The 72,089-nt window shown below is 37.2% G+C and overlaps 2 protein-coding genes across 8 annotated transcripts; one reads left to right on the top strand and one right to left on the bottom strand.

Annotated features, from left to right (window-relative positions):
• The first annotated feature begins 15,735 nt into the window (after window positions 1–15,735).
• On the top strand, window positions 15,736–20,893 carry LOC114285666 (transcription factor HHO3). The gene is made up of 5 exons (XM_028228734.2): window positions 15,736–16,042; window positions 16,516–16,727; window positions 17,331–17,658; window positions 17,779–17,855; window positions 20,313–20,893. Exons 1-5 carry the CDS (start codon window positions 15,883–15,885, stop codon window positions 20,463–20,465), a joined length of 930 nt encoding a protein of 309 aa, XP_028084535.2. The 5' UTR covers window positions 15,736–15,882; the 3' UTR covers window positions 20,466–20,893.
• An 11,182-nt stretch (window positions 20,894–32,075) lies between these two features.
• On the bottom strand, window positions 32,076–38,923 carry LOC145791093 (uncharacterized). Of its 7 annotated transcripts, XM_082870953.1 has the most exons (11): window positions 38,592–38,781; window positions 38,288–38,340; window positions 37,217–37,310; window positions 36,829–36,909; window positions 35,660–35,912; window positions 35,476–35,567; window positions 33,633–33,737; window positions 32,826–32,897; window positions 32,582–32,725; window positions 32,416–32,476; window positions 32,076–32,331 (listed from the first exon to the last, which is right to left on the bottom strand). In XM_082870953.1, the coding sequence occupies exons 7-11, from the start codon at window positions 33,656–33,658 to the stop codon at window positions 32,323–32,325; spliced, it is 312 nt and encodes a 103-aa protein (XP_082727079.1). In that variant the 5' UTR covers window positions 33,659–33,737; window positions 35,476–35,567; window positions 35,660–35,912; window positions 36,829–36,909; window positions 37,217–37,310; window positions 38,288–38,340; window positions 38,592–38,781; the 3' UTR covers window positions 32,076–32,322. The 7 variants fall into 7 exon arrangements, 5 of the variants coding, with proteins under 5 accessions (XP_082727079.1, XP_082727082.1, XP_082727083.1 ...); XR_014330742.1 differs by having other exon boundaries at window positions 32,851–32,897; window positions 33,234–33,737; window positions 37,217–38,340; window positions 38,592–38,922; XM_082870956.1 differs by having other exon boundaries at window positions 37,217–38,340; window positions 38,592–38,923.
• Window positions 38,924–72,089: the final 33,166 nt, after the last annotated feature.

Here is a 72,089-nt window from a genome sequence, read left to right on the forward strand (position 1 = left end):
GGCCATTTTTGCTGGCCGAACCCTGTTCATCTGCTTTATGCAGATATTTTGTGCCCGCTGGCACAACTGGCATCCACAATTACCCCCTTCTGTACACGTGTATGGAGGGATTTACACCATTTGCTTAGCTTCTCTTAGAAGCTTTGGATTGAACTTCTATAAAGAGGGAGTTCCTCCTCCCTCCTCAGAGGTTCAGAAAAAATGGTTCTTGAGAGGATAGATATAGTATTGTATCTATACTTCCTTGTTTAGTCTTGTTTTGTACTCAAAAGTGTAGTATTGTCTTACTATTGTACACAAACACACACTAGAACACTATCCTCTTGGAGCTGAGGTCCCTTGAGGTTGATTTTAGTGTTCTTGGGCTGGTTTGAACTCAGAAAACCTGCTGGAGCTTTGTTCTTGAAGAGGTTCTACAAGGGTGAGTTCCTTACTTTAGATACCCCTTTCTTGCTTAAGCTTTTAGCCTATATTGCTTATTGTTTTAAGCTTATCTTATAACTGATAAAAGTTTTGATTTTTCTTGCTTTAGAACTTTTTCTAAGGTCATTTTGAAGTTTGGGGTTGTTTCCCCCTCTCTTAGGCCTTGTTAGGCCTTGTTTTAGGCCATCTCTTTTGGCCTTTGCTTTAAGCTTTGCATGGCTCTCTACCACTAAAATCCAGAGGATTTTCAGTGGTGGAGAGGTGGTTTTGGTGTCTTAAATAGGAGAGGGTTATCCCCTCTCTTTGTTGTCTTGAATGCTTGCATAAATGGCTTATGTTGGTGGCTTGTATGCCTAGTATGTTTTAGCTTCATTTCAGCAAGTATTTGGTGTTGTTTTGCCATTATTTACCTCTGTTTAAATTTGGTTTAGTGGTCTCTTGCATGCACCATGTACTTGCCTTGCAATCCCTTCGTTTGCCTTAACATGTATCTAGCATTTAGACTACCACGCTTGCATGTTTTGGCTCAACTCCATGAAACTTTTAGCCTTGTTTTATCATGCTAAAGCTTTGCTTTGCCTTGTCTTGGTCATGCTTGCATTGTTTTGTATAGCTACCATGCAACCTAGCTTGTTAGCTTTGGGTGTTTAAGTCACTAGCATGCTTTACCTGGGTCATTTTAGTGGTTTGGCATCACTTCTTACGTTATTCCAGTCCATGTTTTATGCTTGTACACTTACACTTATCACTCCTTTAATGTTTTAAAGAGTTTGAGTTTTATGCCTCATGAATGTGTCATTGTGTATGCCATCATGTTTAGGCCTCCGGGATAACATTTCAATTTTTTTTTTTTTGGTCTTGTTCTAACATGCCATAACTCTGATTTTGGTTACTTAAGTCATGCCATGTTTGGTTTTGATAGGTGTAGTGTAACACCTCTTTTGTGGCATTGCATACCCCATGTTTTGGCATTATGTTCTAGCTTGTGTTGGCAAGTGTTGAGCTCACTTTTGGTCTTGATCAGACTTGCCTTGGGACTATTTTAGGTCCCCTTGGCCCTTTGGAGCTTGCTTCATGTAGCCTTGGTTCAAGTCCCTTGGCTAGTTTCAAGTTTTGGACTTTATTGCATGCTTTAATTGCATGGTTTGGTTGATTTGGCATCATCCCTTGCATGATTTCAGGGCTTAACATGTTTGCCTAATGTCCATGTTTATCCTCTTTTAAGTGTGCTTAAGAGTTGCTCTACTATGCTTAAGTGTTAGGCCAATTGGCATGCATGTTTGTATGTGTTTTGTCCTCATTTCCATTGCATTTTGGCCACTGATTTGGGCTTATTTGAGAGCTGTCCGTATTGGTTTAAGTCTATCATTTGCATGTTGTTGCATGCTTGCCTTGCATGTTGTTACATACTTGGCCTATCGCATGTTGTTGCATGCTTAAGTTGTATTGCATTTGGCATGCCCCTTTTGTTAAGTTGCTTCGTATTTTGCATGCATTGTCCCTCGCATGTTGTCGCATGCTCGCCTCGCATGTTGTTACATGCTTGCCTATATTTAAATGTTGTCACATGCCTTGCATGTTTGCATGCTTGTCTAGGTTGCATTGCATTTGGCATGCTTGTTACCTTTAGCCTTATATGGCATGATCATTAACATGTTCATGTTGCACTAGTTTTGCTTGCATGTTTACATCCCTCGCCTCTTGATAAACTATGATAGAGGTTGGGGTCCTTTATATGTTTTGTGTGCATTCCATTTGACATTAAAATGCACACTTGGCCCATTTGGCCATCATGCATTGAAATGCGTGATTGGTGGCCCGAGAGTCGAGAACCATACTCCTTTGAGTCTTAGACATGATAAGGAGTGTGGTGGTGCAACATTATCTTAAAGATGCATTGCCATGCTCTGTTTGTCCTCTATTGCAGCAAAAACAGGATTGTGCAGGGAGAGATGGTCGGTCGGCCATCTTCAGTGCCGGCCGGCCATTCATTGTTGGCCGATAGCCTCATATATGGTCGATGACCAGTTTCCCTTGGCCGATAGCCTTTCCTCTTGGTCGATGACCTCCCACACTGCTCAGGGAGTGTTTCAGAAGCATCCTTGAGTCTTGTGAAGTTTTGAGAGGTGTAGAGCAGTGCAAACAGAGGCAACATATGACATGGCGATGGATTTCCGAGCGGAGCCGAGCATGCATGCATTTGTCCCTCTTCCCGAGGTTGCTTTACTGCTTTAGTAGCTTAATTGATTCATTTAATTAAGTTACGCGTTGTGTAATAATTAATTAGCTTATTAGTTAGTTAATTAATTAATTAATTTGTATTATCGTTTCGGTCTCTCCGTTGAGAGAGCCAATTGTTGTAATAAGTGTGCGTGTGTGTGATGCATGTCTTCCAACCTCCATTTCTTTCTCCCTTTTATTTAACCGCTTATGATGGTTAGTTCTAGGGCATGTTTCAATTAGTATACCTTATACTATGCATGTTTGCATCCATTCATCAGTATTGCATGCACCAGGCTCGGTGCATCATACTAACTGCATTGTATTTCAATTCCTAGTTGAATACGCGTATTAAACTGCCGCATCACATATACCATTCTTAGGATAGCCGAGCCTATCTTAATTGCATTTTGCATGCGTTGCATTAGCCATTGCTAACATGAACTAGGATCACGTATGATTTCTAACTAGTTTCTTGTTTTGGCTCGGAGTACACTCTAAGTGTTTATACTTTAGCATCTTGCATGAGTGTAAATTTTTGCCATGACAGCATGCTTGCCATGAGACTAATTGCTTATATGATATAACTGCCTGAATGCCTGTGGGTGAAGGTTGGATTACTTGAATTGGAACGATTCATTGAAATCCGCGTTTTAGCCTACTTGCGAGTAGCAAACTTCAAACAATTTCCAAATAAACGGATATACGATGCTTTGTTCCAAATTAGGCGATCTAGTCTATACTTGTGTGTTGTGCCCATCACATAGTAATTCTAGCTAATTAACCGGAATAAGAACACATATGTTTTCAAAACAAAATATCATGCTTAGTACAAGCCAATTTTCGGATCGTGCGAGCGGGGGTGCTTATAGATGACCTTCCCCAATCGTACCCAAGTTCCCGAGCCAAGGCAACTTTAGTGATGATGGACACGTGGCCTTAGGCAACGAGTCAGGGTTTCCTAAATTCTTCAAAAATAAATATTTAGGTGGCGACTCTGTATCTGGCAAAGCAGTCCATGTTTGGCACTTCTGTCTTAAAAATCAATTTTTCAAAACGATTTGCCGGATTTGGACTCTTTGGTGATTTATCAGTCTCGCATCGCATTTTGTGGGATTAGATTTAGAACCGTGACATAATGAGTCAGAACTGTAGAAAGCAAGGCCCTCGAGGGCGCGTCTACAGTAGCACCAACATAGGGGGAGAAATCATTTTGCTAACATACTTGTTAAACCCTTTTGAGATGAACTCGTCAAGAAAGAAAATTGAAGATTAAAAAGCTTCCATCTCTTGAATCTAACGTATGTCTCATGTACTCTCTTAAGCTTTAAGGTAAAAATTCTATCTTATTTCCTTTGAGCTAATACTGTTATTACTTTGATATGAAAAAGATTGATTATACTTCATATGATTTGCAATGTATACTCTTTGATGATGCTCTTGCCTAAAAATCATGCCTATGCTTAAAATGTGTGCTATATATTGAAATTCATGATTTTTCTTGGCATATGGATTGTTATACCTTGAACATGCTTCATTTTTTGGATTTACATTAGCTCCATGAGATTATATTGCGTTTAACCTATTATGAGCAATATTTGGTATTCAACATAATACTTGAGCTATGATTGTTAAATCTTCTAGATTGCATATTAGTATCCTTGGTAGATTGCATGTTGGTATCATTTTGACATCCTTATTGGTAACATTTGACATCCTATTTGATATTATTGAGGAGAACATTTCAGTTATGAGCTTTCATTGTTCATGTCTCCTATTGGTTTTGCCAAATGAAATAACGGGAATAATTTAAGCTTGATTAGATTTAAACTGTATAATTTTTTTTGGGTTCTGCATGTTGAGGTAAAATTAACTTTGCATACATTATTTTTTTAAACCCTCATGGTATTTTATTTGCATTACCATTCCAGTAACACCAATGTCCCATTAAGTTTAATTTCTACTGGTATTATTTTATTTTAAATTTTTTTAATTTTTTTTTATTTTGCTATTAGGCTTAATTTCTTTTATTTTTATTTTTTTCTCATTATTATTTTTTTTTGTTTGGGCTTAATTTTCTTATTTTTTTCTGCTTTTTAATTTCATTTTTCAGTCCTTAAACATAAACACAACAAAAAATCAAAATACAAATATTTACGGCCACACGCCGATCAAAATAAACATAAAAAAAACCCCTTCATTTTTTTTTGGCCATACGTCGATCTTACTTACTCACCTCTTCCATCGTTTTCTTTTTCTTTTTATCACCTTGGGTGACCCTTGACGCCCCTACCCCCGTGCTTTCGTCGAGAGCGACGACTTCCCACTGACTATAAAAGGCCAAGAACGACGTTGCTCCAAATCGGGCCATGGCGGTGGTCTTCCGTTTAAACTCTTTATTTTCGGTCTTCAATGCACCTATTTCTGCTCGCGCATCCTTGTACATGCGCTGGAGCAGAGAGAGTTGGGCGTTGACCTGATGGATCTCACTTTTCCTGTTCTGCAGTCGGTGAGCCAATTTTGTGACTGCAGTCACCGTCTTCATACAGGACGTTAGTGTGAAATGATTGGCTTCAATGTCTGATTGAGCTGCCATTATTTGCTCAATTGACATCATAGGAAGGTTGGGAAGAGTGGGAGCCGGGGCACTTGGCCCAGCAATGCTTAAGGGATCATTCAGGTCCAGAAAGAGAGTAAGGGGACGGGACGAGGCCATGTAGTAGGAGAGAGAGATGTAATTGAAAGGAGAGTAGTTTTTGGCAACCTTTTTGCTCTGCTCAGTCTCTCTGTTCTATCTCTCTCACGAAGCGAATGAGGAAAAAGAAGGCGAAGAGAGTGATTAAGAAGAAGACGGAGGAGAAGACGACAAGAGGGAGAGAGAGCCGAGGCAGCTGATTGACTGATTGACCCGTTTCGCTTTTGTCGGTCGGCTGACGCAAAAGCGATGACGCGTCTCCAATGCGATTTTCGACGAACAAAAAAAAGACGCGGGCGAATCATATATATATATATATATATATTTGTTTTGATTATCTATTTTTTGATGCCATTTATCACTATCATTTTCCTCATCCTCCTCCAGATTCTGACCCATGATTTCCTTTTGATAATGTCACAAGGAGAGAAATTATATGATGTTATGTATTATGGTATTATTTTCAAACTAATCTGACGTTATTTTAGTCTCATTTCATGTCTCTAATTAAAGTTTATTTATTACACATGTGCTAACCTATGTATTTAGAAATGAATTCAGGGAGCATGACTTGAGGGGGAGCTTTTCTAACTCCCAAATTAAATCAAAACATCATTGTGTGCCATCATAAAAAATGGAGAGATTGTTAGACTTATTTATTTTGACGATTTATTTAATTATGTTTTAATTTATTGAAAGAGAAAAATAGAATCCAAAATTTATTTTGATGATTTATTTAATTATATTTTAATCAAAATTTATTTTGATGATTTATTTGAAAGAGAAAAATAGAATCAAAATTTATTTTGTCCCATTATTTCTCACCCAAACCTTTATCCTAAATGTTGTTAGAATGTATTTAATATTTGATTAAATCAAGAGTTCAAACAGCCCAAAATAAAGGTTCAAACAGTCTAGCATAGCAGCAGGCCAAAAGGTCCAAAAGGTTCAAGTGGAAGATATTCAAATTAGTAATGATGGAAGTACAACGACTATAAACGGCTATAAAGGTTCAAAATGCCAAAAGGTTCAAAAGGTTCAAGTGGAAGATATCTAAATTTGTAATGATGGAGTGGAAGATATTAAAATTGGTAATAATGGAAGTACAACGGCTATAAATGGCTATAAATTCAGATGACTCCAATGGCTATAAACGGCTATAAATTCAAATGAATACAACGGTTATAAACGGCTATAATTTTCATTATATATACCAAAGCCACTAATGTAAACAAAAAAAAATAAAAATAAAAAATAAAAAATAAAAAACCTGAAAATATTCTTTGATCTATAATCACTCACATCTATTCTTAGAAATTATACACTGAGCCTTATAGCTTTAAGCCCATCTTTCCTGTGTGCGATTTACAGAAAAATCAAAACTTCATTTTATATATCTATCTTTGAGAGATATTTATTGTAAGCTTTATTTGAAAGCAAAAATATCATTTCATCTTGTAAAAGTGTTGCAAACACTGTGTTCTTGAAATCTTGAGAGTGATTGTGAATCACCTAAGATTTGCAAAGGTTTGGGCTTGTGAAGTCTATGTAAAATCCGTGGAGGGTTGTTCCATTTGTAAAGAGGTTGCTAGCACCCCTGTGAAGCTAGAAGATAGTGAAAAATCTCAAGTGAAGCTTGAGGAGTGGACGTAGGCCGAGTTGAAGCCGAACCACTATAAATTTGTTTGCCTCTCTCTCCCTTATCTCTTTATTTTATTTTAAATTGCCATATCTATATTTCACATTTTTACTGTGCTAAAATCATTAACTGACATAGTTGTTAAGACACTTGTTTTAATTATTTTTATTTCATTAATTATATTTATCTATTGCGCTAGTCATAATTTTTATTAGGATATTATTAATTTTAATTGTAAAAACCTAATTCACCCCCCTCTTAGGTTGTCTTTTGAGTAACAGTTAGGCTTTAGTGTTTGAACCGTGTGTTGAGCTTTAAGCGGTGTGCCAAAAGCTCTTATGGACCTGCCTATGTCACTATACATTGTCTAATCATTCTTTTTACTTTTGTACACAATTTTTTTATATAGAAGCTAAAAAATTAATAAAAAACATAATTCCCAAATGCACTTCCAATCTAGCAAGTGAAATTTAAATGGGAAAATAATTGTACAGTGGTGCAATCAAATTATTTTTTTACAAAATCATGAAAAAATATACCCTTTTAATTATTAAAATATATAAATTTTTTCACTAAAAAATAATTTTTTTGACTACATCACTGTGCAATTATTTCCGTAATCACCGTAGTCTTAAGTAAAACTATGAGTAATGGTAAATATTCAAGGCCCCTCTCTTTCTCTCTTTCTTTCCATATGTATATATATACTAGTAAAAAAGGCCCGTGCAAGGCGCCGGTTAGTATAACTGTCATGACCCGAACCCGTCCCTATAGATTAAGGTCATAACCGGCCAGTAATCATGAGATTGCCTACGGCCTCAAATCAGATTAGAATATACACCATCAGAGTTAAGGGGCCAAACGGAAATAGACTTAAAAATTTTGTCCAATGAGTTATGCTTACATGGCATATCAAAACATTTCGCATGTACTTAATAATAACTCACACCACATATCAGTAGTCAACATCTTGTATACCCAGGATCATTCAAACACATAGTCAGCTAAACCAAAAGCTTATACACATAAACGGTCTATCACGACTAATAGAAATAGCAAAAAGGAATACAAAACATAACCAAAGCCTCTTGCGTAAGGCACCTGGGCTGACTTCACAAAACTCGGGTTCCTTTCTTAAACTCCACTAAGGCTGGGGTTAAACGTCCCTTTGCTCACCTACATACATATAAATGAGAGTGAGCTAACGCCCAGTGAATAATATCAAAATGAAGAGGTTAATGAATGAGATTTGTTCATAAATGAATCATACTTATAATGTACACATTTGAACTACTATTCTCATTCACACCAGATTTACAAATCTCAACAAAGCAAAACGACCTTAGGTCCAACACATCATGTCCATATGCAAAATGACCTCATGTCTAATTCTTATATAAAACAATACGACCTTAGGTCCATCTATACGAAACAACCTTTGGTCCAATTCGAACACATCAAACGGCCTCAGGCCCAATTCAAACATATCAGGTGTATCAAACGGCCTTGGGCCCATTTTCTTTATATTCATATCCATGCGTATTTCATATTCATGATCATGATCCTTTATATTCATATCCATGTTTATATTGATGATCATAATCCCTTTCATTCAAATGACCTTTGGCCCATCAAGGTATTCCAACATATCAAATGACATATTCAAACGGCCTTTGGCCCAGCTTTGCATTCATGTCTGATGGCCTTTGGCCCAATCATTCATGTCCGACGGCCTTTGGCCCAGTCATTCATGTCCGACGGCCTTTGGCCCAATCATTTATATCCGACGGCCTCTGGCCCACTCATTCATGTTGACGACCTTTGGCCTAATCATTCATGTCTGACTGTCCGACGGCCTTTGGCCCACTCATTCATATTCGATGGCCTTTGGCCCAATTCAAGTATATCAAACACATCAACAGCAAACGGCGAACGGCAAATGACAAACGGCAAACGGTCAACAGTAAATGGCAAGTAAACGGAAAACGGCCTTAGGCCCAATTCAAATACATCAAACGTATCAGACGGCCTTATACAAAATTAGGCATATAAAATACTCATTCATATTTTAAATCAACAAATCCATGAAGTTTATACAGAAGTCGTATTTGGAAAGCAACATACTTGAAAATATCTTTACTAAAATATTACTCACAGTGATCTGCCGGTGGATTTGCCCTTGCACTTGACCCTTGGAGTTCCAAGCTTCCTATTTCTAGCTAATTCTTGGAGTTAAGCTTCCAAATTCACAACTTTGAGCCAAGATACACAATTCTCCCTCTTCCTCTCTCTAGAACCGGCCTCTTTCTCTCTCTAGAGTGTATAACCGGATTTAAGCTCATCAAAATGAAGAGTTAAGTGTAATAAGGCCCTTATATAGTCCTTCTCTTGATCCAATTTGATTATAGCTAATTAATAGCACTTAATTAATCGTTCTGAATCTAATTGTTTTGATCCGAATCAATCTTCAATTAAATTTCACCGTAAGTTCTAAAAATTACGCTAATCACAATGGCGTAATCAATTTCGGGTTCTGTGGCCGATAGGGCCTTCAATTTAAATTCTAAAGTAGATAATCAAACAGATTTTCTTACGGTGAACAGATAGAAATTTAAAACCACATATATTCATATAAATGGCACTCAAAATCATATCAAATACATAATCACGATCATAATCATGATTAATTAGCATAACATGGACCAGGGTTATCACAATAGCCTTTTGACTTTAACATTGTATTGAGTTTATTAAATGAAATAGAGTAATATGACATTTTTATAAAAATATTGATTTTATCCCTGATTCATTCAAAAAATAATAAAAAATACATTGTAAAAAAATAATAATTATTCCATAAAAAAATAGAAAAAAGACTGTAATCATTTCATTCCATTGCAGTTTATTCCATTATACTAGCTGAACTTTTTCTCCAAAAATAAGTTTGTTTTTTTTACAAAGTTGAATAGAATCAATGATTACATATATGATAAGTTTTAATTCAAATGAGGATGAAATAATTGAATGGTGATATTACATACCAATAATTATATAGTATCACCGCTAAATTTTGATTTGGTTTCATTTGTAAAAAAATATTTTTAGACCGCGCCAAGCATGAACTATTCTTGTAATAAATTTATATTTTCAAAATGTAAATCTTATAACAAATTATTTTGTTTGGTTTGATTTTTTAAAAATTATTTTTAGAAAAATTTTCATTTGTTTTAATAAATTTTTTCATATTTTTTCCAAATTATTTTTCTTACAATTTTTTTTCCTGTTTATTCTGTTAAATTAAAAATTTTAATAAGGAATAGTTGCAATTTCTAATATTGTAGGCACATTTCATATTTTAAACAAACATCAAGGGTTTATTTGTAATTTACCTAAAACAAACATATTTATGTGTTATAACTGATCAAGAATCTTTTGTATTATTACGAAAAATCCTTCACTTAAATTAGTACCATCGATATTGGCAAATATTATCAATAAGAGGGTAAAATTGGAAAGTCAAATTATAGGTTACCATTAGTAAATTATACAAAATGAAAAGGCAAAATAAGAAAAAAAAACCTCATGAGTGTATTTATAATTTATTCAAAATCAAAATATTTATGTTTTATAACTGATCAAGATATTTTGTATAATTACAAAAATATCTTCATCAAAATTAGTACTACTAATATTAGTAAATAATATAAAATAAAAGGGCAAAATGGAAAAACTAAAATGCAAGTTTTTAATAGTAAATAATTTTAAATCAAAAGGCAAAATCGAAAAAAAATAAAAAAATACAAATCTCAAGCACGTAAGCGCTTCTTATATGTATACTAGTTTAAGAAGGCCCGTTCAAGGCACAAGCTTTTATTATAGTATATTTAAATTTTGTATTTTTGTTAATTTTTTAAAAATTAAAATATTGTTATATGAAATTGAATAGAATAAATCATTAGATATATAATAAAATTATGTGGTATAGTATCTATCATTTTTTGATTTGTTAAACAACCAATAGTGTAGACTCCAATTTTATTATCATATCATTTTGAGTGAATTTATGAGTCTTTAACATTTTTTCCGAATTTACATATAAAAAAAAGTAATGGTATGTAGCTTTTCTCAATATATAAATACAAAACAAATGTTATGATAATTCTCTCATCTAAAAAAAACTACTAAGATAATTTACTGAACTAATAAAGAAATAAAAGAAAATATATATATATATATATATACAAATAACTAATTTTATTAATACATAAATCAAACTCGCATAACGAATGACCAATTTTATGAATAAGTAAATTAACAATTTGTAATGACGTGACAACTTATAATGACGTTTTGGCTAAAACTATAAGTTGCGAAATGAGGCCTATAAAATATTAAGTTAATTAATAGTTTTTAATGATATGAGAAATAAATTTTAATAAACAATTTTGATAATTTATTATTGCATAGGAGAATTTTTTTTATTCTTGAGTATTGTTTTAAATGAAAATTTATAATAAACGGTAGTTATAATTTCTAATATTATAGAACCAATTTTTATTTTAAACAAACCTTATAGGTATATTTATAATTTGTTAAAAAATAAAAGATATATGTTTTATAATTGACTAAGAATATTTATGTAATTATGAAAAAACCTGTTTCATGATTGATCAAGAATGTTCTCGTAATTACAAAAAAACCTGTTATATAATTGACTAAGAATATTTACATAATTACGAAAAAAATTTCATTCAATCTATAAGTCACCATTAATAAATTGTTAAAAATGAAAAGATAAAATCAAAAAAAAAAAAAAAAAAAAACCAAACAATTAAGCGATTCTTATATATATATATATATAGATATAAATAACTCATGCACACTTTTCTCTCTCCAAAAAAAAATCCATCACAGATTCGTTTCGTTGCGACGCCCCGACATCGACCTTGCTCCTCCCACGCCTTCGATTTCTCCAAATAATTGACAGCAAGTCCGCCCTTGAGTTATTTATTTATTTATTTATTTTTCATTATTAAAGTTTTCGGGGGAGTTGCTAAAAAATTCGCATTTTAGTTGATGATAAACAAGTTATTGACTTGTTTTATTTTTTTAACCAAAAATTGTCTTTTTTTTGTAAAATCTCTAAATGACTCTTGGATTATATTTGAACTAGCATAATAACCCGTATGGATAAATAATCAAAAATTAATTTTTAAAATTAAATAATAATCTAAAAAATTTATCTACAATATTTAGCAAAAATGATTTAGAATCAATTAAATTTTATTTATTTTTATCACAGTTACATATAAGAGAATTTTTTTATTCTTATGTCATTAATTGTGTGCTCTAAGTTCTTAATAACAAATATATGTCAGAATTTAAGTGATAAAAATTAAAAAATAAATCACAAAAATTATATTTATGATAAAATATAAATATATTTCGTCTTATGAGTTTCGTACATTTAATAGTAGCAAATTACATTTGTCAATATAGTAATTTTTTTCATATTTTGTGAAGTTTAAAAATTATAATTTGTCTTATGTTATAAGATTTACGTAAAAATGAATTAGGATTTACTTGTGATATTAAATTTGGGCTTAACATTAGATTTACGCCAACTTATCATTCACATAATGATTAAAAATTATCTTGTTTTGTTCTCAACTTATATTAATCATTTGACCTATCTATTTATTACATTATTAAGTAAATATTCATAAATATTTTTTATAATAAAAATAAGAAATATGGACTTATTTTATGCATACTTATTAAAAAGTTTGAACTGCAGTTTAAAAAAAAAAAACTATATATTTATGTTTAAAAAAATTAAATGAATAGTTATATATATTTATGTATAAAAAAATTATTTAAGATAAAGTCACCCTAAATTGTAGGTCATATTCAGTCCTAATAAATTTAAATTTTATATTTAAATTATATAGTAATTTATCAGTTCGTGACTAATATGAGCTAATTTTAGGGGTTCTAATGTTGGATTAAACACTGAAAAGTAGCGAAGAAAATTTAGTTCACGTCGATTTTTTTTGCCAATAATTCTTGATTTAAGCTTAGTTCTTAGAGAATCGTTTAGTTCATGTCTAATCCATGAGTTAGTAGGCCTACCTATTTATTTAATTTTTAATTAGTAAATATATTTTAAAAAAAATTATAAAAAAATAGGAAATATGTACGTATTTGTTTGGTGTATTTATTAACAATTTCAAAATTAATTAAGAAATTATGTACTTATTCTTAAAAGGATAAATTATATTGGTAGTCCCTATATTTTAACTCTTTTGTTATTTTTGTCCTTACAATTTTAATTTTGCTCAATTTTGACCATAAATTTATAATTTTGCCTCAAATTGGTCTAATTGTTATAATTGCTAGTGTTTTTTTTTTAAATTGAAAATACACACAAAAGTAGCATCTGTTATATTTTTATAGACAAAATTATAAACTTGTTCAACTCAATAAGTTAATCTCAACCAACTCAATAACTATTTTCTTTCAAAAATCTTAACCGACATTATTAATTGGACCAAATTAATACTACAAAATCTAAAATTAAGGGAAAAATCAAACTAATTGAAATTACAGAGACCAAATTGACACAAGAGACAAAATGCGGGGACTATCGATATAATAGACCCTTTTTAAAATATGTCTAATATTGATGATCAATATTAAGATATATTTATATCTGAAAAATTATTTAAAATTAGATCAGACTAGAATCTGAATAAAAAATTAATGGCTCATTAACCATATTTAATAATTATAAATTCAAATTTGATCAATTTTTTATTTAAATTTTTTCATAAAATTAGGTTGTTTGGTAATTTTAATTTATAGTTCCAATTTTCCCTTGTATTTTTTTAAAAATATTTTAAAATTATATATAATTGTAATTTCTTTTGAAATTTCCTTTTCAATCTCAAATTAGTTATAACTTGAATTTGGTTAAAATTTATTTTTGATTTCTCATCTACAAAAACTAACAATAAACATAAATTAATTTTTTGAACATTGCAAAAAGGTAAATAAAGAAATATATTATCAATAATAATAACAAAAAATATTTTTATTTATTATGTGACGTGTCACCACTGCATTGATAATAGACATTAATAATAAAATTCATTACGATAATACAACAATAATATATCAAATGATAAGTAACATGTGATCACAATAATTTTTGATAGTTATACAAAAGTACCCAAAATTATATATAAAAAATAATATATGATTTATATTCAATTTTTATACGGTAAAATTCACACTTAATCTTAACTACATATTAGTTGTCTAAATCAATTCATCACCCAAACTATCTATTTTAATATTCATCTTTTCAAAATCCACCCAAACAATGCTATGGCCGAGCTTATCATCACCCTTGTTGTTGTCGTCATGCTCACCATCTCTACTAACCATTATACCGTTAGAGTTTTAAAGAGTTAAAAATGAAAAATAAAAAAATACATGATTTTAGGTTTTCCTATTCCATATATGGGTGTTAAATTTTTTTTAAAATTTTTAAATCCATAAATTATTTAATAGTGTTCATTATTTAAAATTTTATTTATTGATGGGCAAATCAATTAAATGATTTTAATTTTTTACAAGTAAAAAATTTGAAAATTTTGTTTAAGAAATTTAAAAAATTGCCAAGTCATAAAGAACAATATAAGACGCTTTATTCTATATATAAAAAAAAACTCATAACTATATTATCAATTCACATACATCAAAAGAAATAATAACAATAATATAAAAAATACACAAATATCCACACAAAAAAAAAAATTCAAATCAACTCCCAAAACAAATATAGTTAACATATATATATTTATTATCAATTTAGTTGGAAAAAAAATAAATTGGAAAAAAAAGTCATAGAGAAGAAAAAAAAAATACTCACACAAAAATATAAATTTATAAAAAAGAAAAAATCACAAACAAATAAATTTGAAAAAAGTTTGGACTATTGACAAAGAGAGAAAATAACCATTGCATCATTACATTTGGGGAGAAGTTGGCCGGGTTTGAAAAAATATCAAATATTGAGTATTTTAAAGAGAAAATTATATTGAATGTTTAATTTCATTGGGTTTTTAAAATTTAAAATTTATATTATTTTCGGAAAAAGTGAGAGTGGGATGAAGCTGATTTACTATATTATTTTGAATTTTGAAATTCAAAATTATAGATAATTAGTGTCTTTATATTTTTTTTATTTGAATTGTTTTGATCAACATTATTTTTGGAAAGAATGAGAGTGACTTATCATATTGTTTTGAATTTTTAAAATTCAAAATTATAGATAATTAGAACTTTTTTTGTTTTTGGATTTTTGACTTAAGGAACTAATCAATAGATTTTTTTAAAAAAAAAAAAAATTAACAAATTAACAAAATTAGTTTGGAGGTTTGGAGCTTTTACAATCATTATTCTTAAAAAGACCCTTTTCCTTATATATATAGATTATAGATTTAGATAGAAAAAAAAAAAATCAATAGATAAAATATAATTACATTTTATTATTTTTTTTAAAAATTTCTTTTCAAATCCATGAGGCAAACACAATCATAAAAAATACACATGTGACTCACTTGTTTATGTTTAGAGGTGAAGAAAAAAAAGAGGGAAAAAAAAAAAAATTATACCTAACATATTTTTGTTCTTAATAAATATAAAACTAAGAAATTATTGTTTATATTTTCTTGGTATCCAAGTTTATTCCTTTTAGTGATTCTACTTATCCCTTTGTTGTTCTGTCAACCCTTTCCCTTTCTCCGGATGTCTCTATGCTCTCAATATAATCTCTCTGTCTGGAAAGCTTTACGCAGTCAACGATCATCAACAGAGGAAGAAAATACAAATAACAAAAATGATGAGCCACACTCACAATCACAATCACCATTCTACTTATTCTTCCGAGAAAATGCAGAGATATACTCAGGATTATGTTGAGGCTCTTCAAGAGGAGCTTCACAAGATCCAGCACTTCCAACGCGACCTTCCTCTCTCTCTGCATCTTCTCACTCAAGGTTTTTAAATATCGATTGATATCAAGATTTTAAATTATTGATCACAATATTTACCGATATACTGATAATTAATAGTCTGGTGTAGGCCGATATATGATCAATAATACGATCATATCGGTTGATGTTAGATAATATGAAATATTGATAAATATTGATATTGTATAATATCGATTTATATTAAGATTTTAAATTGTTGATCACAATATTCACTGATATATTGATAATTGATTGTCTAATGTAGGCCGATATATGATCAATAATACGGTCATATATTGGTTGATATCAGATAATATGAAATATTGATAAATATTAATATGATATAATATCGATTCTGATATATATCAATATTTATCTAAAACCATGGAGCATACCCATTTGGAAATTATTGCATTTTCTCTATGATGTGTTTTAGTCTCTAAACTCTAATGGGTCTAATGGGTTTTTTGTGTGTGTTTGGAATTTGGATTTTGCAGCGATTGAGGCATGCAAGCAACAATTGTCTGGGACAACAACAACTCTTGTTTTGGAAGAATTTATACCCATTAATAGGACTTCCTCTTTTGATCAACTTCACAAACCCAAAGACAAAAACATAAAAAACAATGACATCAACTCTTCACAGAAATCTGAATGGCTTAAATCTGTTCAGTTATGGAATCAGACCCCCGATCCACTTACCAAACAGGTACTTACTTTACTTTAATTTTTTATAAACTAGTAAATCTTACAAATTTTTCTTATTTTAGTTTTGATCTTAGAATAAGAAAAGAACAGAAACAATTATAGTCACTCATCTAAATTAGAAAAGAAAATAAATTATTATGTTTTCTCACCATATTTAGAGTGAAAAAGGTAGAAGTATGCCTATAGCTATAAGGATAAGGATAATTTTTTTTTCCCCTTTATATTTTAGTGGACAATCTTGTTATTTATAAAAAAAAAATACACAATCAATCAATTGGTGTCACCCAATTTCATCATCTAAGTAAGAAATTAAATTTATAAAATAAGGGAATTCTCCTCTCTTCCTTTCACACTATTTCTCATTATTCTCACCGACTTATAAACCAAACACTTTAGAAAAAAAAACCCCTTTCCCTTTCTTTCTTATCATTTCTTATCAAATCAGTTCCCAAAATTTATTATTGAATAATTCGTCAGTTAGTAAGAAAAAATTGTAAGATTTATTAATTTATATAACATTTTCCATTGATTTAATATTGGTAAAGGTACTTAGATTTAGGGTTTTGTTTAATTTGACAAAAAGTTTGGAAATTTATTGTCGTAGGACTCACCTAAAAACGCATCAGTCATAAGCAATAGTGGGGGTGCTTTTCATCCTTTTAATGGAGAGAAAAGTGTTGGGACAATTCATACAACAACAGCTAGGTCACCTTCTTCAGATTTGAATGCTGTGGAGGCGGCGGCGACTGCGACGTCAATGGAAGGAACAGGCTGCGATACTGGCGGCGGCGGCGGTGGCGGTGGTGCTGGTGCTGGTGCTGGTGGGAGTAAGAAAGAAGAGAAGGGTCGGAGGAGAAAGGAGAGGCGGTACTGGTCGCCGGAGTTGCATAGAAGGTTCTTACATGCCCTACAACAGCTGGGTAGTCCTGATGGTTTGTATCCCATCTCAAGCATTTGATTACATTGAAATGTAATTGTTAGTTACTTAAATTGAATTGATTTGAGTTTGAAATGCATTTGTGTTTATATGTTGTTATTTTGAATTTGGGCAGTGGCAACACCTAAGCAAATTAGGGAGTTAATGAATGTTGATGGGCTTACAAATGATGAAGTCAAGAGCCATTTACAGGTTTGTATTTATTTCATTGTTTTCTATCAATTCATTCCATTGCTCTGAATGCATAGTTTTATAGAACAATTTTGCTATAAACACAATCTAATCACATAATCAAACAACACAACGAATTGAACAAGGTTTATTTAGGATTCGTTTGGGAAGTTACTATTTTAGTAGGCTATTTTAATTTTTGACTATTTTAGTATGTTAAAATTTTTGTGTTTGGGAAGATGATTGAATTTTTTTGTGGTTGGATGTGATGTTTGTGAGAGAAAAAGTGAAATGATTATGGATTTGATGTGATATTTTGTCTTATTAACTATTTTAACTTATTTTATCTTTTTGGGAATTTTAGCTTAAACTAGACTTTTTTTTTTTTTTTTTTTTTTTCTTGCCAAACATAGTTTCTTGGTAGAGTCTATTTTTATAAATTGTCTGCTTCTATTACGTTCTTGTGTCCGTGAACTTAGGTGCTATTTGATAAAGTTAAAATTGAAAACTGAAAATTAAAAATTAAATATTAAAAATTGAATGTTGAATTTGTTAAGTTAAAAAATTATTTGATAAAAATTTAAATACTGAATTTAAGATTAAATTTGAAATTTATTATTTTCAAATTACATATTTTAATTTTTATATTGTGATGGTGGAGGTAGTGGTGGTGGTGATAGTATAATGATGGTGGTGGTGGTGGTGGTAGTGATGGTGGTGCCGGTGGCATGGTGTGGTGATAGTAATAGTGGTAGTGATTGTCGTCGTCCTGGTGACGGCGATAGTGGTGGTGGTGGTGGTGGTGGTGGTGGTAGTAGTGAATTTATAATAGTGTATACTGATACTTATATTTAGTATTTATAAATTCAGTTAAAATTAAGTAAGTTTCATATGATTTAAATTTTTCTTAAGTTTTAACCTACATTTTAAGAGGCACTTAAATTTTTAAGTGATATTAAGGGGTTGTTTGGGATGTTATAAATAAGTGCACTTTTTGACTTTTTATGAAATACGGGTTAAGTTTGAAGTGATGTAGTAGAGAGGTGATATGACTTAAATAAGATGATGTAACTTAAATAGGATAGTGATTTTTTGACTTTTTAACATTTTCAAAGGATGCCAAACATAGCCTAATTGTGGTTCTCGAACGAACTTAATTGATTATTATTTACAATAATGACCCAGACCCCCTTTTTTTCCCGCCCCTTGACCCCTCTTCACTTGATTGGCCACTTTTTTTTTTTTTTTTTTTTTCCTTCTCCACCAATCACCACCCGCCATATGTGTGTGGGGGTGGTGGGTGTGGTGATTGGAGGAGGTCTCAATCATGACCCTATTATTTAATATATTCAATTTTAAGTGTTCATATTATCAAACTCTCCGTATTCTATATCAAATTATTATGTCTAAGCATGTCATTTCTGTTTGGTAGTACATCTTGTTTATTGGTGAGGGAATTACATTCAGACAATAGAAGCCCAAGAATCAATCTTGTAAAGAACCCCCATAATAGAAGGAAAAAATAATACTAATAATACCTAACAACCAAATTAACAAATAACCCCGTGTTGTCCAATAACTATAGAAGCCCAATAATCAATCCAACAAAAACTCTCATAATAGGGAAAAAAAATTATATCTATATATATAACAAAACACAACAATTAATGCCTGAAACTTGGGGGTGTACCCCCTTCAAAGTTTCATATTCAAAATTTTCTAAGTGCAAATAATTTCTTCAGGTCAGTCCATATAGGGTTTTGCCTTGATTATAATTGAAACTTTTGCCAGTAGACAGTGGGAATATTCCCCTAATTATTCAGTCCAATGGGCCGAATACGAAGTTATGAAAATACAAAACAAAACATATACGTCTATATTAGGAGAGAAATTATCGATTTTTGTTTATAACATAGATTGACTCCTGACTTTTCAAATGTACTTATATATGAGTAGTCAAATAAGCTAGTCCAGTTAATTAAAAGGCATTACCATCTATGGATAAGCTTTTGTTAGTTTCATTGGAACATCAATTTGTTTCTTTTAATGACTTCCATTAGACAAAAAACATATAAATGCTACACTTGATCTTAGCCAAACTTTTAAGTAGCATGAATGGAATTTTGGTCCTATTTGGTTATGTTTTTGTTTTTTTGAATAGCACATAAAACTTGTTTAGCAAATTGTTTTTGAAAAAAAATAAAAAATTGATACATTTTTTCCTTTTAAAAAAAAAACCAACAACCACATCTTAATAAACATCAAAACATTATTTTCAATGTTTCAAAAATTATTTCGTATAATGACCAGTGTTTTCAAAATTTCTATTATTTATTTCCGAAAACAGAAAAATAAAAATGAAGAAAACAAAAACAAAATCAAACAGGCTTGATGAAAAAGGAGGCATACTTGGCATTTTGCTACATAGCATGAATTATTATGGAATTACATTTAACCTTTTGCTTTACTTGTCAACAGAAATATCGTTTGCATACAAGAACTCCTTCAATTCACAATAACAACAATTTTCCACAAACACCCCAATTTGTAGTGTTGGGAGGATTTTGGGTTCCACCACCAGAATACACGATGGTGACATCAATAGCTGCACCACCAGCTCCGCTCCCATGAAAAAGTTTAGAAGTATAGAAACTGATCACATAACCTAACACAATTGTGTTCGGTTATGTGATCGGTTTCTGTATAAGTAAAAGAACTACGGCTCCCATAGACAACAACATGTCAGACACAGACGACAATAGCTTGCCACTAAAGTCTCAACAGCTGCTTAGCTTCGGTTGTGTGAAGAGTTATATAGAAATTTTGTTACAAACTCTTACTTGAATGTCTTATGTAATCCTCAAATACTAGAGATAAAGCAGTATAGCAGAGAAAATTATAGAAATAATGGTGGGTCCTTCTTATCTCAATTTTATGTTGTATTTTTAAATTTTCTTTTTTTTTTTGGGTGTAACATTTAGAGGATGTTGGACACATTTGATAGTGATAGAAAGATATTGAAGTTGAATAAAATCCTACACTATGCTGGTTAATTTCAATAAGGGACATTAAAATAATTAGTGATGAAGCTTTTGATAGTATCAGTTGAAAAATTCATCTCTTTTTCTTTCTCTTTTTTATTTATTTATATTTACTTTTCACCATGAACTGTCAGAAAAATGTTTATTTCTTTTAGAATGTGATGATTTTAACTGTTGAACTGTGCCGATGATTTTTGTGAAGCAAATTAAGAAAAACAAGAAAAGAATAATGTTAATGACCATCTGAATAGCTATTATTACCTTAGGTGTATGTACAAAAAGTATATTGAACTTTATAAAAAATATATATATATATATATAAATATGTTTTGAGATCTATAAAAAAATAGCTTAGGATTTTAATTTGTTGGCATTTTTCTCATTTTATTGATAATTATTGAACCGTCATCAATCGATCCCAAAATGAAATATTATACAAATAAAATTTTTGTACAAAATTTTCATGCCGCTTACAAGGATGGCACTTCATTAAGACAGTTGAGTATAGTGGTAATGAAATTGGACCGATAATGGGCCTAATTCTATTTTTTCTTTTAATTTTGAAATGTGTAAAAAATACATTGAAGTATAGTTTATTTTTTTTTTGGGGGTCTCCTTATCAATGATCCATTAGACTATTATTAGCATGACCCCTAAGTTAAGCATCACCACCCTTTGTTGAAGAGAAACCAATTGTTGACAATTATCTAACATTACCAACTAGTGCTGACCATTTCTCTCTCTTCATTCTCTTGATCGGACCCATGAATGGCTGGTTCTTGTGTGAAGTAAAAATTTCCAATTTGGAAGAAAAGTAAAAATGAAGGGAAGTTTCCGTGCACTACAAGAAAAATTACTTTTTGTGACTAAAATAAATTTTTTCGTCGCTGAAAGTAGTACAAATGGCGACTAAAATGGATTTAGTCGCCAAAATTGGTGACTTTTGCCGACTAAAAGAGTTTAGTCGCCGAATACAAGGCTTTTAGCGACTAAAAGGCAGTTTAGTCGCCCAATGTGGGGGTTTGAGCGATTGAAGGTTGTTTAGTAGCCAAAAGTGACAGTTTTTGGCGACTAAAATAATTTAGTAACCAAAAGTGATGGTTTTGGCGACTAAAAAACAGATTAGTCGCCGATTGTTGGTGTTTTGCCGACTAAAAACAGTTTAGTCGTTGAAAGTGAAAATTTTTGGCTACAAAAAAAAAAATTAGTAGCTAAAAACAGTCCATTGCCGACTAAAATTCAGTTTAGTAGCCAAAATGGGACGTTTTTGGCGACTAAAAACAGGTTTAGTCGCCAAAACTATTTATTTTTAGGCGAAACTTAATTTTTTTGTGACTAAATTATAATTAGTAGCCGAAAATGATAGTGGAGAGAGTGTGTTTCAAAAGGTTTGGAGTGTGGTGGTGGGATGTCTCAGGTTCGAAACCTGCAAGCAACAGGTTCAACATTTTTTTTTTTTTAAAATATGCTTTTGGCGACTAAAAGAGGTGGTCGCCAAAAGCTTCAGTATTGGCAACGAAAAAAATAGTCGGGAAATGTATAAATTAAAAAAAAATGATTTACTATTGGCGACTAAAAATTTAGTCGCCAAATGTATAATTTAAAAAAAATAAAGGAGCTTTGGCGACGAAATTTGTGGTCGCTACAGAGTTTGTTTTTGGTGACTAAAAGTGGGTTAGTCGCCAATACCTTCCGCGACGTTTTTCCAGCGGCCAACATGGCGACTAAAAAATTTAGTCGGGAAAACCTCAAACCCGACTTTTGGCGACTAAAAAATCACTTTTGGCGACTAAAAATTTAGTCGCCAAAAGTGATTTTTCTTATAGTGGTGTATTAGCCCCGTTTGGTAGAGTTGTGAGAAAATGATTATAGTTTATAGTCTAACAACTTATAACTTATAGCTGTGAATATAAGCTGATTTTTAACTTATAAATTAAGCTTCTCCTCCCCCACTCAAAGAATAAGTTGATTTTTGACTGACAAAAAGTTATAAGCTGTATTGTTAAGCTGAACCAAACACATCAAAATAATTTAAATTAAGCTATAAGCTGAAATAAGTTGAAAATAAGCTCTACCAAACAAGGCTATTGTAATTAAAAAAAAAATTGCAATAATGAAATTGATGGGTACGGCCCATATAGGATAGGCCAACTCACAACTGCCTTTGACAGCTTAAACAGACATTTAGGCCTGGTTTGGTATGTGTAAAAAAGGATAAAAAGTCAAAAAGTTACTCAAAAAGTTATCACTATTCACCAAAAAAATATTAAAAAATTAATTTTACACACAAAATTAAAAGTCAATATGACCGGTGATGGATCTGTGGCTACGTTTGTTAAGAAAAATTACACAGTTGGGGTGTAATTTTAACACATTGTTGTTCGGTCCGTGGGGGCCCATCACGGGTTCCGTTTTGATAATATGAACCGTTAAATGTGTAGAACTCGTCGAGTACTATATGCCTATAAAAAATCACATTGATCGGATATCGCTAACTACATGATCAAATCAGTTTTGTATAAAAAAAATGGATGGTGTTATAGTTAATGGTTGAAAAAAAACTAATCTGATCAGATAGCTATCGATATCCGATCAACGTGATTTTTTACAAGCATATAGTACTTGACGAGTTCTACACATTGAACAGTTTAGATTATCAAAATAGGACCCGTGATGGCCCCCACAGGCCGAACAGCACCGTTCAGTGTAATGCCCAAAAAGTAACCAATTATTTCTTGGCATCAATTCAGTTGCCCAGATAGTACGGCCGTACAACTCACACTCCTAATTTTCTCCTACACACTTGTTTATACAATTTTTTAATATACATTTTTTCATAAAAAGTCAAAAAGTTAACCCAAACAACTATATTTTTTTCCTCAACTTTTTAGTCTAAAAATTCAAAAAGTACACTTATTTAGGACACCCCAAACCCCCTTAGTTAGTTACAGCCTAGTAGGCCAAACTTAATAGTAGGCCCACCAAGGAACCCACGTTGATCCAAACCTTATGACACTTAGACACCTGTTGGGTAATGAGTCGACTATGTGGCAGATAAAGATCTTGCAGAGTTATTGAGCCCAGGCATCAAGCATTAAATGAGGCCGTCATAGCATTAAATGTAACGCTCCCAAAATATATACAAATAATCCATTCTATAAGATCTATGAACATAATAAAAATGATATACTTCATTCATTAAAGTTTATATTACAATAGGTGTTACATGAATTATACATCCATAGATATTCATTCAGAATCTACAACATATAACATATGTTAATAACAACAAAATGAATGTCCTACAAGTTTACATCTTTTCAAGAGATAACTTGGTTACAACAAATGAGAGTCATAAGCTCTATACATATAAAGCCCTTGGCTTGAATAAATATTTAAACACAAAATAACAAAGTAGAGCTTCCAACTCTTAAGTCCTCCCAAACTACATCCTTGAAGGGAAACATATCGCCAGTACTTGAAAATGGTTTCCCAAGTAGGGTGAGCCAAAGCCCAGTAGAGATAAACTAACCTAATATATAAGATTTAACTAAAGTATAAATGCCAAGTATAATTATATTCAACATTCATGACCAACTTATATTCTTTCCAAGACCATTCAATACTGATACCTATATCTCAATCCATTTCCATCTATTCAATTCATATTAATCCAATTAATTCTGAGTCAATTCATGAGACAAGTTCATTGTTACCTAAACAATTCGAATGAGACTACAACTCAGTGATTCACAATTCAATACAACTATTATTCAAACACTTTAATTTTTCCATTTTATGGAATTTTTATCCGAGAGAATCGACACCCATATATATATATACACAAGATTTCAAGTTTTGCCATTTTACGAAATTCTCATTCGATGGAATCGGCACCCATTTATACATAAGGTTTCGGGACTTTCACCCAAGACACTTCGGCCAACTTAATTATAAATGGAGTTCATCCCCTATCTCCTCCTAAACAATGATACATATACAATGTATTTAAAAGTATTATCATATACAATGACCATCCACAACACACTTTCAATATCTCAATCATACCATCATATTCAATGAGGTAAATTAAAATATAGGTTTTAATTCACCTAATCCACATGTAGTTTCTACAACAATCATAGCTATCTTCCACTGATAACCCAAACAAATATTTCTAGACAGATATACAATCTTTTAAACAGATAATTTATCAAATTCCCATAGGTGAGTGATTTAACAAATCTAACTACACCATTCATTCATGCATCCTCCCAATTTCATATTTCCCATATCAATCTCATCATTTATACAAAGTAATTTATTTAATTCAAATTAGGGCAAATTTTTCTCTTTTCCAAATATCAACCCCTAGGCTAAATTTTACCATTTTAACCTATATAACCTCATATTCAATACCCCCCCCCCACACACACATATATATATATATATATTCATGGAGCCCAATATAAAACCTCTCTTTCAATTTTTGAATCCAAACCCTAACTTCACCAAAACCTTCTTAAATCCCACCATTTATACATAACAACAAATACCTAGGCTAAAAACCATATTAGTGCGTAGAATATCTTTACCTCAATAGTAGAAGCTCAAAGGAGATGATGAAGAACTTCAAAATACTCCAAATTCGATTTTGTTCGGATCAAGGGAAAGCCCACAAGATGCTCTATCTTTTTCTCAAAGGGAGCAGAGTAGAGACCCTTAGATTCTAGGGGATTTGTAGAGAGAAGTTGGGTTTTAGAGAGAGAATGAGCCATTTTAGGGTTTTTGTGAGAAAAGAGGTCAAAAAGTGATGTAAAAATTCTCTGCTGCGAACTGATATTCGCAACTTTCGCTCGAGCGAAAGAGTTGTCGCTTGAACGACCAGACATAACAAGCGATCTCGCTTGAGCACAAAATACAAAGCTTCAGAAGTTTTACAGACGCTCATGTTCGCTCGAGCGTAAGAAGCCTTGCTCGAGCGAAGCACTTCACCTTCCCAGAAATTCTGCGTTTGAGAAAGAAACCTGAGGACTCTTAATTCTCGCTCGAGCACAAGAAACCTCACTCGAGCGAATAACCAAATTTCATAAGGCTCGCTCGAGTGCAAGAATCCTCGCTCGAGCGAAGAAGCCAAAATCTAGACAACAACAATCTAGACCAACCAACAACCAACCTGTTCCAAACACACCTAACATATTCCAAAACCTAAATTCAAAGAGTTAAAGGAGAAAAATAAGACATGGATCCAATATTAAACCACGAAACTCAAGTCTGGAATACAACAAAAGTCGGGTCAAAATCGGAATCGCTATATTAAATGCAACAAGACCTCTCGCTCCTCGAGTATGGTAAAACTGCCATGGTTGACGACAAGTAAACGATAGACTTTCGGCCAATGAGATAGTTTGAATGGACAAGGAAATGATTAATAAGAGATATAAGAAAACTCGTGGAGAAGGTTAGCAAGAACAAGTAACTCTCTCTCTTTAACTCTCTCTCTCTCTCTCTCTCTAATTATCTCTCTATTTCATTTAACACTTTCAACTTAACTTGATCGTCAGAGTGTCTACGGGGAGTAACCGCTTCAATCTTGGTGCCTCCCCACTGGACCTTTTGCAGGGATGCAGTAAGAGGACGAATGTTAGTGGACTCATGGAACGCCTGGATCTGTCCGACCCATCCACCATTATCATAGAGCAAGTTTATCTAATTATTAGAAACTTGAGAAGTAGCCAATACTAGTCGCCAATAATTTATTAAAACACTTACTAATTAAAGTCAAAATTTGTTAATGTTTTTCCCCAAAACCATCTGCAATGGTTTGCCATTCTTTGCCAAACTATGACATTGTGAAATTTTGACCAACACTTTATTTATTTATTTTTAATGGGACATACAAATAATATTTTTTTGACATCAAAAGTTGATTTAAATATTTTCAATTAATTTTACTATTGTGAATTTCAACATCAACCATTAAAGATGCTCCTGTCCCATTATTTTGTGACTGAGTGAATTACTATTGAGTCTCTTAATGAATTACTGAAAATTTGTTTGATTATTAATTTTAAGACCTTCAAAAATCAGTTTTTAGATGTCCAAACTCGATTCCAATTGGACTGCGCTAAGTGGGAACAATAATGCTCCATATCTCCAGTGGGGGTCGCACCCCCAGTGAGGTGTCGCGCCCCCACTGGTTGAAACTTAAAAAAAAAAAAAAAAAAGAAAATAATTTTTTTGGGACCAATTATGGACTGTCACCTCACTGGGGGTCGACCCCCAGTGAGTGTATGAGACATTTTTCTAAGTGGGAAATACATGATTTTATAAATATATATATAAAAAAAAAAAGTAAGGTGAAACACACACCATTCAATAATTCTCCCTGAAAACAGTACGGTAAAAAGCTTCAAAACTGATTTCACCTGAGTTTAAAGACTATTTAAATTAAAGAATATCAACACACCTTGACCAGAAATTCACCTGGTTAAAAGTTAAAAAAAAATGACAAGACAAAACAAAACTTGCAGTGTAGTCAGTGAGTGAGCAGTGAGAGTGGCACATTTTTAGCCAACGCCTGAAAGCCACGTATCACAAAATGTTTGGGTTTCCAAAGTTTCCATTTCGATACAACAATACACCAACCAAAGTATTTGTATTACCAACCTTTGCTTTTTTCCCTTCCGAAATTTCTTTGCTCTTCACATCTTTCCAAATTTTTACAGAAGTTATGTTATATGACTCTTGTATCTGTGCCACCACTACTACATGCTTATTTTTGTACTCTTATAATTGGCTTTCAATGTGGACTTCCCTCTCTTCATTTATCTCTCCTTTTAAAAAAATAAATAAATAAATAAATAAGCAGCTAAAGTTTTGTTTTAACTAATCTCTCAAATACATATAATTCTTCAATTCTATATATGTTACAAATATTTATTTGGACCAAATTAACGCAACCTAGTTGTATCAATATTGCCCTTTATCTATTTATTTATTTATTTTTACATTGTTGATTTAGTTTAACTAATAACATTCATTCAGAAATTGAATAGAAATCAATAAAAAAAGAACAGCAAATTGAAGAGGGAATTTACTATTTTAAATTAAACACTATTTTCCCCTTAATTTTAATCCAATTTCTAAGTGAGTAATATTAATTAGACTATAAATTGACCTAATGTAAAAAAATTATGGATAAAATTAATGCAATTACAGAACTATAAGGACAAATTAGAGGGATTAAAGATATAATGTGTCATTTTCACTTGACACAGACCTTAAGACATATTTTAACATTTTCATTAAATATTTGTTCACTTGTCGAATTAATAGACATTTAACACATAAAATTGAGTTTTAGTTTCAACAGTTTTTGTTGATTAACTCACATTAGAGACGCTAATCTCTAATTACTTAACTAAAAAGTTTCAGCTCACACACGGAGGGGTCATTGTCACTTTATCACTGCTAACTTGAGGACTGGTTGCTTTCAGATCTGTATTTCCAATTTTGAGTGAATAATGATGTTTTAAAAGAACTTGTTTGAGCTTGAACACAGTCCCATGTAATTCTCATTTTCATTTTTGTGACTTAATTAAAAAGCTTCTTCTTAGCTGCTGATCAACATGACATGACATCCAAGTATTGAAGAGGACACCTCATCTTATCTTGTTATTGATATCATAAACTTCTATGTTAAAAACGCGATGACTTTGCGCCGATCCAAGTTTTTGGGCCACATTCGACACATGAATACGCATAATTATTGACAAATTATGTGTGAAGCTCAAATGCGTGAATTTAGGAATCATTTCAGACAAATCTCATTACGAGTTAAGGCCTGGTTTAATAATGTGTCTGTTTTCTATTTTTTGTTTTCTACTACGTTTTTTTTTTTTTTAAAAGAAAAAAAAAATTTGAAAATGTAAACTTGTTTGAAATATTATTTTTGTTTTAAAAAAAATTTGAATTGATTTCAAACAAATTTAAATTTTTTTGAAAACAAAAGAATTTTATTTTCACTTATTTTTAAAAATTACTTTCACTTTCTCTTTTCTTCCTGATCACCTTTGGCTACCATCACCCATTGCCACCACTAGCCACCACTAACAACCATTGGTTGCCGCCACAGTTGTTAGTTAGTCGGTAGCTGATGATTGATGACCCTTTAGCGAGGTTAGACAATAGGACAACCACGACCCATGATCTCCGACCACTCTCTAGCCCCTCCTTGACTTCAGACGACACTCCGTCCACCACATTTGTCCATCCTTCAGCGCTAATCACCACTTCCATCAACTCACCAAAATGTTTATTTTCAAAACTTTTGTTTACATCAAACATTTATTTCTTTTTGTTATTGTTTTTTACAACAATAAAAATATTTGTTGCATTTCAGAAACAGAGACTTTAAGGTATGAGTCATCCTTAGAAAAGCTACTAATGTTAGGCTTGTAATTAAGTCCATATATGATCAAGCAACAAGTCCTTATAGAAGATTAGACACCTTACAATGAGGTACACCATATTCCTGTAGGAAATACAATGAAAGACAACCAAGATTGTTTAATCTGTAAAAAATCAAAATTTGCTTCCAATGTATTAAACTAAGAAATACTAAAGGTATACACCATATGTATCTTATAATTAAAATAAAAAAATAATATAATTTTAATTTTTTGAGTCACAACTAAAAAAAGAAAAATGTCATAGTTTCAATTTTCTAAGTCATAACTAAAAAAAAGAAAAAATATCATAACTAAACACTACATGAGATATAACTAAAGAACTCATGAGTCATAACTAAAATAATGCTATAATTAAAGAAGAAAATTGGTTATTACTAAAGGAGAAAATAACATAATTATGGATATATTTTTTTAAAATTAATTAAGAATGCATATGATTCACCTTTGGTACACATTTTAGAATTTCGTATTAAACTATTATAACTTTTTGGTCAACCTTTGGAATAAAGATCACATTCCATCATGAGAATAGGGACAGCAATTTAAATTTGGCCCTACGGGGACTCGACCTCCCAATCCCGATTAGTACAGTTTTTTCTCGAAAAATACCTCCTACAGGCTGGGGATGATATTCAAAAAAGAATTCCCGAGAAGCTTTGGGCCAGGGACGGTGATAAGTTTTTTTGTCCCGGCCTCGTCTCTGTTCTCGTCCCGTTTCCACCTCGCCTCTCTCACTCACTCACTCACTTACCTACTACTCATCTCTCTCTCTCTCTCTCTCTCTCTCTCTCTCTCTCTCTCATCTCAGATCTAATATTCCCAACCAATCTCTTCTCTCTCTCTCTCTCTCTCTCTCTCTCTCACACACACACACACACACATCTCAAATCTAATCCCTTTCTTCGCTTCTCTCTATCTCTCGTCTCTCCGCCGCCATGACTGCATACCATCGCTTGATACCGCCGGCGCAACCAAAGTCTCCATATTTTCTTTCAAGCTTGTTACACCAGAGCTTTGACCACTCCGCCGCTCGTTGCACCAAAGCTCCTCAACTCCACCACCAATTGAGACCTCTCTTCTGTGTGTGTGTGTGAGCGTGATGATGATGATGATGATGATGATGATGATGATGATGACGACTCCTCAAATCTTCAGATGTGTGTGTGTGTGTGTGTGTGTGTGTGATGATGATGATGATGATGATGATGATGACGACTCAGTTCTTTAACTTTGTCACCGTCGGGGATTTTTCAGGGTCGAGAAAACCCGATCCTTGTCAGGGGTTGGGGTTGGGGCTGGGGCGGAGGCGGGGACGGGGGCGGGGTTGAGGGGGATGGGTTCCTCGACGGGGATCGGGGGCGGGGACGGGAAATTTCATACTTTGGGGAATCGGGGACAGGGAGGGCAATCTCTAGCGCCGCCCCGGCCCGTTGCCATTCCTACATAAGAAGTTATTAATTGATCGTGGAGTATTGCTCCATACTATTTATTGAGGGACAAGTATTTCATAATCTCCTAAAAAAAGATAAAAAGATGATAAATTCTACTAATTCAGCCAATAGCAACCAAGTTAAAACACCACGTTAACTTGTCCAAGCGGAAAGAATAATATTCCTCCCAACATATTCCCACGAGAATAGCTATGAGAACATTAGTCACCATATCAGTGGCCAAGTACATATAGCCCTTAGCGATTGATGTAAAAATTACAATGATGAAATTAAAATTTTATGTGTTAGTATGAAATATTATAATTTTGAGAATTTTGTTTTATTGATATTATCGCTATTTATTTATTTATTTTTTAAATTATTAAATGAAAATTTTATTTGTAGGCCTTCTTATCACTACAAGAATTTACACTTTTGGCAACAAAAAAATTGGTCGCTAAAAGTCCATTTTTGGTCGGCAAAAGTTATCTGCGACCAAATTTTTTGGTCGCTATTTTGGTCGCCAATTGAGGGTCGGCAAAAGTAATTCGCGACCAAAATTTTGGTTGGTCGGCAAAAGTCGGATTTGCCGACTAAATTTTTGGTCGCGAAATATATCATTACCGCGACTAATTCATTTAGTCGCTAAAACACTTTGGTCGCGAAAAGTGATATTTTCCCGACCAAAAAGTTTGGTCGCCAATTATCACATTCAACGACCAAAAAGTTTGGTCGCCAATTATTACATTCAACGACCAAAAAGTTTGGTCGCCAATTGTGACATTCCGCGACCAAAAATTTTGGTCGCCAATCGTGACATTCCGCGATCAAAAAGGAGGGTCGCCAATTGTGACATTCCACGACCAAAAAAGGTTTTGGTCGCCATTTGTTACTTTTCGCGACCAAAACTTTTGGTCGGCAAAAGTGAGTTTCCACGACCAAGAGCTATTTTGGTCGGCAATAGATGTATTTTTTGCGACCAAAACTCTTGGTCGGCAATTGTCATTTTTTGCGAAAAAAAATTATTTATTTGTCGCGACTAATAAATTGGTCGCCAAAGCAGGAAAACAATACACTTGTAATTCCTAATAATTTATTCAATCCATAATAAACCTATAATTTTAAAGCATCACTCAAATTAACTGAATCATTAACATTCGACACAATACATAATTCATTAACATTCGATTTATTCAATTTCTGTCAAACAACCAGACATCCCCAGCATGGTGTTCCACCAGACATTGTTCACACAAAATAATGACAACCAAAGAATCCAACAACACCTTTCTAAACTGTCAAACAACCTACTTCCAAAATTTCTTAAATTTCCCAAAACACTAGTGTACATTATATACATCCTATTTATAGAACTACATTCCAATTCAAACTGAAACACCCTAGTTTTAGCAAGAACAAAAAGAAACAATTTTACGAGTAAATAATATGTGGAAGCTTTGACTAAAACAAGAACTCTGTGTCAAAAACTTCGAGGACATTGTGGACGCCAATAGGGTTCACACCTGGCCGGAAAGCATTTCCTTCAATATACCTGTGACAACATTTAATCAATTAACATTTCACCTAGTGTTGGGTAATTGCAATTTGCTTGTACTGATTGAAGACAGAAACTCACATTTCTTTCAAGAAAGTGTGCATCCGGGATTCTCCCAGTAAATTGATTATGATCCAGGTACCTGCAATGAAAGCAAGCTTAAGATGTTATCACAGAGAGATTATCTGCAATGAGATACAAATAGTAAAGCATACAAATACTGTAGGGAATAGAACATGAAATTTACAAATGTCCGAGTTGTTGCAGAGTGCCCAATTCTGGTGGAATTCGCCCAATAAAACGATTTTCATGTAGATAGAGGTAACGTAGCAGAGGAAGATTAGCTAATTCTTTGGGGATTTCTCCTTTGAAATTATTGAAACTCAAGTATCTGCAGAAGATTCATTATAACACATTAATAGTATATAGAATAAATAATATGAGAAAATTCCAACAAAACTAATACCCTCAAAGATGATGAAATTACTCACAGATGGGTTAGACTCTTTAGTTCACCTATTTCAGGAGGAATGACATCTTGCAACTTATTCCACCTCAAATTGCTGGAAAGAAATAAGAAAGAAAAATACTGTAAGTAAACAGAAAATTAGAAAACAAAAAAGATCAGAGCAAGTGGGCTAGAGTTCTCAAAATTGGAGAAAATGTTTTCCACATGAAGTGGTTGGAAAAAAAAAATTCAATACAGACAACTTGTTAGTGTATTTGAATACAGACAACTTGTTGGTTAATAATAGGGTTTAAATTATACATCAGCAATTTCAATCCTCAAAGAATGTATTTGACTGGAGCAACTCATTTGATCATCTGACATCATACACTCCATTCACACAGACACTGTTTTATAAAATAGAAAATATTTAAATTGTTTAGCCATTTACTTCATTCCACCCTAATGTGACATGCTCTCCTCCAGATAGTCCAGACCCTGAGAAATCAAGGGTGAAAACAGTAATGTTTGAAGGCAACAATCTGTACTCATCCACATTTATTTTGGAAACAACAGTAAAATTAACACCACCACAAAACTCTTTTGGAAACATAGTAACACTTTTTCCTTACTAATAACAAACAATGCTATGCTTCCTATAACAAAGATCTCATCCGTATGCTGTAGTATGCTAACAGTTTTTCATCAACAACAACAAATGAGTATATTTGCAGGTACATTAATAGGATTTTAATCAAATAATCGAAGTATTTGGTTGGTTACTACCCTTGCATTGAATGCAACAATGTATTGCATCTTGAAACAATCATTTTGAGGACATTTACCCAACCTGGTTTTGCAGTAAAGCTTCATCATTAAGCAAGAAATGGTTTGAATGTCATCAACACCCCGATTACTTCGATTACATTCAGGTGGAAGAAAACCATCTGGTCACCTGCATTCAGATGAACAAATACAACTAAATATAGATTTCAAAAGCAATAAAATTGAAAGTATTGCATTTTTTTTAAAAGCCATACACAGTAGTTTAAAATACATTGATAGCAAAGGAAAAAAATGCAATACATTGATATGGCAGTACTTGTGAAATTAGAAATCAATTTATTTATAATGACGTGAACTACTATATGTCATGAATTATTATATGTCATTTCTCAAAACCCAACCTACCGCCAATGCCATATCAATATGAATTAATTTCAAAGTTATATTATAAAATTTTCTTCACATTTTTTATGTCGATACTTTGAAGTGATCACTTTAGTATAGGCGTAAATTAAGCAATGACCAGTCACTTTATAAAGTGTACCATTCTTTTTAGGACCTTTGAGAAGCTTTTAGCCAATACATCTTCATCTTCGTGATGATATCATCAAGGGAGAAAGACAGCATCAATGGTTTTATGAACCAATTGATTACTGAATTGGTTTCTCCATATCTGTCAAGAAATTAGATTCATTCACATGGACTCCACTGTCCACTCAAAGAACTAAATACATGGGTGTCCATTGATGCTTTGAAGCTTCTCTCAAAGAAATCAAAATTACCATGGACCAAAAAACATTTCACGTGACCTTTTTCAAAGTTTGACAGAATCACTACACCATTCCTTTTAGACTGAATAAAATATATGATCTATGGAGCAAGCACTTCTAAGTGCACAGAAAATAGGTAAAACTTTATTTTCTCTATGATATGATATGATTAATGCAACTTCACAGACATAGGTTGATAATGAATAAGCCATTGGTATAAATGTTGTAACATTATTCCCCGTAGCAACAACATCCTTTGCTATAAATCACTAGGCAATAATTTTGTTAATGATAGTTTTAACACTTCATATTTGAAGCTAAAGGAAAAAAAAAATTACGTCATATTTTAAACTACTGTATACGGCTTTTGAAAAAAATGCAATACTTTCAATTTTAAATGCAATACATTGATATGGCAGTACTTGTGAAATTAGAAACCAGTGTTTGTAGAGACTTGAGAGCCTGACACCATTTTGTGCATCCTTCCGAAATCATACCCATGTCATGATCTGTAACTCAATTCAACAAATCTTAAAGGAGGACGACCCAATGCACGAAGTTTCCACTAAAGCAGGGTCTGGGAAGCATAAGATGTAAGCAGCCTTACCCCCACTGGGGACGCTAACAGCAATTCTTATCAAATAAGACAGAATTATTCAAAGCTAATTTGCACAGGCAGTATATTTCCACAAAATACAAACTTTGGAATTCCCCTCGTCTTTGGAAGCAAAATCAGTGTAAACCACAACTTACTAATAAAGTAAAAAAATGAAAACACAATGTCCCAAAAGATAAAAACCACAGAAATAGGTCCTACTAAGTACTCATTGATTATTCGTCACCCTTTCATATGATTCCTTTTAATTGCATGCCTTTAAAATGAAAAAGAAAAAAAATGTGGCAATCCATTGTCTTGTTCTTTTCTAGTGAGCCAGAAATTGCAAACTTCGGAGCACCACAAGTCCTCTGCCCCATTCATTTTCTACCAAAGTAACAAGGCCTTATGTTTAATACACTTTCTTACCTATTTGAATAATGCTGAGCATGTTATTTTTAGCACCATGTTTGTACTAAATATTTCTTCTCATCAAAAAGAAAAGAAAAAAAATGTAGGAACTTTGGTTAAAGCTTGCTTACCTCTTCAGGCCGGGAACTTTCTGTTGGCCTCGCACGTTTTTTTATGAACAACAACCTTCCATTGCTTTAGTTCGTTATTCATAGGTCCAAGCCTGTAGAGAATATGCAGAGTAACACATGAAAATCCAAATCTAAAATTGAACATTACAATCACAGAAAATCGAGGATACCACTACACACATACATGGTGCAACATCCAGGAGCCTTCATGAAAACATGAGAAACTGCTAGACCAACATCCTTCCAAGCTATAGAGTTCCTACCATCCTCTGTGCTAGTACTTGCCCCACCTTGTCGCCCAAAATCTCTGAGCAGACAGTTTACAAAGTCTGAAGGGGTAATTCCCTCTTTACTGTGTCCTTTAACAGATGTAACCAACGTGTTCGTGATGTTCAACAGAGCTTCAGCATCTGCAACTTGTTCTCTAGGTTTCTGTACTGAAAACCAAATTCAAGAAAACAATATTGTTTGTAGATTTCAGCCCACCAATAACCAGACTAACACATACACATAATAAATTCAGATGATTAAGCTAGAATCAACTTGCTTGAAGAACAACACCATTTAAGAAATTTAAAAAACCCATAAAGAATATAGGGCAAATTACACCGATGATCCCTATATTTTACCCCTTGTATCATTTTGGTCCCTACACTTCCAATTGACTCAATTTTGACCATTAATTTTAAATTTTGCGTCAATTTCGTCCAATTGATAATATCAATAGTGCTTTTTAAGAAAAATTATCACTAAATTAATTGAAGTTAACACACTGAGTTTGATAAGTTTATAATATTACCTTTAAAAATATGGCATATGACTCTTATGTATATATTTTTTATTAAAAAAAATACTAAGAGTTATAACAAATTGGACCAAACTGAGACAAAATCATAAATTCAAGATCAAAATTGATTCAATTAAAATTACATGGACTAAAATGACACAAGGACCATGACACTTATGTGAATATTTTTTTATTAAAAAAATGCTAAGATTTGTAACCAATTAGACCAAACTGAGACAAAATCACAAATTCAAAATCAAAATCAAATCAATTAAAATTACAAGGACTAAAATGACACAAGTACCAAAGTACAAGGACTACCATCGTAATTTACCCAAGAATAAAATACCTTTTACCCACATACTAATAATCTACTGTTTAGTTTGATGGCTTTACAAAATGCAGGAAGCAAACACAGCAACATGTTCAATAGAAATCAACTATTTAGTTAAGCAACCCAACTTACCCAACTAACCTAATACATATAAATAAACACATACATAACTTCTAAGCACATATTATCTATACTGATTTTAAACTATTAATGTGACTAATTTTGTAAATACCTAATTGATGCAAGCTTTCCACGTCATTGATGATCAAATTGAACTTGTCCGAATCGAACCTTGATAAATCATCTCTCTCATCTACAACAAACAACAATCAGAAACACGAAACACAAAACAATAATAATAACCAAATAAAATTAAGAATTTGTTAAGAGGAAAGTTAATTACCAGAAATTAGGTGTTACACGAAACAGCTTTGAATAATTCTGTCTTATTTGGTTTTAATTAGATAAAAAAAATTGGATTAAAGTTTCCTGTGTGTTACAAAACTACAGCAAGAGCCTGGTAATCAGAGAAGTACTGCACCACATAATATACCGATATATCTAAATACTTTTTGATATACCCAAAGGAAATATATCACATGATTGTGGATATTAAATACCTTTGCCCTACAACTGACTGCATCTTCAAGTTTTCCCTCTTCTAAAGCTGTTTTTGATTGTCTGTCGTCCATCTGCAGATGAGCACGCTGCATGCTGCCGCAAAGAAACGGAGAATACAGAAGTTATACAGAGCACTGACCAATTCAGTGTCATTATTCTACCAAGCAAGTAACATGGTGTATTGCATTGCACTAACACTAATAATAATGTCTACTTTCCCGACATTTCTAAAACACTGTTAAACTGTGAAAAAAATACCGGAATGCAATGTTTTCGCCAACTATGCTGCCGTCATCTTAGGTTTCCGGAATCTTTTTATTTAAATCAAGAAACACAAAGAAAATAAACTATTTAAAAGCAGTTAAAACCTCTGGGATATGCAAGCTTTTGTACAAATAATAAAAGAGTTGCTGATCTCCTACTACTTAACTGCATAGAAATTAAATATTTAAAACCGTTAAATGGCTCTCCAAAGAAGATTATAAAAGTATAGGCAGATTAGTCCCTGTTAATGGGGGCCTTGGAAGGGTGGCCTACGTAACATTTGAACATTATGTACCAAGTGGTTTCCCTCGAATTCAAACCACAACCACAAGGCTATTGGACTGATTTTTAACCAATAAACTAGTGACCCCTAGTTTTCTCCAAGCAAGATTTTAAGCAAACAAATACAACCATAGGTCTTATGCACGAGTATAATTTAGCCAAAAATTTTGCTATCAGAAAAATTTTGAAAAAAAATATATGGGAAGGAGAGTGAATGACTAGGGAAATTTCATGTCAGTGAAGGATGGATTTTTTGGACTTGCAGCGGTCTATAAACAGGGTGAGGATTTGGCAATTTAATTAGGCCAGAAAAGAGAAACTTTTGCCATCATAACAATAAATCTACATGGTCACAGAAATTAACACTCTTGGATTGCATAATAATATTTACATGAGCTAAGAAATTAACAAACAGAACCTCATCAACAACCCAATTAAATGAAGAAATTAAACACAAATAAATCTACATGTCACAGAAATGCCCAAAAACTAAGTAGGAACAAAAAAAAAAATGAAATTGTTACTGAAGAATTGTCCTGGAACGACCCGTGCTTCATCACCAAAAGCAATAATAATTCTGGGGAAAAAAGAGAGTACAAAGTTAATCAACAAACAGAAAAATAAAAATAAAAAAAATTGAATCTTCATCTATTATTATGCAATTTTCTCAAGCTTTCTAGGCTCTGCATTAACACAAATGTTCATAACTAAGCCTCAAATAGTTATGTGCATATACATATATGTTGGATTGAAATGTGTGTGTGTTTGTGTGTGTGTGTGTGTGTGTGTGAGAGAGAGAGAGAGAGAGAGAGAGAGAGAGAGGTTTACCTCAGTCGGCGTTGCCAGGTTTTCGTTTTGGGGCAAAACCCTAATAGCTCAATCGGAGGGACGGGTTGAATCGGCAAAGGTACCTGAGACGCCACACCACCGCTGCCGCTGCTAGCTATCGTCACTCGATGCTCACCGTCGTCGCTCGCTGCTCGCCATCGTGCCCCCTTGCTACTGCTGCCGCTGCTTGCAGACGTGAGAGTGAGAGTGAGAGTGAGAGAGAGAGATGAAATTGGGGATTTTTTTTGTTTAAGGGAGTTTTTTGAGTTGGTGAGAAACAAAAGGAGGGGGGGAATTTAGATAGAAAGAGGGGGAAACGAAAAGAAAAGAAGAAAAGAAGAGGAGAGGCGGTTGAAAATTCATTTTTGATTCATTTTTGATTGTTTAAGAAAATTTATTTTTGTTTAAGAAAAGAAGAAAAGAAACGAAAAGAAAATTAATTTTTTTTTATTTTTGATTGTTTTTTTTTAGTTATTAAGGTTGAAAATTTATTTGTTTCATTTTTATTTTAATGAAAAAAATTATTATTATTTTTATTTGGTAGAAATTGGGGTAATATTTTAATGAAAAATATTTTCTATTAAAATAAAGTTAATTTTTTGTGGTCAATTAAAAACATTTTCTCGCGGCCCATTTTTTTTGGTTACCAAGAATTAGGAACTAATTTTCTATGGTGGAAGAGAGGGAGCGGCAACAGTAATGAAGGTGGTAGATAAGAGGTAATGGTGGTGGTGGTGGTGGTGGTGATGGTGAAGGAAATTAGTGGTGAAGTTGTGGTAGTGGTAGAGGAGATGGCGTGGCGGTGGTGGAGGAGAGGTAATGGTAGTAGTAGTAGTGGCAATAGTAGTGGTGGTGGTAGTGGAGCGGTGGCGATGGTGGTAATAATGGTAGTTATAGAGGTGGAGTGGCAACAGTGGTGGTAGTGGAATGACATTTACAGTAATGGTGAAGGTGGTAGAGGAGATGGGTGGTGAGAGAGAGATGAGTGAAAGACAGATCGATGTGCCAGAGGTTATAGTAGTTTTGGCGAAGCTGCATCTTGTCCAGATGCTCTTGCGACGCCATTGACATCTTCGAAGAGCTCGAAAACCAGGAAACTCTAGCTGATGATGAAGATTTTCAAAAACACTTCTGAGAGATCTGTTTGAAGTAGCAATTGAGCACGACTCCGACAATGCAAGCGCGTTTGGTTGATTTCATGGCAATTTGGGGCTCGAGAGGGGGTGAGAGGACTTCAATTGAGGGTCGAGATTGAGCGGTTAGGTTAGGGTTTAGCTTGTTTCGAGGGGTGTGGTAGAGAGAAGCTTGAGAGAGATCAGGAATCGAGACGATGACTCAAATTTGATTCAGATCTCGACGATCTTTCGGATCCGACGGAGGCACCAGTGGAGGAGAAGGAGGATGAGCCCAGCTGGTGCAGTGGGTGTTTAGGAGAGAGAGAGAGGCACCAACAGTGAGGTGGTAGTCGTAGAGGTGAAGTGGCGACAGTGGTAGTAATGGTGGTAGTAGAATGGCGTTTGCAGTAGTGGTGAAGGTGGTAAAGGAGATGGGTGGTGAAAGAGAGAGAGAGATGAGTGAGAGACAGATAGAGAAGAGAAAGAGAGAGAGAGAGACAAAGACAGAGTAATGAACGAGAGAGAGACAAAGTGGTCGCTAAAAGTGCATTTTCTTGTAGTGGATAGATAAATCGAGAGGGAGCTCAGTAAATAGAGAAGACGGAATGGAAAGAGTGAACAACGCCAACATAGTGGGAGAGAGAGAGAGAGAGAGAAAGAGAAGAGAGAGAGAGAAGGACAAAAAGATAAAGAGATAGAGAGTGAGAGACAGAAAAAGAGACAAAGAGAGAAGAGAGATGAACGAGAGAGACAGAAAGAGAGATAGAGAGAAGAGAGATGAGCGAGAGAGACATAGAGAGAAGAGGGATAAACGAGAGGGAGAGAGAGAGATAGAGAGAAGAGAGATGAGCGAGAGAGACAGAGAGAGATGAGAGAGATAGAAAAGAGAGAGATGAGCGAAGAGACAGGGAGAGAAAAGAGATGAGAGAAGAGATAGATGAGTGAGAGACACAGAGAGAGAGAGAGAGAAAGAGAAGAGAGAGAGAGAGAAGGACAAAAAGATAAAGAGATAGAGAGTGAGAGACAGAAAAAGAGACAAAGAGAGAAGAGAGATGAACGAGAGAGACAGAAAGAGAGATAGAGAGAAGAGAGATGAGCGAGAGAGACATAAAGAGAAGAGGGATAAACGAGAGGGAGAGAGAGATAGAGAGAAGAGAGATGAGCGAGAGAGACAGAGAGAGATGAGAGAGATAGAAAGGAGAGAGATGAGCGAAGAGACAGGGAGAGAAAAGAGATGAGAGAAGAGATAGATGAGTGAGAGACACAGAGAGAGAGAGACAGATAGACAGAAAGAAAAGAGTGACGAGTAAGAGAGAGAAAGAGAAGAGAGAGAGAGGAACATGAAAAAACGGGTGAAAAGATATAGACAAAGAAAGGAGAGAAAAAAAGAGCGAAAAGAGATAGACGAGAGAGAGACAAAGAGAGATGAGCGAGAGAGATAAAGAGAAGAGAGATAGAGAAGAGAGACAAAGAGAGAAGAGAGATGAGAGAAATAGACAGAAGAGAGATGGACGAGAGACACAAAGAGAAAAATAGAGAGAGAGATAGATAGATAGACAGATAGAGAAGAGTGCTGAGTGAGAGAGAGAAAAATAAGAGAGACAAAGACACAGAGAGAAAGAGACAGACAGACAGAGAAGAGTGATGAGAGAGAGAGAGAGAGAGATAGAGAGACAGAGAGAGAAGAGAGACAGAGACAGAGAGATAGGAAGATGAAAAAATGGGTGAAAAAGTTCCGTGTCTACAGTCTCATTTTCTAGTAGTAAGTTGTCTCTATCATTCATGGGTAGAATAGAGGCGCGGATTTGGGAATTGTATATTTTATATAAAAATCAAATTTAAATATTTTATACAATCACACCTATTTAGGGAGTGTGATGAAAAAGTAGTAATGTATATATAATCACACTTTAATTAAAATGTGTGATTAAAAAATATATATATATATAATCACACTTATTTAAAAAGTGTGATTAAAAAGTAGTAGTGTATATATAATCACACTTTAATTAGAAGGTGTGATTAAAAAAATATATATATATATATAATCACACTTAATTGAAAAGTGACATAAAAAATAAATATTATCACACTCAATCAAATTAAGTGTGATTAAAATATCAATCTAATTTTTTTTATCACACTTCCAATAAAAATGAGATCTTTTTTTTTTGTCAAAGTGTGATCTTTAACTATTTTTGTAGTAGTGGAGAAACAGAGAAAGCAAGAGACTGAACTTATTTGGGTCTATGTACATATTGATAGAAAATAAATTGGGCGGTAATGTAAGAGTGTATTCCCACCAAAAACATGAATCTGTATTTTTGAAATTGTTTAACTTTATTGCCGACAAAATGTTTTTTGGTCCCTAAAAATAAGTATTTTGCCGACCACATTTTTGGTCGGCAAAGATCAAAAGTAAAAAAATTTCATTAATATTTGGCGACGAAAATATTAGTCGTAGAAAAGGTACCTTCGCCGACAAATCTTTTTAGTCGCCAAATCTCAATCAACGGCGACTAAAATATTTGTCGCTAAATGTATTAATTTGGCGACTAATTTTTTTGGTCGCTGAAAATAAGTTTTTGGTGACCAAATTTTTGGTCGCCAAAGAGAAAAATAATTTTTGGCGACCAAAAGACCATAGTAGTCGCAAAAAAAAATACCTTCGCCGACAAATATTTTTAGTCGCCAAATCTCAATCAACGGCGACTAAAATATTAGTCGCTAAAAGTACTAATTTGGCGACTAATTTTTTTTGGTTACTGAAAATAAGTTTTTGGCGACCAAATTTTTGGTCGCCAAAAAAAATGTAACCTTCCGCGACCAAATTTGTAGTTGGTCGGCAAAAGCATACCACTTTCTGCGACCAACTCATTTTTTGGTTGCCAAAATATAACATTCTGCGACCAATAATATTTAGTCGCCAAAAATAATGATCATTCGTGACTAATTAATATTTGGTCGCCAAATGTCATTTTTTTGCGACTAAAATTTTTTTGGTCGGCAAAAGTGGTCGGCAATTGTGTAAATTCTTGTAGTGTATGAGTTTCAAATTTTGTGCAGAATTTTGCATGACTTTTGACACATTATTAGAGAAGAATTGCTCTAAATACTGTTTAGTAATGCTTACAATTTATTATTTTTTGTTAAAAAAATATATTAAGCATGTAAATAATTATTTTTTAAAAATTAAAACAAAAAATATATTTTGGTACTGGCACATATTTTAAAATTTTATTTTGAAAATAAAAGAGAGAAGATTTATAGATGATTATTGGTGATCAGAGGTGATTGTATGTAGGTAGCTGAACATGATTGTTTGAAGCGAGAGGTAGTAGTTGCTGGAGGAGATCGCTGCCAACAATGATCGAAGGAGGTCTTTAGTAGAAGTGGTGAGCGGTACACGGTGGTTGGAGGGGGTGAGAGAGCGAAGAAAAAGTGAAAATTTAATTTTTTTAACAAATAAAATCATTTTTTAATTTAAAAAATTATGTAAATTATTTACAATTATTTAAAAATAAAAATAGATATATAATAATTTTTGCTAATAATTTTAATTTTTTTTAATAAGCATAAATAAAAAAAGGATAAATTACAAATACTCCCCCTAAGGTTTACTTAAATTACAAATTACTCACTATGGTTCTAGAAATTACATTATGCCCCTTAAGGTTTCTAATTTCATAAAAAATAGGTCATTTTATTAATAAATCATTAAGTTAATTAACATTTTTTAATAATGTTAAAATTTTATTTCAATTAATAATTCAGATAATTTTATTATTGTATAGGTGAACAGTTAGAAATTTCACTTTTTCAATTAATTTTGTTAAATAAAAATTTTGACAAAGAGGTATTAGTAATTTTCCAAACCACAAGAGGTAATTCATATTTTAAGTAAACTCAGGAGATATATTTGTAATTTATACAAAAACGATAAATATGCTTACCAAGTAAGTCCCTCAATAGATTTGTCAAAATCTAATTTTCACATATGAGTTATGAGAGGGAGATTTATAATGTGTCTTTGAGCCGTGGTAGAGGCCGGACAGAAGGAGGCCGAGTATGTTTTATGCCGAGCTAACCTAGCCTGTTCAGAGCCGGTCTTGCTCGGTCGAGGCCCAAGACCATGTTGGGGCCGAGCTACTTGGGCTTGTTTATGCCCAGAGTCGGTCTTGCTCGGCCGAGGTTCAAGCCCCGTGTTTGGGCCGAGCTCACTTGGTCGAGATGGTCTCTTACCAACCCGAGTTTCATGGGTCGCGCGTTTAGCTCGGCGGGAAGGCCTTCTGTTTACCGGCTCGACTTGTCTTGACCTCAGCTCTACCGGAATGCTACCGAGCTCGGTTGTTATGGAGCTCGGCGAGCGGCTTACTCGGACTTGTCACGCAGCCCGGTCGTGTGAGGTCGAGGTGATGTCCCCGAGCTACCAAGTTCCCGCTAATGTTGTCTGGCAGTTTGGTTAGGTGGTGTTAGCTGGATTCGTGCTGACAGATGGGAGAGCAGCTCCACGTATCAAAAGACTAGTGGGTGTAGAATTGAGTGCAGAAAGTATATAAGCATGACTGCGCCCCCCATGCTGGGAATGGAACATCATTTGGGAAGAAACACTCATTGTGATGTATCTCTCTTCCTCTCTCTCTCTCTCTGAGTGTGTGTGCTAACTTGACCGTTGGAGGTATTTTCCGGCCACACACCGCCGAGTAGCTCACCGCCGTTGTGCTCGCAGGTCGATCGGATAGACAAGGAGCTTGGACGAAAGGAGTACGGGCTACGCGGAATATTTGTTCCTCGTACAATTAGCGCCATCTGTGGGAAGCTTGATAGATAAAACCTTGTCTTTTAAGCTCATCTGGTCGTCTTCCATGGCGAACAACGACGAAATACCGTTGTCCGCCATCGACAGTGTTACCCCGAAGTCAGCTAAACGGAGAGACGAACTCTCTGCCGTACCAAACATGGCGGACCTGGAGACTTCTGCAGGTGGATATTCAAGAGTCACGCGTGATAAGCGCGTTAGAAGTTTTGGTCACTCACGGAGCCCAGACGGACACCGGCGGCGAAGAGAATCGCACGCTAGACGTCTGGAGCACAAGTTAAGGGACCAAGACGCACGTCATCTGGAGAATGGCGGCGGAGATGGAAGCTCTCAAAAGGCATGTCAAAGGGAAGGGTATTGCTGGAGTGGGAGACCACAATGAGCGCACCCAACCACGTCGTTCAGGCAGTCAGAGCCAGCAGCACACTCCCTCCCTTTCTATCACTAGAAGTTACAGTGTTAGAGATTCCGATGTGCCTATAGAGAAGTCTAGCGCGCAAGATAGTACCTATCAACCCTCACGTCCGGCGACGTCGTCGAGATATTCCTACTCCGCTCGTTCAGAGGACTTGCGGGTAGTCTTGAAGGAGCGGGCTCGCCAGCGAGAGACTCAAAGGGTGCCAGCGCTCCAGCGACTATCTTACGGGGGTCACACCAGTGAAGAGGTCATAATGCCACCACCTCGCCCAGCCGTGCCTTTCCTTCTTGACACAGATTTGGCGAGATTGAACGCCACCCCCTTCTCCCTTGAGATAGAAACCACACCGCTCCTTGTGGGCTTTCACCAGCCCAAGTTTACGATCTACAACGGAAAAATTGATCCATATATGCATGTAAGCCACTTCCGGCAGGTCATGGCGGGACATAGGCGCAATGACGCTCTTATGTGCCTTATCTTCCCATCAAGTTTGGGCGAGCTGGGTTTGAAATGGTTTAAGAGGCTGCCGGAGGGAAGTATTGAAAGGTGGCAGCAGTTGGCAGAAGCCTTTGTGACTCGTTTCAAAACCAATACTAAAACGCCAAAGGAGGTGGACCATAATCTCAGTGTCAAAATGGAGTCGAGCAACACACTCAAGGCATACAACTCTTGATACTGGGAAACCTTTAATGAGATTTTAGATTGCCCGATCAACCTGGTAATCACCCAATATAAGCGCGGTCTCCCGGTCGGACATAGACTGCGGGACTCGCTTACCATGAACCAGCCGATATCCATGGGCCAACTAATGCAGCGCATCAATGAGCACATCCGAGTAGAGGATGACGCGGCGGCGTCCACCGCGAAGACAACTCCGGTGATAACAGACAAGAGGTCGGCTGGCAAGGTACACGCAGTTAGACAGAAGACTAACCGTTCAAATGATTGCGAAGAGGAATTTGACCGTTGGTCAAATCATCGAAACCGAGGCAGGGGTCGTCGAAATGACCAAGCTGAATACCCTCGCGATGACGTAGCTGATGCTAACAGAAGGTTAAAAGCTCGGACGAGCATCACCACGGTCTTTAAGATTCCAATCTATCGCATACTTAGTGAAATCCGTGACGAGGATTACGTCCGGTTTCCTGCTAAGTTAGGCGACGCGCAAAAGGGCTTCAATCCGCGGTACCGCTGCACATATCACCAGGAGAGAGGATACCAGATAGAGGACTGTTTGCCTCTGAAGCAACACTTGGAGGAGTTAGTCACAGCCGGACACTTAGATCTTTACATTGATGGGGGTGTTAAGGCCGGGCATCCCACCCCGGCTAATCCGCATGGACCGGAGGACTTGGAGGCGCTGCCTCAAGGAGTGGTTAATGTGATCCACGACATAGTGGAGTCGGCGCATGTATGCAAGCTCCGAGGAATGATAAAAAAGGTGGAACACATGAGGGAAGTTTTTTCAGTTCAACCTGCGATCAAAAGAGGGAAGATCGAGGAAAAAGACGTGATTAGTTTCTCCACAAGGGACCTAGAGCGCATTCAAACGCCACACAACGACGCCCTAGTGGTCACCTTCCGCGTCAAAGAGTTCGATGTCAAGGGCATCTTGATTGACCAGGAAAGCTCGGTTGAAATTATGTACTACGACGCGTTCAAACAACTCAAACTCCGAGACACAGACTTGGCTCCTGCAACTTCGCCACTGGTAGGTTTCAACTCGCAATCGGAATGACCTTTGGGAAAAATAATTTTACCGGTCAAAGCTGGATCCGTGGTCAAGCAGGTAGAGTTCTGAGTATTGTAAGTGCCGTCTACATACAATTTGATCCTCGGTAGGGGCTGGCTTTACGCTATGCAGGCTGTAGCGTCGACCTACCACCAGGTCATGAGATTCCCCTCGGCTATGGGGGAAATTGAGGAAATTTGGAACGATCAAGTCATGTTGAAGCAATGCTTCGTGGCAGTGAACGGGAGCCGACCTCCTAAAGGCTTCGTGTAAATGATTGAAGGCTCAGAAGACCAGAGTGTCCTTGATGACGTAGGCACCAGGGTCGAGGACAAAACTGTTGAAGAATTGGTAGAAGTACGGATTGACATGGAAAGTCCAAACAAGTTCTTTTTGCTCGGATCAAGCCTGACCGCTCAAGAAAGGACCGAGATGGTAGAGTTCTTGATGGCGAATATCGAAGTCTTCGCATGGTCGCCCTACGACATGCCTGGCATCGATCCAAGTTTTATTTGTCACTAACTCAATGTTTTCCCTGATGCACGGCTAGTCATTCAGAGAACAAGGAGATCGGCTCTTGATCACGCCGAGGTAGTCGCGGAGGAGGTAAGGAACTTGCTTGAAGCACGGGCTATTCAGGAAGTGCAATATCTTCGGTGGATTTCAAACACGATCGTAGTACCCAAGAAGAATAGGAAGTGGCGAGTTCGCATCGACTACAAGATCGTCAACCGAGCTTGCCCTAAAGACAGCTTTTCTCTGTCCAGAATAGACCAGCTGGTGGAATTAACGGCGGGACATGAAAGGCTCAGTTTTTTGGATGCCTACCGCGGTTATCATCAGATTGCCATGCATGGCCCCGACCGTGAGATAACCTCTTTCACCACTCCAAAAGGACTCTTCTACTATCGAGTCATGCCTTTTGGTTTGAAGAACTGTCACGACCCAAACCCGCCCCTATGGGTTTAGCACCGTAACAAGGCCTGCTTAACAGTAATACAGTAATACAGAGTACAGGGGCATGGCGGAAGCCAAAACAGTAAATAAACAATGTCCAATGAGCTGTGAGAGTCTGTATGCAAAAGGCTTTTTATACATATATACAATCAGTGCAAAGCAAAACAGTATGTACAACATTTACAATCGTTTAGGACAGGGACTTAATCCCTATTAAAACGGTACAGTAACAGTGTATATAGTCTATACAAAAACAGAACAGAAAGGGGGAAACTAAAACACCCCCATAGCCTTAGCTTGAACGGACTCGGAACCTCGCAGTGAGGCGCATAGGTTGGCTTGACAAAACTGGAGTTTACCTCGATGCTTCTAGCAACGGTCCGGTGTCTGTACACTTACATATATATATGAGCAGTGAGCTAAAGCCAAGTGAATAACATAATGCGTAAAGAGATTAAGAATGAATGTCCTTACAGTATTGAAAATAGTCATTTCAATCAGTATATCAGTTATTCAGTCATTATAGTCATATGTGGTACATCTAATAGCAAAACAGTACAGTAGGTCTTATCAGACCGAACAGTCAGTTGATGGCCATCATATCAGTAAACAGTAGTGGTTCCAACATGGGAACCGACAGAGATCTTTGTTACAATAGCAGTACAATACAGTAACAATAGGTTGCTAAGGATGCCACAATGCAGTTCACAATTAGGACATCATTCATTTAGTAACAGTATCATTTCAGAAAACAGTACAGTTCAATTGTTCAGAAGATAATCATATTTGAACATATCTTTACACAGTTGTTACTCACAGAGTTCTGGGCTACAGATAAGCTAGTGCGTGTCTCCGGATGCCAACCCTACACAGTTACAGAGTGAACACACACTAAGCTATACAGTTGGGAAAATAATAACTTAATCCCTAACTCGACTCGGTGTGGTCCTATATCCATATCCTCATAAGATACCTTAAACTAGGCCTATGAATGCCTAGGATGAAATGAGGATGCAAAGATGCACTTCAAAAGTATTTTCAGAATTTTCAGAAAACAGGGTTCACGCTCGAGCGTAAGTTACTCCGCTCGAGCGGACATGCAGACAAAGGTTTCTACTCGAGCGCAGACTTACCCGCTCAAGCGTACTGCAAAACAGTCAAAAGTGCTGGATGTGTGAAAATCACGCTCGATTGGGCGCTCGACACCTGCTCAAGCGTAAAACACAAGGTCTCGTTCGAGCATAAATTATCTCGCTCGAGCGGACTTCAAAACAGTGTAAAGTACTGGGAGCACGAATTTCAAGCTCGAGTGCCAGTCACCCCACTCGAGCGTGAGTTCAATTTGCAAGATAAGGGAGCTCAATTTGCAATCTATACTTTAATTCTTCAAGTTCTCTAGCCAATTCTCCAAGTTCAACTCAATTCCTCTCACTCTCTCACTCTAGTCGACTAGAACAAGGAAATGGCTGAAGAAAATGTTTTGGTCAAGTGTGTATGAGGCTCAAAGTGTTTAGTTAGTGGGTCACTAGGCATAGCAAAGTCGTGATTAAGTCCAAGTTTGCAATTTATCAATAATTAATCTAATTTAAACATACCAAATCACATTTTAATTAGATATGCCATAAAATCACATAAATTCTAATGATCATAAATCATCAATCAATTTCAGATTCGGCCGCCGATAAGGCCTTTACTTTGCAGTTTAAAGCACAAAACATAAATAGATAATTTAACAATCAACAGATAGATATGCATTTAAACTAGCACACTCAATTGATCAGTTCGGTATTTCAGTCGATTCAATTACTTATCATAATCAGTCTCAGTTTAGCAGTAATCAATGGTTAATCGGTAAACAGTGGTGAGGGTTGTTATAAGAACGCTGGGGCAACTTTCCAAAGGATAGCGACCAAAATGTTCGCCCCTCTGCTAGGCCGGACGATGTAGGCTTACATCGATGACATGGTGGTCAAAAGCAGGCATCGGGCAGACCACCTGTTTGACCTAGCCAAGATGTTCGCTATTCTCAAACAGCACAAGCTACGCCTGAATGCGTCCAAGTGTGCCTTCAGCGTGGGATCCGAGAAATTCCTAGGCTTCCTAGTCACAAACCGAGGCATCGAGGGAGACCCTACACAAATCAAAGCCATACAAGAATTAAAGTAGCCCAACTCGGCGAAGGACGTGCAACATCTGGCCAGGATGGCCGCTGTTCTTAATCGATTCATAAATTGGTCATTAGATCGCTGCCGCCCTTTCTTTCGAGCCCTGAAATCCAAGTTTTCGTAGGACGAGGAATGTGACAGGGCTTTGGCCGAGCTAAAGGCGTATCTGTCTTCTGCTCCATTGTTGGTGACACCAAATCCCGGCAAAGAACTCTACCTTTATTTGGCCGTTTCTCAGCATGCAGTTAGCGCAGTGCTTGTCCGGTCAGAAGGAATCCAGCATTTCCCCATCTTCTACGTGAGCAAAACTTTGCTACCGGCAGAGTCGAGATACTTGCTGTTGGAAACACTCGCCTTGGCGTTGATGATGGCCTCTAGGAAATTGGTGCACTATTTTCATGCTCACACAATCATCGTTTTGACCGAGTTCCCATTCAAAGCCTTGTTCGAGCGGGCAGATTTCTCCGGTCGAATCCTCAAGTGGGCGGTCGAAAGTTCCAACCCTGAATTGCCATAAAAGCACAGACATTGGCCGACTTCGTTACTGAATTCTCACCTGGAATTCATCCAATATGCCCAGTAGATCTGGCCACGGCAACCGAGGAGGTGAATGTAGGCTCGCCAAAAATTGCATAGTAGGGCGATGTTGGCGACGCGGAACTTGCGCGCCCCGCCATAGAACCTCCAGCCAGCATAGTACTGTGGCCTGGCGATGCGACTCCGGACTTGGGCATAGCAGATCGACGTGTTGGGTCCGGTGCTGCATCGCCGAGGGGTGATGAAATGGAATCGAACAACAGCAAACCAGAAACCAAACAGCCGAGCGACCGTGATCCCATCGACCTTCGAGCCTCCTAGGACCCTTCAGAGTGTTGGAAGCTCTTTGTCGGCGAAATGTGGAAATTTTTTGTAGATGAAGCCTCAAATCGTCATGGTGCCGGGATGGGCATTGTTTTGATCTCCCCAGATAGTCTGACCATCGAACACTCTATCACACTCGGATTCCCTGCGTTAAGCAATGAGGCTGAATACAAGGCACTGCTGGCCAGACTTAAGAGCGTGTTCCAAGTGCGCGCATCCGAGCTGATGGTTTACAGCGACTCCCAACTTGTTGCCAACCAAGTATCTGGGGTTTACGAAGCTAAAGATGACAGAATGACAAAGTACCAAGCTTTGATAAGAGACCACATCAAGCGATTCCAGGCGATAAGGGTCCAACAAATTGGTGGGAAGAAAATGGCCGCGTAGATGAGTTAGTCGGTCTGGCTTCCATGGTTGACAAAATATCTCCCAGTCCTCTCCTGATTGAGTTTCTTCCAAGGCCTAGTATAGAAGAACTCGAGCAGACAGAAGTACTTTGCACCGAGCTTGGCCCTTCTTGGATGGACCCTATTATCCTCTTCCTAAAAGAGCGGACCCTTTCAGCCGATAAAAAGGAAGCGCATAAAGTCCAGGTGAAGTCAGAGCAGTTTTGGCTCTCTCCATCTGGCGCTTTATACAAGAAGTCTTTCATCGGTCCTTATCTCAAGTATGTACACCCAAATAGCGTGGAAGCTTTCTTGTATGAAATTCATGAAGGCATATGCGGCAGTCACATCGGGGGCAGATCTTTGGCCTACAGAGCTATCTCGCAAGGGTATTGGTGGCCGTGCCTGCAAGCGGATGCTTAGAAATATGTTTGCAAATGCGAGAAGTGCCAGAAGTTCGCCCACCAAATTCACCAGCCGGCTAGAGAACTTCTTCCCCTCACAAGCCCTTGGCCTTTTGCGATGTGGGGGCTGGACATAGTGGGACCACTTCCAACGGCACTAGGCAACTGGAAGTTCTTCATTGCGGCTACGGACTACTTCACCAAATGGGTTGAAGCTGGGTCCTTAGCAACTATCAACGAGAAAGACGTCAAACGGTTTGTCTGGCAGAATGTGGTAACGCAGTTTGATGTCCCCAAGATTCTGATTTCTGACAATGCCACCCAATTTGACGAGTGCTTATTCAGAGGATTTTGTGAAGAATTAAAGATCAAATTCTACAACTCCACCCCGGCTTACCCGCAGTCCAACGGCCAAGTCGAAGCATCAAACAAGACCATTCTTGATGGGTTGAAGAAAAGACTTGAGAAAGCCAAAGGAAAATGGGCCGAGGAACTTCCAAGTGTTCTTTGGGCATATCGGACGAACCCGAGGCGATCTACCTGGGAAACTCCTTTTGCCTTGGCATATGGCATGGAGGCGGTCATCCCATTGGAAGTTGGTATGCCCACCATCCGCAGTGAAAGTTTTGAGTCTGAGTTGAACTCTGACGCCATCGCCCTGGAATTGGACCTAGTGGAAGAGCGCCGAGACAAGGCTCTAATCCATGTGGCCATATACCAACAAGAGCTTTCCAGAAAATACAACAAAACGGTACACCCCAGACCGTTCAAAGTTAGGGATTGGGTTTTAAGAAAGGTGATGGGCAACACACTGGTGCTGGGGAAGGCAAGCTAGGGGCAAACTAGGAAGGACCTTGCAAGATAACCGGTCTGGCGGGCAAGGAGGCATACCATTTGGAAGATTTGGAAGAAAAATGCATACCTCGGCCTTGGAATGCGGCCAACCTCAAACTGTACTATTTTTAAGCCTTTTACGTTCTTATGTAATTTTTTTGGAAGAACTTGCTCTCCATATACTTCTGAATGTAGCACGTTTTTTGTCAAATATAATAGAAGTGACTTATCTTTGCTGAAGCATTATGTTGCTTTCGAAGCTTACTTTGAGATTTAAACTGAGATATTTTACTCCGGTTAAACGAGTTGATGATTTGCTCAACTCTATGGTCTCAACCGAGATGTTTTATTCCGGTTGAATGAGTTGAAAAAATTACTCAACTTTGTGATTTCAACCGAGATGTTTTACTCCGGTTAAATGAGTTGATGATTTTCTCAACTGTGATTTCAACTGAGATGTTTTATTCCGGTTGAATGAGTTGAAAAAATTACTCAACTCTGTGATTTCAACCGAAATGTTTTACTCCGGTTAAATGAGTTGATGATTTACTCAACTCCATGATTTCAACCGAGATATTTTATTCTGGTTGAATGAGTTGAAAAATTACTCAACTCTGTGATTTCAACCGAGATGTTTCACTCCGGTTAAATGAATTAATGATTTGCTCAACTCTATGGTCTCAACCAAGATGTTTTACTCCCGTTAAATGAATTGATGATTTGCTCAGCTCTATGGTCTCAACCGAGATGTTTCATTCCGGTTAAATGAGTTGATGATTTGCTCAACTCTGTGGTCTCAACCGAGATGTTTTATTCTGGTTGAATGAGTTAATGATTTACTCAACTCGGTAGTTTTAACCGAGAAGCTTTACCCCGGTTATGGTTTACCTCGACTAGATGAGTTGATGATTACCTCAAGGCTTTTGCCGAGATGTTTTGTCCCGGTTAATGGTGTTGATGATTTGCACAAATCAAAAGGTTTAGCCGAGATGCTTTACCTTGACTACAATAGTTGACATTTTGTTAAAGGTTTTTGCCGAGATGATGAAACACAGTGCAACATGCAGTACAACAGTTAACGAAATCAAAACTTTTCATTGATGTAAAATCGAATTACATAAGGTGGGGTAGGCAGCCCGGTTACATTGTTGAAAAAAAAAGAAAAAAAGAAAACCAAACTAAGGGGGACAGGTCGGCGAAGTCATCCCCGGTTGCAGTTGCCTCTAGGTCGACCGTGTTTTGGTTTCTTGGATGCCGGTCTCAACTTGGCCGGCCTGCTTTGGGCGGTTATCTCCCTCGGCAGTTTCCTCGGCTTCCTCTGCGCCTTCTTCCTCGGCCTTAGCTTGTAATGCACTGAAGATGTCGTTGGCATATGGCATCATGTATGTCGGCAGAAAGGCAACGAAGGGAGAGGCAAACACGTCGATCCCAGATCCTTGGCTGAGCTGTTCGCAAGCAGTTTTCCACCCGGACTTGAAGAAAATGTCCTTGGTGGCCTCCACTTGCTTGGTGTAGTTTTCCTCGGCCTCATTGAAACCTTTGTTGTTTGCCTTGTCTAGTTCGTCCTTCCTCGATTGCTTCAACGCTTCCAGCTCGACCCGAAGAGCGTCCCTTTCTTTCTCGGCGGCTCCCAGTTGGTCGAGTAATTTGAAGTTGTCGGTGTTTGCGATCTCCAAAGAAGCCTTTGACTGTCCCAGCTCAGTCTACAGATGCTCAACTTGGCTGGACGCGTCGGTCGCTTTCTGCCGGAGTCTATGGATCCGTTCTATCACCAGATGTTGTTTTTGGATGGCCTACAAGAAGAGTGTTTGATTAAAGAAAGGAAACCGAGCAAACACTTGAAAATATTTGGATAAAGCATGCAAAATTCTTACCCGGGTCATAGACTTGACCGAGGACTTCACGAGCCGGGTGTCGGGCACGTGGTCACTGCCGGTCACGTCGCTCGGCAGAAGGAGGGCTTTGGTTAGGTCGAATGCGAGGAGATGCTCTTTATTCCCTTTGACTGAAGCACTGACCGGGATCTCTTTTCCTCGGTGCTTCAGTTGAGGCGTCTAAGGGGGTGTTGGCTTGGTTGTGACCGCTAGTTGCTTGGTGTTCAGCTCCATAATGAGCTCGGTTGAAGGATCGGCGGTGCGAGGCCTTTTCCCAGCTCGGCGACTTTCCTTGCTTGCCTGCACAACTGCAGGTGACGCCAATGCAACCACGGTCTCGCTTGTTCGACCGGCAGCAGCTGCACGGGAAGGGATGCTCGGTAGCTCGGTGGATGTGGTGGTGATGATATTTTTTATGCGGCTTCGTTTCGCCATCTCCTCTGCTTCGGTCAACCGGATAAAGGACACGTTCAGTAGTGTTGGGTCAGGAGGTGGGGACGGCGCTCGGAGGAAGTCGGTCACTCTACTCCGACGGGGAGCGGAGTAACTGTAGGTCGGCACGTAACTGAGAAGGTCATGGCAGTCCCGGTTAGGGTACCACGGTTCTAATGGCTGCTTCGTTGGGATAATGGTTGTTGGCTTGCAAAGCTTCGATTGCTGCAAAGAGAAGAAGAAGAAAAGATATTAAGTACAAAATATAGAAGGAAAGTAATTTGACCGAGCAGTTAGCACGGCTTACATGTTGAACCGAAGTTCTTGCTGATATACCAGCCCGGCACGTTGGCTGTTTCATAATTGCCGGACACCCAGAAAAAGTCGTTGTCATGCATGTCTTTGTCCGGGGTGTTGGTCACTATTTTCTCCTTGCTCGGTCTGATTTTTAAATAATAGTTGAGACCATCGCCGATATGCCCTAGGATGTACTGGTAAAGTATCTCGGCTAGTCCTAAGCTCAGGCCTAGCCGGTTGTTCAGCTCGGCTATCCCGTTAATTATTCTATAAGTGTTGGTTGAAACTTGGGTTAGTCCTAGCTCGGTGCGCCTCAGGAACTCGCACATTAAAGGGTTGACCGGGAAGCGTAGACCGCCTTCGATAATGGAAAGCATGGTGAAAGGGCATTGGTCTAGTCTGCCCCAAGTGGTTGTGTCCTCGGCACCGAGCTCTAGATGTACATCGGCAGGGACACCATATTCTTCTTGGAACGCGGCTAGTGCGACCGACGTGTCAACCAAGAAGCGGTAGTGCCCCATGTGTAGCCGGCTGGTTCTAGCACGACTGTGTTGGTTTGGCAAATTTCTCGGTTGAAGGCTGCTCGGCCTTAGAGAGCCTTTGTATTGGTGTGCGGTCTCCTTGGACTCTGCAGTAAAAGGAAGTTTAAGTGTAAGCGGGAGCGCGATAGCGCAAAACGAGCTTGACTTTAGCTCAGTCAGATGGAGTGCCAGACCACCTCGGTCACGAAGGTAAATCCAGAAGCTCGGCCACTTAAATGGACCAGATGTTAGCCCGGTCGAGCGATCAAACATTCTGCCTGCCTCAGTTCCTACAAGAGTTTTTGTAAACGCGCAATTTGCTCGGTTTAAGTGTATCTTAGGATTAAAAGAAGACTTGGAGCCTGGTCCGCTCTAGATCTTCGTGTGTTCATCACTGGAGTTGAAGAACAACAAAGAGAGCAGGGGCATAGGAGGTTTTTGGAGGGATATATCCTAAAACCTATGGCTTTTGTACCCTAGAATGTGAAATATCAAACGAAAGAGCAACGAAGTGATTCGAAGGACTTACCAGAGTGAGGACGACAGTCGAATCTTCGAGTGCGAAGTCAGTCCAGGGCCAGGAGGGTGTTTGATAGAGAGGAGGGGCACTTCTGCTTTGGTTCGTCTATAATGGAGGAGAAACAGTAAGAAGAAAATGAAAGAGAGACATGGCGTGTTTATAGGAGCAAAGAACCGCCAAAATTTTGAATGTGAAGAGATATCTGGGTTGGCTGCATGAGGCCAATAAATGATCGACGCTTGTCCCAATTGACGGCGGTGTCAGTATTGAAGAGACAGTAAGGCGAGTTGAGGCGTCGACCGAGCAAATCAAGAAACCGAGCATATCGATTAGCGCGGTTGACGTCTTGCGAACTAGGAACGACGGGAGAGTCTATCTCGGTCGGATCATGTAATCCCAGTCACGCTTGCGTGAACGGAATTAAGGGGCAATTGAGAGGGAGATTTATAATCTGGCTTTGGCCCGTGGTAGAGGTCGGACAGAAGGGGGCCGAGTATGTTTTATGCTGAGCTAACCTGGCCTGTTCAGAGGCAGTCTTGCTTGGTCGAGACCCAAGACCATGTTGGGGCCGAGCTACTTGGGCTTGTCTATGCCCAGAGTCGGTCTTGCTCGGCTGAGGTTTAAGCCCCGTGTTTGGGGCGAGCTCACTTGGCCGAGATGGTCTCCTGCTAACCCAGGTTTTATGGGTCGCACGTTTAGCTCAGCGGGAAGGCCTTCTGTTTACTGGCTCGACCTGTCTTGACCTTGGCTCCACCGGAATGCTACCGAGCTCGGTTGCTATGGAGCTCGGCGAGCAGCTTACTCAGACTTGTCACGCAGCCCGGTCGTGTGAGGCTGAAATGATGCCGACGGGCTGCCGAGTTCCCGCTAATGTTGTCTGGCGGTTTGGTTAGGTGGTGTTAGCTGGATTTGTGCTACCAGATGGGAGAGCAACTCCACGTGTCAACAGACTAGTGGAAGCAGAATTGAGCGTAGAAAGTATATAAGTATGACTGCGCCCTCCATGCTGGAAATGGAACATCATTTAGTAAGAAACACTCATTGTGATGTATCTCTCTTCCTCTCTCTCTCTCTCTCTCTCTGAGTGTGTGTGCTAACTTGACCGTCGGAAGGATTTTTCGGCCAAAGTCCGTCGGGTAGCTCACCACCGTTGTGCTCGCAGGTCGATCGGATAGACAAGGAGCTTGGACGAAAGGAGTACGGGCTACGCAGAATATTTGCTCTCCGTACAAGTTGTAATAGAACTATTGTATTTAAAGCAATGACACATAGTTTTAATTTTAAAACTCTAATTAAACTTCAATAATGTGACAAGATAGAAGAAAAAAGAAATCAAATCAAAATATCACTTCAATGAGTGAATCTCATCCACTAGAGCTCCTTCAGAGCTCTTATATTTGTTGTTTTTAATAGCATTATTGAAACATTCATGTATGTGTTATTAAGGGGCCATTTGAAAACACACACAAAAAAAAAAAAAAAAAAAGTCAATTAACTTTTTAATTTATTCTGAATCATGTTACTTCTTACATAAAAAATAAAAATAAATAAAAAAATCAATTTTCAACTATTTTTTCAAAACATCTCTACACAGTTAAGTGACAGTTTTTTAATATCCCAGTTAAGTGACACTTTTAACTATTTTTCAAAACATCTCTCCACAGTTAAGTACAGTGCTTATAATTTCTTTTCATGAAGATCATGGTTGTCAAGCCTATTGTCCGTCTGACCTGTCACATCTTTTCACACTGTACCTAAAAAAAAAAAAAAAAAATTGTGTGCAATATATGGGTATAAATTATTATGCAAATTAAAAAATTGTTAAAAAAATACACAAATTAACATGACAACATACTAATTTTGGAGAAATTTATAGTGTAAACTCCTTAAAAAAAATCAAATCATAAAAAATGTTACTTTCCTATCATGAAAATTATGAATCATTGTGATTATATTATGAATAATATGATAAAAATATTACGAATTATTTTAATAAGAAAAATTTAGATATATTTAATGTTTGTTACAAAATGTATACAGTAATATATCATACGTCTCTTTTTAAAAGTGTGTACTGTAACACCTGGTCGTTAATTCTATTATTTTAAAATAAAAGACTCATCAAAATGATTTAAACTTTAAAAAATAAAAATATCATTACTTTATTATTTTAACTGTAGGGCTATGTTTGGGAAAAGAGAATTATAGTCAAAAAGCACTATAAATTATGATATCATTTTCTTTATTTTTTTCACATTTTTAAAAAAAAAAATTAAAAACGGCCCCGCTACGTAGCTCGAATGTGTGGCTCGACACCAAAACGACGTCGTTTTGGTGTCTGTTTTTTTTTTTTTTTTCTTTTTTTCTTTTTCCTGTGTTTTTGTTGCAGACGATGGAAAACGAAGAAGAAGGGTAGAGAAGAAGAGAAGGGAGGAGGAGGAGGAGGAGGTGGAGGAGGAGGAAGGGAGGAGGAAGGAGGACTGGAGGGGGCATAATCACAGGGGAGGAGGAGGCGGTGGCGGGGACGGAGGCCACGGCGGTGGTGCTGCGACTGGGACGATCGGCGAGACGGTGGCGGTGGTGCGACGATCGACAAGAAGGTGGTGCTACAACGATCGGCGGCGGCGGCTAGGTGACGGTGGTGGTGCTGCCTCCTCCTCTTTCTCTTCTCTTCTTTTCTTCCTCCTCTCTTCTCTCCCTGTTTCTCCTCTCCCCCTCTGTCTGTTCGAAAATAAAAGAAAGAAAGAAGGAAAAAAAAAAAAAAAATCGAGCCAAAATCGAGCCAAGAAATTCGAGCTACAAAGCTTTTTCCAATTAAAAAATCAACTAAAATAATCAATTCTCAAGCAAAATCTAAGGCCTCGTTCGGGAATAGGCTATTTTCGTAATTTTTTTGAATTTTTCGTTTAAATATGAGGTAAAAAAAAATTAGTATGTTTGGGATGATTTTTTGATTTTTTACGAAAAGATGTATACAAAATAGATAAAAAAGAGAATCTTTGACTTTTTGGTATATGTTATAGGTTTTTTAATTTTTTTAGTAACTTTTTGACTTTTAGACTAAAATACTCACATGCCAAACGAGGCCTAAATGCATATAAAAATTCTACATGAATAGACTTTTGGCTATTTCGAATTAAAAAAAAAAAAAAAATCCCCATCAACTAGATGCCATTGTCCATCAAGATCATCATAGAATCAAGTATTGAACAGTGATGCTGCATCATGAAACAAGGCACGACTATACCTTTCATTAAGTTGGTTCTACAAAGAATCATTTTATGTTTCTCTGTCACATTCTTTTCCATAGTTGAACATTTCAAAAACATGAAAATAATTCGACATATGTGAATTTACAGTGTGAATTGATCTTATACAATAGGCAGCAGTACTACAAATGCCATAGTACAGTTCCTCTAGTACGTTATGTTGGATCAAGATTGTATTAAATATCCGCTCACATGTTGGATCGAGATTATTTTAATTTTTGATATTGATACACTTTCATATATCAATAATGAAAATTACATTTGTATAGCTAAATTACGATACATACCGATTTATAATCAATTCATATGTGCGGAGAGAAGAAAATATTCAATTCATATGGTTCAATTCACAATTGATCTGATTGATTCATTGTTGATAATGTCAGTTTGCTATAAAAGAATGTTGACTGATGGTTATAAAAAATCCAAGCGAACCAAAATATGTTTAATTGTTTCATAGTTTTAAATATCGATGAAAAATGCTCAAATTCTTAAGTACGGTTGAAAATGCTCTTGTTATAGAAGTTTCTGATAAAATTATTTATTAAAATGATATGTCATGACAAGGGTTGGTTTGGGATGTCCTAAAGAAGTGCACTTTTTGACTTATTGGTGGGTTTGGGTTGGGTTTGATGTGATGTGTTAGAGAGGTGATGTAATTTAAATAAGATGATGTGACTTAAATAAGATAGTGACTTTTTGACTTTTTAGCTTATTTAGTACATGCCAAACTAGCCCTTAATATTTAAAGTATTTTAATGATTTTATTTTTTTATTTTTTTTTATTTTTTAAAGTTAAGCTGTTATAGATTTTTGTTGATTTTTGTTAAGGTACTTGTTGGCTTTTTGGCTTTTCGAAGGGTATTTTTGTGAATGCGAGCGTGCCAGCAAGGATCAATCAGTCCTTACAGAAATTGTGATTGCCAACCAATTATCAGACGATTGTGTTTTAGTTCTTTTCAGCCTCAATGAAGAGGACTTTTACTGGTGGCTTGACTTAGGAGAAATTAAGAGAGAAAACAGTAATATGAAGAACAATTGAAGTATTTCATAAAAAATGAACACTTACAATGGTTCGAACTCAGCCTCGGAGAGGTTTACAACAGCAATCTACTTGAATCTACTTGAAACTACTCCTATGAATCGAAGTGCAGTGCGGGTATTTAAAGTGCTGGTATTTAAAGAACAGGTATTTAAAGACTGGAAATGTAAAAGACTGGAAAAGAAAATATATGAAGTAAATGACTGATTTGTATGATCTGAGTCCGTCCGTTTTTCTGGGGGTTGTCCTGCTATTTATACTCGTCAGTGATGACCTTCGAACTGCACTTCGAACCGTCGAACTGCTCCTCCATGATCGCTGATCATGCTTCCTTACAAGTAGCTCCATTACGCCATTACTGGCAGTTGAGCTTCCCTCTTGTACTTGGATTTGAATATGAGTAACCGTTGAAGACACGTCATCTTGCATCCCGTTATTTGATCTAGTGTTACTCAGATCATGTGAGGACCAATATTTATTGCCACGTGTACGATCAGGATTAAAGGCTTGAATAACCTTCCTTTATTACCCTTACTACGCCCCGTGTCGAACTGTAACTGGCTTTTACAAAATATGTAGCCAACATTACCCCCCGCACTAATATACCCAATACTTGGTGATATTAGTGGATTGCAGTTTTCCCGCGCTTCTAGAACGTGTATGGAGTCCATATTCTGGAAACACAACCGTCATCCATTTGGAGATCATCTGCATTAACTCGTTGAACATCCCAATACCTTAGCATTCGAACAGGCTATGGCTGCATCAACTTCCCTTTCTATTGATCAAGCATATGAAGAGCCTTTGAGTGATGTTGTTCCCCCTCGAAAGAACCTCCACGCATTCATTAGCCACCTTTACCCGCCCTTCTATATTCAGGTAATGGAGGCTTTTGCAGATTATAAACCTTTGGACTATGAACACATTGCCTTTAATCCCTGGGTTTACAAACTTACAGATACAAAGAGTTCTTCCCCTAAGCTCCCTTTGTATTCTGACCGAACTACCCTCGAGCCTTTGCTTCGACAAGTTGCAAATATGGAGCTAGGAAACTCTTCTTCACAGACCTCTGCATGGGATGAAACTGTGACCTCTTCATCCTCTGGGGCTTCTGGCTGGACAAGCTGGTCAACTCCTGAGACTTATGATTTAAGGGAGCGAATCAATCACCATTTTGTTGAGTTTACTGATCCCTTGGAGTTTCCCTCCTATGCTCGAAGCTCAGTGGTCTACCCTTACGTGCCCATTGACCTTCGACGTAGCTTGGAGGAGAATCTGCTTGTGGCTTGGTATACTTCTTCCACGCCTACGAAGATAATGCACCTTGCCCAGCGTCCAGAAGAAGCACAAGGGTACACCCCTTCATTTTTAGCCAAAAAGGCGAAGATTTGTTCTTCTGATTGGCTTGACTACATTAATGCCTTTGTTCCTTCTGCTCCCGTGCCATCTCCCATAATAGAAGCATCCACACCTTCTTCTGCATCTGCATCTTCTGAGATAGAAACACCTGCTCATTCCCCTTTGTCTTCTGAAGCAGAACCATCTTCTCCTTCCCCTTCTCCCATCCTTTCCTGGACAGAGAAACTAAGACTTGCCCTTCCAATGGACAAAGTCTTTCCACCTTACCAACCTCCGTCACCCCCTTCTCCAGCCGAGCGAAAGCAAGCTCAACTTTTGCTCGCGGCTTTTTCCCATTTGCCCTTCAATGTTCTTGAGGATGACATTCCTCTTAAGAACTTTCAATGGGCTTGTGATATCTTGACTAGAGGTCATGTTCTCAACCCTATTGCCCAAGCAGAGCTTCATTTGTTTTTGGACCAACTCCCAGTGCTCCTCTATTGGCATCAGAATTCTAAGATCACCACCCAAAATCTGGATGAACTTTTATCTCTCCGAATTCATGCCCAATATGAAGCAGAGAATTTTATCGAAGAGTTCGATGACTTCAGGAATAAAGATTCTGCGTACTGGGATGATTTGGTTATAGATGAATTGGAACAAAAATCGAGGGAAGAGGCTTTCGAAGCAAAGGCTGAAGAACTCTATTACGAAGTGAGAGCTCATCAGCTTATGCAATCAACTTTAGAAGAAATAGAAGAAATAATAAAGAAAGAACAGAAATTTATTGACCATTGCTGGACAAAATTTCATGACCTTGTTATTTACTCTATTCCTTATTTTTATGAGCTTGAATTTGTACCCAGATAGAGTTACTTAATGTAATCATCTTGGCTTTAATACAAACAAAGTCTTTCTGTACTTTAACACTGTTTGACTCTGTTTCCTTTCATCTCTAAAAGCTTAACTCATATCGAATTGAACAATCTCATCTTTCGAATCAACTGTTTAATGAAGTACTAAAAGAACCAATCATGTCTTTTTCCAATTCATGGAGTAAAATTGACAATTCTGGCAGATATTATTTTAGTACTTCGATTTCAATGACTTTACTTTTTCAACACTAACTGTAACCAATATATGGTCGTGGTTGATATAGCCAATCAATTTTAAACTGATCTCTTTTGGCTTCGAAGGGCAAACTATGGCAATTCCTTCTTGCTCATGTAGAAACCAATAATTGGTCTTGGATGTTTCGAACAGTGCCCCTCTTCCTTAAAAAGTGCTAGGGCTTGCTTCGAATGTTGTCATTTTGACTGATAACCTTCGAACGGGTCTTTGGATTTTTGAAGTAGACCAATACTTTGAGCATTTAGGCATTTTTAAGCATGTAGTAAGCTCTGAACAGCGCTTCTCATACTCAGAGAATACTAGGGTTTGCTCCGAAGGTCGTTACTTTGATTTATAACCCCTAAACAGACCCATAATCAAGCAATTTAGCACCTTTAAGCATATACTAGGCTTCGAAGCTGACTTATGTATTTCGAAGCCGTTGTTATTTGATTTTTTGACGCCAAGATCTTGTTTTCGAAGCCAAATATTTCATTTCGAAGCTGGCCCCAATCCCCGGAATAAGCTCTTCCCTCCAAAACTACCAATTTGGAAGAAATTCCTCGCATTCGTACTTTTAGTACTTAACGACTTACGGGGTATAATTTCGGACACAAAGGTTTTAAAACCCTTTCGTTTGGTGTTCCGAAATCTCTTGCCTTTTACAAACCCTTCTCTCTACTGGTTCTTCTGATCTTCTTTGCTCTTCTTTTGCTTACTACCAATGGATCCCTCTTCTCTAAAAGTACTTGCTGGCGACCATATGAGCCCTACCATGGCTTTGAAATATTGTATCGATGAAGAAATCAGCAAGCTGACATCTGGCGAATCAAGTAACATCGATGGTCGTCTTTTCGTTCCTCGCCACAGCAACAAACAGGAGTACATCCTAGGTCCTATCTTCCGGGAAGCTCCTGCTCAACTCCCAGCTCTGTACCCTCGTTTGGAGGACCATTTCCTTCTCTACGAAGGAAGGCTTGATTGGGGAAGTTGGAGGGTAAATCGTCCTCATCGTTGCTGGCCGACATTGAGGACTGAATGGGAGGAATGGTATGACAGAGTGGTGCCTGCGAGGGAAGATGACCTGCAAGAGCTTTATATCCTTGATGCCCTTCGACTTTCCAGGTTCATTATTCCTGAAGACCCCTTTTTGATTCCTGCTGCCTTATGTTTTTGGAATATGGCTTTCAATTTCTTCCAGTTTCGGTGCGGTATGATGGCCCCCACCGTTCTTGATATTTGCCATCTCCTAGGGCTTTCACCCCATGGTTCTCTTTTTACTCCCAACTATCCAGACCTTCCTGTCAAATTTTCTCTTCCAGCCCTAAACTCTTCTTATAGTGACTTCGTAAAGGCTGAAAATAAGAGAGAAGGTCCTGTGCGGGACAGAGAATTTTTCTCCTTCATATTATACTGGTTATGCAAATTCCTCTTTTGCACCTCATCTCAGAGGATTATGCCTGAGTTTGCTCCACTTGCGAAGGCACTTGTCTTGAAGAAACATATCGCTCTTGCTCCTTATCTTCTAGGTCATGTCTACAGAACCTGCTCCCAATTTTGCGAAAAACCCCTCGATGCTAACCAAGGAGGTCCTCTCTGGGTGCTCCAACTCTGGCTCTTTGCTTATTTCACTGACCTACATCCCAAGTGTTTAGGATTCCTTGTTCAGGATCCTAGTACTTACGGGGAAAAATATGCCAGGATTGCCCTTTACCCTGCTTCATTTGCTTATTATTTTACCTTCTTTTATCAACTTCCTATCTCTCCATCTGCTTCCTTCTTTTGTCCTTTCGAAGCCAATAGAGGGCCAACCTGGCTACAATCTTTTCTGGCTGACAAGGAATGTTCCACTTCTCCCCACAAAGATATGTGGGCCTCTATATTATTACCAAGGGAGCTGTTCATTGGCACTCTGAACCCTCGAGCCTATAAATGCATATCTGAGGTATACTGCCCTTCTCAATTTGCAAGGCAATTTGGGCTCTCTCAAGGGATACCTGTTCCTCTTTGCAGTCTTTCAAATGTCTATCTCACTGCCAGGGATTTGAGAATACCCAAATCCAAGCCAGAGGCAGCAGTACTCAGACTACTGAAGGAATTGAGTGAATTCCAATTTATCCCCTTTCACCCCTTTGGCTCAGTTTTAAAAAGGTTTAAGAACTGGTGGACAGCCAATATGGAAGTGCGCCTCTCTGCACACCCTCATGACTTGTTAGTGGGGTTGGGATTGCCTTCGAAGGATAAGTCAGCAACAGCCCAGAACACTTCTCCCCCTCCTGAAGTTGTCACCACCACTCCTGCCACTTTACCTCTTCCAGCCAGGGTTACTAGAGCTGCTTCGAAGAAGGGTGAGTATCTTCAAGTTCTTCTCCTCCCCTTTTATTCCTGAATCTTTTGTTGGTTTCCTTATACTCATGCTTTTGGTGTAGGGTCTCCACAAGAAGAGTTCCCCAAGAGAGCCGAGACTTTAGCTATTCTCAAGAAGAAACAACAACAAAAAACAAAAAGGAGACTAGTCCTTCCTCCTGAAGTACCTGAATCTCTTGAAGAAGAAAGAGAGGTTGAGCTAGAGGAGGAAGTGCCCTTACAAAGAACAAAGAGACGAAAGGTAGCTGTATCTTCATCTCGATCTGAAGAAGGGGAGATTGGAAAAGAATTGGTTGTGTCTCTGCCGAGGGAGAAGAGAAAGAGAATGACTGTTCCTGTTACTGACCATGTTGAGGACCCTACTCATAAAGCAGCTGCCAAGGCAGTCGAACAAGAACATTCCAAGGCAATCGTTGTATTTGAGAGGGCCAAGAAAAGATGGCAAGAACAAATGCTAAGAGAGGAAGCTGTTACTGCCGATGCAACACAAGGGGAAATGGTAAGAAGGCAGCAGACTGCTGGACATTACTCTTTCCACAGTTCTCCCATCAGTACTAGCGCCTCTGGAACAAGTAATTTCTTTCATACCTCTGTTATTCTTTACTTTTGTCAGCTTGTGGTATTGAAGTTTAACATTGTTCTGCATTTCCTCCTTTTGCAGCGACAACTACTGCACTCACCTTTCCAATGAGGCCTTCCTCAATTTCGGTTGAGGTTGATCAAATGCAGGGTGTCAGGGTTGTTCAAATCATGCTTCCACTTCAAAAGCCTATATTTGGCGTACCTTCTTTAAGTCCCAGTATTCCTGCCTCTCTCTTTCTTGGATTAAAGCCATACCTCCCTTTTTTGGCTCGTGACCTACTTCAGACTACTTTTCCTTCGAGCCTTGCTCCGTCCTCGACAGAAATTCCAACTGCTGCTCCATTCCCAATGGCAGTTGATTCTTCCACAGAGGAGGACACTGGAAGCTCTTCAATTCATGGCTCATCACCAATGCCCATTTCCAGCCCCTCTTCTCTTGACTTGCTGGTGGCCAAGACCATAGAGGCTGCCAAAGATGCTCCACCTGTTTCTCCCATCCCTATGCAGCCCTTTGCGTCTTCCACCACAGCACTCTCTATGCCCTTCATGTCAAGGGATGAGGTAGACATTTTTTAAGGAAGACTAGCTAGTCTCTTTGACATACCTTCTACCTCTCCCACCTCTACTGCTGAAGCTGAGCCATTAGCCTTGGCTGACTCCCTATTGGAAATCTTCGAGAGTTCTCCTTCCTCCAGCAACAAGCCTTTTGTACCTTCAGTAGATTTGGACACATGCTTGCAACTGTTGACTTCCTTTTCAAGGATCCCCTTCGAGGCTCTACAAAGGCCTATCATCAGGAATGGGTTCCTTCAATGCTGTAATATTGCTGAACAGTCTGCAATGAATGTCTTGAGTCATCTATCTCAGGCTGCAGCTACTATTGATTTCTATCTCAACATTTGCCATGCTGCTAAAGCTGCGGATGATAAGCTGGATAAGGACCAGAGTTTTGTTTCTCATGTGCATACTGAAGTATCAACTCTGAAAGAACAACACTCTTCTGCCTCCCACTTTCGAGTCCAACTTCTAGAGAAAAAAGCTCAGCTCGAAGAGGAGTTAGCCGCAGTAAATCAAGCCTTGGTTCGAACTGATAAGAAACTGCACATCACCAATCAAGGGCTGGCTAATCGAAAAGAAGACATGGCTGTGGCTATCCAATTATTTCCTTCCCTCAGCAATAGAAAAGCTATTATACAAAAACAATTAAAGCATTGTAATGATTTTTGGGCCAATTTGTGGCACAATGTATTTGATTCTTTATGAAAGCAAAATATTCTGTATATCATTTGAGCAAGCTTATGTTTTTGCATATGGTGTTCACTCTATCCCTTGTGTTTCCCAAATGGTTGGAAAATAAGGTTTTAAATATCTGCCATTAATCTTTTTGGGATGTACATAACCATTCAAATTTCTTAAATGGTATGCTCCAAAAGGCAGAACCCTATGAATTTGATATGGACCTTCCCAGTTAGGTGACCATTTGCCAAACTTATGGCTTTTAATCCCAATTGGGAGTATTGTCTTCCATACCAAATCACCTTCATCAAAGCCAATGTGTTTGACTTTCTTATTATAATTCTTGGCTGCTTTCTTCTTTTGGAAAAGAATGCTATTTAATGCCAAAATTCTGGCTTCATCTATGCCTTCTAATTCTAAGCACATACTTTGATGATATTGCTCAGGATTCAATTGATCTTGACATCTTACTCTCAAAGATTTAACATTAATCTCTATTGGTAAGACTGCATCATGTCCATACACCAAGGCATAGGGAGTGACTCCTGTGCTTGACCTTGGTGAGGTTCTATATGCCCACAGAACATCCAATAATAGGTTATGCCAATCCCTGGGATTGTCATCCACAACCTTTTGTATTCCTTTTTTCAAGGACTTATTGGATGACTTAGCTTGACCATTAGCTTGTGCATAATAAGGTGTGGAATTAACAAGGCTAATTCCAAATTCTGCCACAAAAGCCTTCACCATCTTCCCATCAAACACAGTTCCATTATCAACTGTTATGGTTTGTGGGATGCCAAATCTATGGATCAAATCTTTAATAAAACCAATAACCTCTGTTTGGTCTACAGCCTTGTATGGCTTAGCTTCGACCCATTTAGTGAAGTAGTCAGTGGCCACTAAAATGAAACAATGATGTTTCGAAGAAGGTGGGTGTATTTTTCCCATCATATCCATGGCCCACCCTCTGAATGGCCAAGGCTTCACTACTGCATGTAGGTCAGTTATGGGCACGTGCCTTATTGTGCCATGCTTTTGACATGCCTGACACCCCTTTGCATATTCTATGCAGTCTTTAAGGATGGTTGGCCAATAATAGGAATGCCTTCGAAGCAACCATCTCATTTTTACACCAGGTTGATGAGCACCACAGATGCCTTCATGAACCTCAGCCATGGCTGTTAATGCTTCTTTCGGGCCTAGACATTCTAACAATAAGCCATCTCCCCCTCTTTTGTAGAGAGCATTACCATATATCATATATTGCATAGACTGCAATTTAACTTTTCTACTAGCCTTCGAAGATGGACCAGCCAAGTACTGCATTATTGGATGCCTCCAGTCTTGTTCTTGTAAGTCATTATGATTGACTTCCAAGATTACATTCCTTTTATTCAAAGGTTGTATTAATCTCTGATATGTTGTTTGGCTTATGTCCCTTTGGGTATTATCCCTTCTCTTGAAGTTCGAAGCTTTTTGAGCCACATCATTGGCTCTATTGTTCAAGAATCTTGGAACATGGGTTACATTTGCTATTTGAAACTGAGAAAGCAAATGTAATGCAACAACATAATATGGCAGGACACTTATGCTTTGACATTTGAAAATTCCTTTCACTTGGTTAACCACCAATTGAGAATCTCCAAATATGTCAACTGTATGTACTTGTAATCCAATAAGAATCTCTAGTCCCATAATTAAGGCTTTATATTCAGCCTGGTTATTGGAACAGGTAGCTTCATCCACTCTAAAACCATGGGTAGTTTCTGTCCCCTGTGGAGACTTGATTACAATACCAATTCCAATTAACCCATTTGCTTTCGACCCATCGAACCACATTTGCCATGGCTCAACACTGGTCATACCAAGTTCCATTATCTCCTGGCTCTCTGTTTGAGATGGATGATCTGCCAAGAAATTGGCTAAAACCTGCCCTTTTACTGCCCTTTGGGGGACATATTCTAAATGAAATTCTGATAAGGCAAGTATCCATTTGCCAATTCTTCCCCTCAACATTGGTCTAGATAACATATATTTAACCAAATCTGTGGTTGCAATTATCAAGACAGTTGTAGGCAAAAGATAATATCTTAATTTTACTGCAGCAAAATACAAAGCAAGACACAGCTTTTCAACAGCTGAATATTTACATTCACAAGAATTTAAAAACCTACTAAGGTAATAAATAGCTTGCTCCTTGCCTTCTTCATTGTCTTGGGCTAAGAAAGCTCCCAATGAATCCTCTGCTGCAGCTATGTACAACTTCAAGGGCTTGTTCCCCTTTGGTGGCATCAGCACTGGAGGATTAGCCAAGTAGGCCTTGATACCTTCGAAAGCAATTTGATGCTCTGCTGTCCACACAAATTCCTCTTCATCTTTCAGCCTTAACAAGGAAGAAAATACTTTAGTTTTCCCTGCAGTGTTAGAAATGAACCTTCGAAGAAAGTTAACCTGTCCAAGGAACCTTTGTAATTCTTTCTTACTTGATAGGGGTTTGGCTTCAATGATTGCTTTGGCTTTATTCTGATCAATCTGTATTCCTTTCTTGTGAACAACATAGCCCAAGAAATTTCCAGATGATACACCAAAAGCACATTTAAGAGGATTAAGCTTTAATTTGAACTTCCTCATCCTTTCAAAAGCTACTTCTAAGTGAAACAGGTGCTCTTTCATGGATTGGGATTTAACCACAATGTCATCAATATAACATTCCAGATATCCTCCAATAAGATCATGAAAGATAGTGTTCATGGCTCTTTGATATGTAGCTCCAGCATTCTTTAGACCAAATGGCATTTTAACCCATTCAAAGGTGCCAATATTCCCAGGACATCTGAATGCTGTCTTGTGGATATCTTCCTCTGCAATGCAGATTTGGTTATAGCCGGAATGCCCATCCATCATTGACAAGACTTGGTGACCTGCTGAACTGTCCACCAGCAAATCCACTATAGGCATAGGGTACTCATCTTTGGGAGTTGCCAGATTTAAATTTCTGAAATCGATACATACCCTCATTTTGCCATTCTTCTTGACTACAGGCACAATATTAGATAGCCATTCGACATACCTGGCTGTTCTAATAAAACCTGCCTTGAGGAGTCTAAGGATCTCTTCCTTGACCTTCTGAATTACTTCTGGACTCATCCTTCTTGGTTTCTGCTTATATGGCCTGAAATTAGGCTTCATAGGGAGCCTATGTTCCACTAATGACCTGTCCAATCCTGGTAGTTCATTATAAGACCATGCAAAGCAATCTTTGTATTTCTTCAGAACAACCAAAAGCTGGTTTCTGTCCAGAGCATTCAAACAAGCACTTACATAAGTGGGCTGTTGTACAGAACCTTCCCCTAGATTTACTTCTTCTAAAGGGTCTTGTGCATGAGAACTCCCTCTGGTTTCTATTACCTTTGAAGTGATCTTCGAGCTTGGTTCTACCCCCAGGTTCTTCAATTCAATATCTTTGTCCTCCTCCTCATAGACAAAATCTGTCCACAAGGCTTCCTCTTCCTGTATCTCCTGGACTTTTGTTTCAATGTCCAAGGCACAGTACTTACCAAGAGTCAAGACTCTAGCCTGTTGCTGCTGCTGTTCGCAGCCAATTATCATGGCCTCTCTCTCTTGCTCCTGAACTTTCTGGACTATTGCTTTTATATCCAATGCTGAAAATTTAACCAAAGCCAAGGATCTGGCTTCCTGTGGTTCCTCTCTTTGCCTATAACCAGGCATCATTGTCATCTCTAAGGACAACCTCTTCACCAGCACTTTTTTGAACTAAGTGCTTCAAGTGTGCCACTTCCTCATCAGCCGTCACTTCGGCTGAATTGCCATCTTTCATCAGTATACTGAGCGGCGACACTCCCTCAATATACAATTTAGCCTCCGCAAAGTCTGCACAGGCTATGAAGGGTTGAGGATCTGCATCGATTTCCTCTGTCTCTCCATTGCCTAAGGCCATCATGATTTTCTGATGTAAAGAAGAAGGCACACATTTGTTAGTGTGGATCCAGTCCCTTCCAAGCAAAGCATTGTATTTAGCATTACTGTCGATTACGAAGAATGCTGTCATACAATCCCTGGTTCCCACACTTAAATTAATGGGTAGAATCCCCTGAGCCATTTGCTTATCTCCAGCAAAACCAGCAATGGTTGTGCTGGTTGGTATCAACCTGGGATTCTTTTTCCCTAATTTCTTCAAAGAAGATTTCGGGAGTAGGTTTACTGCTGTCCCATTGTCTACCAGGACTCGGTTCAGCTGTATCCCATCAAAGAAAGCCTTGATGTACAAAGGCCTGACGTGCTGCGTCATCGAATCCGAAGGGTACTCAAATGGATACGATAGATTGATGCTTACCACCTCCTCGCTCTCATATCCATCTTCCATCGGGATGACCATTTCGAAGTTATCTTGCACTATACTTGCTTGTGAGTCTTCACTAGAGATCTGAACTAGGTCAGCTTCCTGCCCCTCTTGATTCTCATCTCCAGCTTGAAATTCTTGTGGTAGTATGTGTACCATGTTCACTGATACTGGGGGAAACGAGCCAAACTGAATGGCCGGCTGTACTTGTTCCCCCTCTTGGTTACTTTGGTTAACTCCCTCAGAAACATCCTGCATAATGCAGTCATTGCTAGCTGACCCCTTCGAAGGATCTTTCTCAACTGGCTCTTCAGTCAGAAACGTTTGCTCAGCCATGAAGGCTTCGAACATCTCTTCCTCCACGACCTCTTTCTTCTGGCTCACGCTACTCTCTTCTTCGGTCTCGCTATCTGTCTCCATCAGAGTCTTCTCCAATCCAACTAAACTAGACTTCTCTCTGGCTGTTAGTTCGGCATGAACCTTAGCCAATTGTTCTCGGCTGCAGACCACTTTGCTCTGTGGAACCGGCTTTGGAGCATGGTCTGACTTTGGGTTCTTCCTTCCTTCCGTTTTGACTGGTGAAAAATTTTCTTCACTTTCCTTCAGATCTTTCTGGTACTGGGTGTACCTGCGCTGAATTTTCCTCCTTTGTGATCTTGAGATGACTGGGACCATGTCTGATTCCCTTGTCTTTGGGTGTTTAAGCAGCACCCAGTTATTCGGAGCCACCATGGGAGGCCTGATCATCCTGCCTTGGTTTACAACAGCTCCTCGAACAGGCAATTCTCTAGGTTTGTTTTGCATTACAAACCAGTCTGGGACTCCAGGTACCCAAGAACTTGCTAATTCAGACGCT

Source organism: Camellia sinensis, chromosome 5 (assembly GCF_055761805.1).
Source record: "Camellia sinensis isolate YWXY chromosome 5, ASM5576180v1, whole genome shotgun sequence".
Taxonomy (NCBI): domain Eukaryota; kingdom Viridiplantae; phylum Streptophyta; class Magnoliopsida; order Ericales; family Theaceae; genus Camellia; species Camellia sinensis.

Excerpts from the sequence above, each read along its gene's own strand:
- LOC145791093 (XM_082870956.1), bottom strand. The coding sequence starts at position 33,658 with ATGATGAAGCTTTACTGCAAAACCAG. Across the intron at positions 32,898-33,632 it reads AAGCTTTACTGCAAAACCAG|CAATTTGAGGTGGAATAAGT; the intron begins GTTGGGTAAATG and ends ATTTCTTTCCAG. Across the intron at positions 32,726-32,825 it reads CTAAAGAGTCTAACCCATCT|ATACTTGAGTTTCAATAATT; the intron begins GTGAGTAATTTC and ends AATCTTCTGCAG.
- LOC114285666 (XM_028228734.2), top strand. The coding sequence starts at position 15,883 with ATGATGAGCCACACTCACAATCACAATCACCATTCTACTTATTCTTCC. Across the intron at positions 16,728-17,330 it reads CCGATCCACTTACCAAACAG|GACTCACCTAAAAACGCATC; the intron begins GTACTTACTTTA and ends TTATTGTCGTAG. Across the intron at positions 17,856-20,312 it reads AAGTCAAGAGCCATTTACAG|AAATATCGTTTGCATACAAG; the intron begins GTTTGTATTTAT and ends ACTTGTCAACAG.